At 40.4% G+C, this 72089-nt stretch overlaps 5 protein-coding genes and 1 long non-coding RNA gene across 7 annotated transcripts in view; 4 read left to right on the top strand and 2 right to left on the bottom strand.

Annotated features, from left to right (window-relative positions):
• Nucleotides 1-1099, top strand: part of LOC135253326 (uncharacterized) — a 29088-nt gene extending 27989 nt beyond the window's left edge. The window contains exon 2 of the long non-coding RNA XR_010329585.1: nt 1-1099. This exon is cut by the window's left edge and continues 2300 nt beyond it. This is a non-coding gene — a long non-coding RNA (uncharacterized LOC135253326).
• Nucleotides 1-1479, bottom strand: part of LOC135253323 (C-C motif chemokine 8-like) — a 4869-nt gene extending 3390 nt beyond the window's left edge. The window contains exons 1-2 of the mRNA XM_064332453.1: nt 1385-1479; nt 1168-1257 (exon numbers count right to left, since the gene is read on the bottom strand). Of these exons, the coding sequence (XP_064188523.1) occupies nt 1168-1240 (73 nt within the window). The 5' untranslated portion in view covers nt 1241-1257; nt 1385-1479. The remainder of the gene's footprint in view (nt 1-1167; nt 1258-1384) is intronic.
• A 3947-nt stretch (nt 1480-5426) lies between these two features.
• Nucleotides 5427-8440, bottom strand: LOC135253320 (mucin-2-like). The gene is made up of 4 exons (XM_064332447.1): nt 8313-8440; nt 7730-7841; nt 7223-7297; nt 5427-6977 (listed from the first exon to the last, which is right to left on the bottom strand). Exons 1-4 carry the CDS (start codon nt 8383-8385, stop codon nt 6350-6352), a joined length of 888 nt encoding a protein of 295 aa, XP_064188517.1. The 5' UTR covers nt 8386-8440; the 3' UTR covers nt 5427-6349.
• A 12501-nt stretch (nt 8441-20941) lies between these two features.
• On the top strand, nt 20942-28238 carry LOC135253319 (DBF4-type zinc finger-containing protein 2 homolog). Its single transcript, XM_064332446.1, has 2 exons — nt 20942-27257; nt 27348-28238. Exon 1 carries the CDS (start codon nt 25390-25392, stop codon nt 26344-26346), a length of 957 nt encoding a protein of 318 aa, XP_064188516.1. The 5' UTR covers nt 20942-25389; the 3' UTR covers nt 26347-27257; nt 27348-28238.
• Nucleotides 28239-36252: 8014 nt separating this feature from the next.
• On the top strand, nt 36253-37957 carry LOC135253324 (C-C motif chemokine 2-like). Its single transcript, XM_064332454.1, has 2 exons — nt 36253-36790; nt 37170-37957. The coding sequence occupies exons 1-2, from the start codon at nt 36546-36548 to the stop codon at nt 37351-37353; spliced, it is 429 nt and encodes a 142-aa protein (XP_064188524.1). The 5' UTR covers nt 36253-36545; the 3' UTR covers nt 37354-37957.
• An 11028-nt stretch (nt 37958-48985) lies between these two features.
• On the top strand, nt 48986-51268 carry LOC135253318 (monocyte chemotactic protein 1B-like). Of its 2 annotated transcripts, none has more exons than XM_064332445.1 (3): nt 48986-49112; nt 49803-49908; nt 50399-51268. In XM_064332445.1, the coding sequence occupies exons 1-3, from the start codon at nt 49037-49039 to the stop codon at nt 50583-50585; spliced, it is 369 nt and encodes a 122-aa protein (XP_064188515.1). In that variant the 5' UTR covers nt 48986-49036; the 3' UTR covers nt 50586-51268. The 2 variants fall into 2 exon arrangements, with proteins under 2 accessions (XP_064188515.1, XP_064188514.1); XM_064332444.1 differs by having other exon boundaries at nt 48992-49112; nt 49800-49908.
• The last annotated feature ends 20821 nt before the right edge of the window (nt 51269-72089 follow it).

Genomic DNA, 72089 nt, shown 5'->3' with positions numbered 1-72089 from the left:
ATGATACTTACAGTTGGTCAGCTATGCAGCAATGCCACACACAAGTGGAATAAGCCTTATTGCAAATCCCCAAAAGCCCTTCCTGTTTAAAAGGTACTGGAAGGATGGATGAACATATAGGCAAAAGATGTTTTGAGCTGAACACATTTCCCTTATCAGTACAAAAGTGGCAATAGGCACTCACCCATCTCCCATCACACTACCCATATTGCCATAAAACCACAGGGCAAGGGCAAAACATGCCCACACTGATAGGAAGAAAAAACTTGACTATTTAGTGAAGCCAGCATTAGGTGTGAGTGTGCATAGTTAATGAAAACCTATGTAATAATTATATGTAATATATATAATCCTAATAGCCAATTTAATATAAAGCATGAATGAATATCCATGGAAAAAAGTATTTCTTAGTTATTTTGGCTTAATAATGTAAGCTTGTTCTGGCTCTCATTATCTACAACTGTTCTTTGGTACAAGAACCTGCACTGATTGTGCAGTGGGATTTTATACCCTCTGAACCCTGTTAAATCTTTTTCAGTGAGTCAACAGTGTTGGCCTGCCTCTCCACATGTGTGAAAATGAAACAACTGAAAAGTCAAATGAAACACTTGAGAGGGACTTGTATATGACCCCCACTTTGTGCTGTGAATTCAGTATCAATATTAATTCCCTCCATTGCAGGAAAGGCTTTCCAAAACCCGGTAGGATTTCTGTTCTAAAAGAAGAGTTGAATGAGATGACACGTCAGCCAGCTGGTGATCGTCACGACAGCCACGATCGGCATGCGCGGAAAGATGCTTGGGAAATTAAATTGAACACTTTGTCTGTGTACTGTAAAGCTGAACAAGGTATGAACTGAATGGACATATGGAAGACGCACTCTTCCAGGCTGACTACAGAAAGCATGTCTTGCATTTACAGGTCCATCGCCCTTACAGTTAGATATAAAAGCACTCCCGTAACGAGTACAATAAAAATCACGAATAATATTCTGTATATGCACAGAATGATATATCGATGTTTTATGTCTCTAAATCAAATATATTCTTGTACGAATGATGCATTTTAAATGCATTTAAATAAATTATTTGAAACTTAACTGCATGTTTGATTCAGGTGATAGAAGGAGTGGTACTTCAATCAATTGAAATAAATATGAATACTCACAGTCGTCTGAGGCCACGCATCCAAAGATGACGAAGAGGGCAGCCAAAACGGCAAGCTTGCGGGAGTCAGACATTTTTTCTTTGATCTCAGCTGGCAGGAAGAGCAGACAAAGTGAGTTGCTCTTGATCAAATGTTTATGATGATTTATATAGGCCTATACGTATGCGCTCATTCAATTGCCAAGAGCTTATGATCAGGGTGGAAATGCGTCACCCACCGTGCCATGACACTGCGTATAACGCCTCCTCCCTTTGGCCCCAGCCCCCCCAACACCTCCACCCATATTCATCTAAAACCTACAATGGATAAATATAGTTGCCTCTGATGTGCCTGTGATAAGGCATCGCACATCGATGACCGCAGTATCGGTTGCACAAAAAAGCATTTTTTTCCATTAATTGCATAGGTTTTTAAGTCAAATGGATGGTGTGGAGGAGAACCTCTTCTTAGGTTCTGTGGGTGAGTCGGCGATGTAAGAATAAAGACTAGAAATTATGATTTCTTCTAATAATCTTTTTATTCTCTTTTAATCAATAATCCTTTTCATGTACGTAGGCCTACGGGAGGTCTCCAGTACCATAAAGACACACAGAGAGCTTCTTCGAATTATGTTTTACATCCTTTTTATACAGCCAGATCTCCTCCTACTATGATGTATCTTCCCTTTAAAATAACCAATCCCAGCTTAGGTCTAACTTATCTTTCACCAGTTAGTTTAACAATAACTATTATATAATCTTCAATTTTAATCAATGACAGATATTTCACTACACACACTTACAGAGGAATGTATATGCATGATTTGAATAACAAGTATTTGTTCTCATAATTAACAATTGTTTAATATTCCAGTTCCAAAGTACATGCACTTTAAATGCATTCAATACATGCTGTAATCCAAATGAAATATTTACTCATATACACACCACCTTGTTCTAACAAACTTTGTTTATATCATTACCGTTGCTGTTATTACTTTGATTTGCATTAATTTATTTTAATAGAATATAATCTATACAATTACTAGATATAGCAAATCAGTTCTTTCTAGGTCAGTATCCTTTCTCTTCTCTTGCAACTCAAAGGTCTTCTGCACAAGACTGTTTCCCAACAGAAGTTACAAAATTCCACTAAGTAAATGTTCATTATTTTTCCTGCTGCAACTGGGGTTCAAAGATTCTCTAGTCAGTATGCATTAGTGTACAAAGAGGCCACTGTCTTTCCTTAGTTACAAATTCTTAGACATAACACAGAATACCTGCTGTTCTTCATTGATCACATCACATACATTTAAATATATTCTTGATCAGTACAGTCTTTAATAAGAAGAAATTTAAAAACATTAAAAGGATGATGGAGAAGCATTATACTTCCACAATGGCCTTATGTAGGTTTCAGTTTACTACCGCCACTCATACACACACGTGCACGCGCACACACGTACGCGCATCGTGGTCTAGCTCAGGGGTGTAAATCCTTGCACATACTGACATGCATCTTACATGCAATAGTGGTGTTATGTGTGGCACATTGAGTCTTTTTTAATTGGGCAGGCTGCTATGGAGATGGGTACTTTGTTGAATTCTTGCTGTTCAAAATGGTCAACAGTTTGTACTGTTACATACTGGACACAATCTGCAAGACACCTGAGATAAGACACTGACACTGTTGCTGGTCTACATTTAGCATCCTGTTCCATGCTGAGAGAAGCCTGAACAGCTTTTCACCACAGAGACTGGCTCTCATTTCCTTTACCAACACACGGCGGTCAGAAGAATTATTTTACATTATTTTTTTATTAGTATGTCCTGTCCGCCTTCTCTGTTCTTTATAGAAAGAAGTACTATTCATTGTAAAAAATAACCCCCTTGCCGCACTTAAATGTTAATTCTGATGTAAAAACAAAAGCCAATAAAATATGCAAATGTGTCACATCTTCATAAATAATATCATGCTGCTTTGAGCATGGGTGGCTGAAAATCACTAGACAAACCCCACACCTTCCTCTTCACCACAGCAGACAGTTTCTGTATCTTTTTCTTGTTTCAGATGTGTGAACCTTGAAATGCAGCTCTTGCACTGAGTTGACTGGTGCCCTGAAAACAGATGACTTGGTTCAAAGATAAATCATTCAGTGCCGTGGCATTGATCCACTGCGAACAAAGGGTGCCTCTTCCAGTGAAATAACATCTAGGCCTACTACTTGTCCTCAGCATTAGATTTTGCTGAGATAACATCTGGGATCTCACGTATATTAAATGACAACAGTTGACAACTTTTTTTCAGGTCATGTGAATTTGCGAATTGATGCCATTTTGTGCTTCAAACATGGAAAAGAATATATTACAATTCTAAAAAATTCTAAAATGAGATACTGAAAGTTTGTAATAAAAAAGATCTAGCGAAATATTTTTTCAGAGCAACTGTCTGAATAATAACATAAAAATAATTTAAATAATAACAGCATAAATAGTCTGAAATAATAACTTTTTCTAATTTTTGAGCCTACACCATACAGTGATGTGATAAAAACAGTAATCCCTCTCAATTCTATGGCTTACATATTTGAACATAATTAACCCTCATCTAGTCCTCACCAAAACCAAGCAGTCGATACATCTAACCTCATGTGATAACACAAACTTTACTTTGCCATTATTTTTGAAACACAAGTAAGGCCTGCTGTGAGTGATAACGACATGAACTATTTCAGGCCTAATGCCGTATCACACAGAATGTAATGTTACAAAATTATCTATGTGTCTTTATAAAGTGGCATATATGTTTACTCTACTAATCTGGAGTGCAGATGGAGCATGGATAAAACTAAACAAATAGCTTGTGCTGTGTGAGGTGACAGAGTTCCAACACTTGCTTTCAGTTTTGTACCTGATGCATATGTATGTACAGGCTTCTGTAATGTTGCTAGGTGCTTGATCAAACCATCTGTTGAAGACTACTGTTTTAGAAGGGTTCTTATAAATGGACTAAACCAAACCCAGCCCTGCTCCACTCATTAGATCAGAAGACGCTGGTTTACTAGCAAACTTAATTGGACGCATTAGCTGTTTAATAATTTAGTTGTTAATGGCTGTATGAAAGACAGACCACATCATTCCATTATAATGAAATATATTTAAACATTTTCTTGCATGCTCATGTAAAATGTTTAATATTCCATTTTTTATTTCGTTTCTGAAGGTTGCTAATTGGGTGCAACGTAGAGCCCGACCAATGCCAGATTTTTGGGTCCGATGCCGATCCCGATTTTGGAGAGTCCTAGCCCACCTATTACCGATGTTTTGACCGATATTTTTATCTTCAAATCAATTTGAAAAACGTATATTGTATTAAAGTTTCTATATTTAAGAACATTTAACTTATAAGCATAATATTTTTATTATATATTCTCAGTAAGTTAAATTAATTATATTTTCTTATTTTATTTCTACTACATGATCTCAAAGAGTAAGACATTATCTAGCGGAGCTAATGAGTGAATCAAGTGTAACGTTAGATGAAATTAAATTGACTGGATGAAATACGTGAAAAAAAACTACAATGCGCTTTCGTGCAGGTTACCCGCGCTAACTGTTGGCTGATTGCCTTCTCCAACAGCAATCCTTCTCTCATTTTATCAGGACAAAGCTAGATAACATGGTTTAAAATGATCCACGTTAGAAGTGTTTTATCGGCGTTTTTACTGTCTGGTTAGCTTGCTACGATGACTCGTGACTAGATGACACAATCGCTTGCAATAACGCGTTGGCTATTGACACAGCATCATATAGTAGCTAACATCATTATCTCAGATTTAAAAAAAAACAAATGTGTGATGCATTCAATCACCATTTTATTTTGCCTGGTTATTTATTTGAGAATACAGCGATGTCCTCTGTAAATGTAGATCCTACGCTGCTTATGTGCTCACTGCCACTTCGTAAAGGCTTGCTAGCCAGCTAGCTTGCTAAAGTGAACCGAATATGTTAGCTAGTTCGCTCGCTTGATAATGAGGATTGATAAACATAGTGGTCGTATAAACGCATTTAATTAAAAACGTTCACTAAATATACATACCTTTATTGCGGCAATCAAATCTGTGCAGACAAGTCTTGCAGTGGAGAATATTGGATGAGGCACGAGTGACAAACGTCTTATTAGAGAAGTAGCGCGTCAGCTGCTGCAGTTCACACTTGTATCAGAGCTCCCTCTACTGGATAATTCTAATAAATAGCAACTACAACGTTCAAACAGACAAGTACAGATAAATCATCGTTTTTTTGTTTATTATACTTATTAAAATATCGGGACACATCGGCGGCATAACTGCCGATCCCGATGTCGTCAAAAAAGTCAAATAATGGCCGTTATATCGGTCGGGCTCTAGTGCAATGTCTAATAATGTGCATGAATTAGACTTAAGCGTCTTCGCTTGATGAGTTTGGTAGTCCATTAAATTGAATCACCACTTTAGCGGACGAATTACCACTTAGGTGGATTTTCACGCTATGGACAGACAGTAGCCTGAACCTCAGCGCACATCCAGAGCTCGTATTTGTAGATAATTAATACTATTGTGACCTATTCAAATGTAATTACTTGAAATCATATACCGAAATATACTACAAATGATGCTATTTTAATAGGCTACACGAAAAATTATTTTTAAAACATCAACATGAGCCTAGGCTACTGCATACTGGGTGACATAGTTTATTTCAGTAGCCTAGTAGTCAATGGGCTACCAAACTCGTCAACCGAAGACACTTAAGTCTATCCAACGCGTCGAATAGTGACGCCAAGCTGCAATACTTGAAGAGTTGGGGTGAGTATGTGTTCTTCTGAAGGTTGCTAATTGGGTGCAATGTCTAATAATGTGCATGAACTGTGAATACAACATGTTTTTTACACAGCAGTTAACAAATTGTCGTTTTAAATAAATTAATTAAATAAACTTGTCTTAAATAAAGTTGACACCTTTAAATACAAATACACTTCAGAATCGATAGAATAAGCCTACAATAAATATTCTAAAACATAAGTACCCCTGAGTATCATAACTAAACAATTTAAATGAAGTGAAAAAATTTGAAAATCTAGTTGTCCATAAGGATTCTACACCAAGCATTCTCAATAGAACTCAGGTCAGCCCTTACTGTTGTTTGCTTTCTAAATAGAACTATTAGTAGTCAATTATGTGGCTGGCGCGTGTGAGTTCATTGGTTGGTCTTGTTACTTCAGCTGTTTGGCTAGAGCGTGTCAGTTCATTGGTTGGGCTTGGTTCTTCAGCAGTTTGGCTGGAGGGTGTCCGTTCATTGGTTGAGCTTGTTACTTCAGCAGTTTGGCTGGAGCGCGTCCATTTATTGGTTGAGCTTGTTACATCATCTGTTTGGCTGGAGCGTGTGAATTCATTGGTTGGGCTTGTTACTTCAGCAGTTTGGCTGGAAGGTGTCCGTTCATTGGTTGGGCTTGTTACTTCAGCAACTTGGCTGGAGCGTGTCCATTCATTGGTTGGGCTTGTTACTTCAGCAGTTTGGCTGGAATGTGTCCGTTCATTGGTTGGGATAGTTACTTCAGCAGTTTGGCTGGAGGGTGTCCGTTCATTGGTTAGGCTTGTTACTGCAGCAACTTGGCTGGAGCGTGTCCATTCATTGGTTGGGCTTGTTGCTTCAGCAGTTTGGCCTTTCAGTATATTTATTGTGCCAGCGAATGATTTGCTAGGTGCTTTTTGCTCTCTGGTTGAGACAGTAGTTCCTGTGGAGTACTGTGGAACAGATGATGTTGGGGATATCTGGTTTCTGCGGGATCTCCTGAGAGAGAGAGAAAGAGAGAGAGAGATCATAATTGTGAGTGAGCATAATATGCTCTATCACCAGGTTTCCAAGGTTGACCTATTTTTTCTTGTTCTCTGTTAGTCTACTATCATTTTCATCAGCTTGAAGGCACAACCTAACTAAACATGGAGATGGGCTGCACATATTCTTCTTTTGGACTCAACTAAGACCAGTGACACTGGAAACTGTGGAGCTGTTTTCATACAGTTTCAGTGACTTACTCAAATTGACGAATCTTCCGAAGAACCCAGGCTTGTTTCACATGGATGCAGACCTCACCTCTCTCTGTTTCAAAGCTGTCAATACAAAGGGAAGACTTACAAGTTGATATTTTCAGCAACAGTATCCACTGTATATAAAACTAAATATGGCATAAAAAAATGTATTTGAAAAAAACTTTGAGGGAATTTTATTTGTTGGAAAATTTTGCCTTGATTGTGAAAATGTGTTATATTTTCTGTTTACTTAGCAGGGTCCAGAGAGACGAAAGTACAAGATCTAATAAAAGCAGAACATGCATATAATTTCTGTTTCTACACCAGGATTCATAAGCAATTGTAGCCATGCACCTTGCATAGTGAACCTGAATTTCCTCAATTTAATGATTTAATGCCCCCAACCCAGCCCCCCCCGCCCCCCCCCCCACATATTTGTTATAATCCCACTTTCATAATCGCTAAACCACAGCTGCTGCCACTGAGCGACAAGTGAAATTGTACAGTTCTTACATGACAGCTCTGACACACGGGGGGTCCCATTTCTGTATTCTGTAGCCAGTGATGGAGCCACTGATCTCCATCCTAGATACCTCCGTGCAGCAGGTCTGAAACTTCTGTGCATCTGCAGAGGGTGAAATCCATAAGACTACTGTATATCAAGAGTATACATTGGTACAAAGAGTATATTCCGTGAAAAAAATATTAGTTTTTACCCCTCAGCCATTTCATGTGTTACAGCTGTGGCATAAAATTACCTATAACAATCTGAAAGGAAAGTATCACGCTTCGATCACAGCTTAAACTCAAACCATGAAATGCACTGTCACATATCATATCATATATAGACCATATCACATATATAAATGGTCAGCACATTCATGGATGTATGGATATCCAAGTTTGTTATCTTATTCAAACTGCAATTGAATATAGTTATATAAAGATAAACAGCATAGTCATTGAAACAGATTGTTACAGATTGTTTGTGAAACCAAAAAATTTAACAAAGTCAAGTAGGCAAGCTGTAGTTTTGGGAGAAAAATGCACTGATAATGTTGAATTAAAATTCCATTGCAATTCTCATTTACTGTACCTGTCCCGGCCACAATAAACGTTGCAATGACTCCAATTATTGCAATTCCGCTTAGTTTCTGGTGGTTCTGCATGTTGCCTGGTAGAATCTTTCCTTGATTTTTGGGGATTTGTGTCTGGCTGTCGACTACAGTAAGTACTACTGTGAGTGGTCAGACAACCTTTATAGCACAAAATACAGAACTAACTGGAGATGTAAATGATCCATTTCCGTCTTTCCCTTTTTGTGAATGAATCACCGTCTTTTCTGCGAAGTCAACAAGTTGGGATTTAGAGGAAATTAACTGTTAGGATGTGTGGTCATTTCATATTGTTAAAAGGAGAAACCAGTCCAGTTGGTCTGTGCATTAGCTTTTTTAAGCTAAGATACTGTTTTGGTCAATGCTGTGATCTGATCATCCAGTCAATAATCTAATGCAGTGACTTTCTCCAGAGAGACATAGCTGTCACCTTGGGGTGTCACCTTTCCTGACTGGGCCAACGTAATGAGGTTATTCTTAATAATCAAGAACTTTGCTCATTGTATGGAATGCTTATAATTAAAAGCTTGTTCTGGTAGCCAAAAAAGCATGTTTAAGGTGTCAACAACAAGGCTGGCGTTTATATTTTATAGTTTATGAAAACACAATCCTTATTTAATGACACAAGTTGTGATTTACAAGTACAGTAAACAAAGCAATACTTCACACTATAAGTAACAAACATACACAGCAACAGACGTCTAGGTTTACAAATTAACTATTAAAGAAAATAGTTAGCCTATATTGTAATATAGAGAAAGCTACATTCAAACCAACGTAAGGAGTATGTATTCTTAAAATTCATTAAGTGAAATGAATATAACTTGAGCTAAACATGTGACATGGGCCTGTACTGAGTCAGCTGTGTCTGAAAATCAATTCTCTGGAACTTCATTGAAAGCAAGAGTTAAGGACCGGACATTAATTGAGTCCAGGCCATCGTGACTATACACAAGAGGAGTTTCCAGCCGTTTGTGGTCATGCCATGTGCTGTGCTTATGAAAAGAGGAAGGAACTCAGTTTAATCGGAAACCAGTCACATTGCACAACGACAGCAAAAATGGGTGACTAGGGTATGGTTGGGACTGGGTGGTTGGGAACACATATAGATTGGGGAGGAGTAGATTAGCAATGGGGGTTTCCAGGATTTCATTATTTAAAAATCTGTGTAACCCAAACCCAGATGAGACAGAGGTCACCATAAACTCCTTGTCCATAAATAAAATTTATCACTGTATTCCATGTCAAACATCAGTGCTTCATGTAAAAAGATTCTTTTAATTTCCTTCATTTATTGGGATGGCAGGTATGCCATCTGCCAAGTTATGCCTGGGCAGGCACGCTCCATACCTATACAGCACCGAGAGTTTGGCGTTTCAGGGTTTAAAATTTGTCAAACAAATAAACAAATTTTAAAAGCTCAATTGCAAAGCAATGCTAGTGCTACCCAATGTTTCTTAAATTATTTCATGTACAGTAACTTGGCCTGGTTTTGTGATCTTACCATCTGAAAAGAATGTGGTTTAATTTGTGAGCTAAAATAACTTGTAACTTGGCCTCATTTTGATATCAATACTTCATATCACTGCTTATTCACAATTTTGAAGTGCCTTTTTGAAATCCCCCAGTGGATATTTTGTAGAAGCCCTGCTATATGTGTATTGATTCCTATTTTCATATATTAAAAATGTAAAAATATTTTTATATATTTCTGATTGTTCTTCCCCACACTGGACATCTCTGGTTTATCAAAGGTGGTGGTAGCATTTACGCTACTCACTTCTGTAACCCAAGGGTACACTACCATTTGTGTACAAAGATACTGTTTTATCTGTTTAGTAAAATGGCCTGCTTGATGTTGTCCTGTTTTCCGTTATGAACCAAAAATAAGGGGTGGAAAATATGAGTTCACAGCCACAGAACTTCCCTTTTCATTCTCAAACCATTCTGACAGCAACCCACTGACCAGGCTGAATATAATGTAGGGATGACTGTTCAAACACTGCCGACTGAAACAAATTCACTGTTGGAATAAACTGATTTGCTAGTGTGCTCTGAAATTAAGAAAAGTGGAAATAGAATTAAGTCTGCGGTGGCGTGTGCTCGATCGCCGTGCTTTTAGAGCTGAGAGCTAGGGCAGCAGACTGAGGCTTCCACTCCAACAAGAGGCTGCAATTAGACAATTAGAACCTGAGGTGAAATTAAGACCAGAGACCCACTGATTCTCACTAGAGTGGATATGACACTGTTTGACCAATTCTGTGCTGGTGTGTGCATAGTCCTGCAGCTTGTGACACCTTTCTATGAGGACCAAATCAAAAGCCTGAGTCTCAAATGGTTGAGTGATGCAAAGATTTTAACTGGAAGTGAGGCAGCAGCAAACTGTCTGTAAGCATATTTTTGTGGGCTGGGCTTGCAACCCACTGGATTTGCATTCTGAGAAAAATATGTTTAGGGTAAATGTTAAGTGGTAATTTTGGGGGAGTTCACACCTTCTACATCCTTCAGAATGATGCATAATCAGAATTATTTCTGTAAGTTGCCGACAGATTCAACGTACAGAAAAAATGACAAACTTGACCCCACACAGGGATGCCTACATTAGCTATGCTAACTGGTGTAGCCACTGGAAAGGGGAACTGTGCCCAGTTTTCTCTGACTGTCCCAGCCCAGACAGGTCTTCCTGTACTTCTGAATCAGGTGGTTTTATTTTGCTGTACAGTAGTTTTCATCACTGAAACCGCTATTCATTGTGAAACTGCTTCTGTTAGACCGGCAGTTAAACTTAAAATGGGAGTTTTCGTTCCTTTTTGGTCCAGACACGACTGAGTGTGTTCCATTTCTCTTGATGTGTGCCCATTTTTCTGCCTCTCTCTCTAGCTTTCAGTACAGTATATATACAGCAACTATTATGTAATTCTGTACACTTGGAGGAAAATATTCCTCAGGATAGAACAGAAAAGACTGAATTACAAAAGACAAATTCCAGATAAACTGAAGAAGAATAAATAACATATGCTAATATTAAATTACATATAAATAACATGGGGTTCATGTAAACATTTTGAGCAATAGATATTGCACATACATGATTAAATTACATTTTACAAGTAAAAATGAATATTACAGAAAAACAAAGGGAACATTCATATGAGATGGAGAAATGAGTCTTCTCGGAATTATGGAGTTTCATTTTGTTCATCCTTCATTGGAAATTAGAATACATTAAAATTTGTTCAAGAAGATGGATACTGCAATCCCAATAGAAGATGGCTGCTGCAATCCCAATAATAAAAAAAACAGTATTTTGTTATTGATTTAGCACTATTTTTGGAATGGACAGACATTGCACTCACTTACCAAGCATGCACCACCAATCCCCCAGGTCCAATGCAATTTCTCATGGGTGTCCTCAGATGTGTTTCCCAATAGACGTTTCCTCCTACACATCACATCAGTCACTGGGCGACTTCCCCAGGAAACCATGACCTTGATGGTGTCACTCACCACTCTCCTCTATACTGACCCTTACAGTGATGTTCTCCACTTTTGTACGTCACCTTGGATAAGAGCATCCGATAAATAATCACAGTGTAATTTGATGTAATGTACTCCTACATCAGGGGACAGCTGCCTCAGTGCCCTGCAGGTTGTAGATTTCATTTCATTATGAAAATTATTTACACCTGGTTCCCAGGGCAAGGTGAATTTCTAATAAATGCCGTCCGAGAAATGAGTGAAGGAGTTTGCAAGCCAATTCAAAGGGCCTCAGGCAGTCTGACAATCAAGTTATGCATTACCACCCCACTTTCCTGGGGCTGGCACTGTGCAAACTCTAGAGAACACTAAATTTGAAAAACCTTGCGTGTCATTTTAAGAGAAATTATATAAACTATAAAATAAGGATCACAATACAGCATAATCATCATTCTTAAGAAACTACACTCACTTTTGGAACTTTGATAAACTTTTTTACAAGTAATAATGAAGATTTTGTAGTAAGATATCCTTGCTCTAAAAAAATAAAGGGGAAACTCATAGGGTTATTTGAAAATATAAAATAATTATGCTTAGGCATATCTATGATGCATTGGAAATCTCAGTCTTTGTGCACTATAGCCAAATTTGTGCACCATTTACCTGTATTTGTTATTCCAAAAGGTGTTCGGGACATTTCTGGGCATGGTGCTCTGAACCTGTTGTTTGGGATCAGATTCCAGAAGTGCTTATTGCTTGTTAGCTGCTGCAATGGCAGATGCTAAGAAGCCTAGATACAGCAAAGTAAGAAGACAAGCCGACAGGGCTCCTTCAACAACTAGAGTCAACCTTGGAACCTTGGAATTCTCTTTGGTGGTGTTAGCTGAAGTTATCCAAGGGGAGGAAAAGCGATGCTGAGTTGGCCTGTTTTCTGTTGCACCTGTGAGTAATGTTTTAGCTACTTAGCATATGCAGCTAGATGCCCAAGGTTGGGTAGCTTTTGCATCAAATTCTGTTCTTCTATCAAGATGTCTTCCCCCCCAAGAGAACGTCTGTTAATGTTTATAGTTGCAACTTAGCTAGCTCTGTAATTCACCTGCATTAATTTAAATCAGTGGAAGTAAATTCAATACAGCATGCATGCTATCTAGCTGGCGGGTGTGGGCGCAAGGAATTGTGTGTTATGCATTCAAATGACAAAGCGCTTCTCGTCACATTAATACTGCTAATTAAATCAACCGGCAGTACACTTCATCAGAGAAACTAACTAAAACATTTTTATTTATTTTTCTTAACTTTTGATTGGGTGGGCAAGACCGCCGGCTGTGTCTCTGACCATCTCACCTCTTTGCTTGACATTTTGCTTGTAGTGCTCAAGTGTGTGTCCTCAACGGAGGTGTGGGTGGTATTGAGGACTAAGGAGGTGTGAGTAGCGTTTACAAACGCAGAGTCTACAAGGGCCACAAAATCCTACACGGTATACCTTTAATGTTATCATTTGCAGACAAAAAATAAAAGCATATAAAATTGGCAGCCTGCTGAAATGCTGTTATGAAAATTTGAGAAATAGTAATGCTAGAAATAGATCGAAATAGAAATAGAATGCTAAATAACAAAAGCTGTGTTTGGTGGTTATCAGAACACCCTAGATTCTTAAAAAAATCTAGTCAATCAATAAATGTGAGTAATTGTTAGGCAGTCATGTGACCTTTTGAACTTTCCATGTGCTACAAAAAGTGACTAAATTCTATGGTATACTGTGGCTTTGACAAAACTGGAAAGTTAAGAAAGAGATGACCAACATGTTCAGGGAATGTTCTCCTGCCTCTGTTAAAAACATAACATAAAATGGTCAACTAAACTCCTTTGTTTTTGCCTTTTGCGTCATCGCCCAAACTTGACCTTTGACTTTGGCATTGTTTACCACAAATAAGGGCTATACAATTAAATATTAAAATAAGGTTCCTTTAATCCATTTACTGACTTCTGGTTTGGACAGATGGCCAAATGACTATGACTCAGCCAAAATAGTGGCTAAAAAGGTGGAAAAAATAGTAAGTCACTTAATAGGATGCTGGGCCCCCAGTACCACCAGCCCTCTGGATAGGGGCATTATCATTCTGAAAACAAACCTTCCAAAAAGAAGAATATGCTTCAATATGAGATGAAGGTGATCACTCTGAATACTGTACCACTGTACTTGCTAAAATGCATTACCAAGTACACTGCAGTGGCCTTTGCACTGCAACCTGACCATGGCATCCTGCTCTGTAGAGTTCTCCATATACTGATCTTGTTGTGAACCTGCTAGCAGATTGAAATTTGCAGTCAATTGTTTTTGTGTGGCTCAGTCTTACTCCTGTTCAGTCTGACTCCTCAAATGAAAGCTTGGACGTCATGATCCAGGAGTGCGTGCTTCTAACCACAGTTTCTGTTTGTTGTTCATGTCTTTCCCACAATATGTTAAGCATTTCTCTGTTCATTGTCACATTCTTTGTTCCATTCAATTATTAACGGTGCAGTATGTTTGTACAGTAAGTTTGTTATAGAACATATTTTTCATATTTCCTTCACATCCTGACAGATGTTTACATTAAAATGTAAAAAAAAAAAAAAAAAATCAGGTCACTCTTACTGCCACAGGCTCTGAAATCAGCCACTCCAAATTTCACTGCTCCTGAATCTGAAAGAGCTCTCTGCTATGCCTGCCTGTCAATCATGTTGCTGCACGTTCACAATGCTGCCAGCAGTGCCAGAGCACTGAGAGCAGGCAGGGCAGGGGGCACACAGATTAGAACAGAGCAGCACTAGCTAGACTACAATTATTGCAGAGATACTGTTAAAAGCAGACATCCCAAACCATGCAAACCCTATTCGGACGGGACTAGTATTACCTGGGGACCTCAAGTAATTTGTAATAATTGCGGAGGTCATCTGTGATCTTAATCCCGTGCGAATCTGCCATGTCCGTGTAAAGTAAAAATTCCACCGCAAATTACCTACCATATTTCGGGGTCATGTGATAATATTAGTCCCGTGCGAATCGGCATCTCGTTGTCGTATTTTACTGTTATGCAGAGCAGAGCCTTGACATTTTCAATCATATCCGGGGGGATAATGTCAGTAAATTCATAGACATATATACATAGACGCCGCATTGGCCTTTGGATCGTACGTCAACGTCGCCGCCACATTGGACCAGGCAAGACTGGCCTGAAAACAAATAGTCTACAAGTAAACGGGGGAACTGCGGTTTTTCTGGATAAAAAGCACTATAATGTTTACATTACTCAACCGATTTCAATGAGTCGTTTTTATATTCAAGGGTTTATAATCTACGTGGAGTACAAAAAAAAAAGTTTTATCTCCAGTTACTTAGAATCTCGATAGTTAGGCTATAATCGCTGCTAGATGCTCAAGAGAGGAGTATGCATCAACGTTAGGTTTACATGAACTGAATTACTTACGTGGTGGAAAATAATTCATTGCCACAGTTAATTTTAACCTGGCAAGGTGGCTAGAAAGTAATAAATGCAAATAACCTTGATTGTAAGGCTAGCTTTGCTTGTTACCTACCTACACACTCCTCTCTTGAACTTCTAGCAACGATTATAGCCTAACTATCGAGATTCAAAGTAACTGGAGATAAAACTTTTTTTGTACTCCACGTAGATCATAAACCCTTGAATATAAAAACGACTCATTGAAATCCGTCGGATCAATTGTAAACGTTATAGTGTGAAAAACCGCAGCTCTCCCGTTTACTTCTATTTGTTTTCAGGCTAGTCATGCCTGGTCCAATATGACGGCGACGTTGTTGTATCCAACGTCAGATTGGATACAATCTGGGGGGGGGGGGGTAATTTCTAAATCACATGTGATCCCCAGGTAATACTAGTCCCGTGCGAATAGGGCTTAAGACATTAGACGTGGCTAAATCCCAGATCTGGCTCTTGCAAACTGCCACCAAAATCATCCCCAGATTTAATTGGCTAAAAAAAATATGTTCTCTCCCTCTCCACCTTCGCTAATGTGTGGTGAGCTTTCTGGAACAAAATGGCTGCCGTGCATCACTGAGGTGGGTGCTGCACATATGGTGGGTTCCCCCTCACTGTAAAGCATGTTGAGTATTCGGAAAGGTGCTATATAAATGTAAGGATATATATATATATATATCACAGTTTCCGCCAGTGTATTACAAGTCCGGTGACCCTCCGGTGCCTAAGTTGACATGGGCCGGGCCTAAGCATCGGGGTATTAAAAAAAAAAAAAAAAAAGTATTTTAAAGATGTTTTTTAAACTACCGTTACATTGGGGCGGCTCGGTTGGAAAGCTCACCAGCGACATCTGTTTATTAAAACGTGAACACACTATAGAAAAACAGCAGGTGTGAGATCAGTGTTCTTTACCCTCATTGTGCGTAGAGTGATGTTCAACACTTGAAGCTTCCAACTATCACAAGCTAACATTACCTAGCAAGCCACCATTTCTTATTTAGTAAGCTAACTAACCTTGTTACAAACTTCCGCGTTAGCACTTTATCTCGTTGGTAAGTAGGCATACATTCTTTTTATATTCACTTAAGCAGTGTGTAGGTAACGTTAAACCAACTAGCATGCATGTAACGTTTGATACATGACTTATTAATCGCCATCGAAATAACGACTTCACTTGTTTATTAATAACGTTAGCTTGATGACACTGATGTGCACGACAACGTTTCGCTGTTTCCGTCGCAGCACTTTCGACACAAGCAATATTGGAAGCGCTATCGTAAAATTTCTTCTTACCGAGTGCCTGACCCACAACTGTAGTAGCTTAATGTGTTAACACTAAATTTTACGACAACGCTAGCTAACCTTTTGAAAGTCACGTTAAACAAGTAGAAATTAACGGCATCAGCGGTGATTAACAAATCTACCAAGTATTTTAATAATGGATTTGCAGGCGTGGATTTCAAATTATTTGTATTTTCTTGTAGACCATTAAGAGCAATGGAGAAGAGCTAACGTCCTAATTGTCAAATTGTCTGTACGCACCGCTTACAGCAAAGTGCTGGTTATTTTTGGCTGGACCGCAATAGCGGGGCAGTCCTCAAAACCATATACATATAAGTTTCGACCTGGTCTTGTTTTTAAAGTGAAAGAAAACCACTGGGTGCCCTAGTGACGGGTGCTGAGCTGAAAAATGAGCAGGCAGAAAATCCCTTAAACTGATTAACGTTATTATTGGTGTCAACTTGTTTTTAATTATTGTACTTGATTAGAAATGATATTACTAAATGTGATAGAAACAGTTCTCCTCAATTAGTTTAGACGAGAAAAACATTCTATTTTTGTCACAAAATTGTGCACAGTTCAATCAACATTAGTATATTAAAAACTGGATACACGTACACACTCCGAAAATGTTCATGGCAAGATTTTGTCATTTGAACGAGCACAGGTTAGATTGCGTTTTTGAGTTTATAATTTATTTTGAATTTATTTGATATTCACAGCATGGCGTGACGAAGGAAACTGTGTTTATCTACAATTGAATTATTCAGATCGTGGGCAGACTTGTTAATCAAGGAAAATGATTGAAAGTCAAGACTAATAATCAGGGGAAGTTTTCTGCCGCCTCGATTTTCAGCTCAGCAGCCACCACTGTGCCTTAAGTTAAACTATCAGTACTAGTCAGTTAAATAATGTGTGTAATAGAACACACCTGGCCACACCATATTGCCACTATAAAAACTCTCTCTCTTTACCAAAATATAACATAAGCTGTGTTTTCCATTTGATTTGTCAGTTGTTGTGCATATTGTGTTTTTGTTTTGTTTGATCAACTTTATTGTATAGTGGATGCAATACAATTTTGGACCCGGCTCTGCACTCTCTTGACTTCAAAAAAAAAAAAATTTTAAGTTCCCAGAACTGATGACATTAGCAGTAAGATTACATTAATTGTAGGGTGAGTTTTTCCCTATATCCTCATTCTAAAATCTACTGTAAATCCACATTTTAAAGCTGATATTTAAAAAATTTTCATCGTGGGGGAGCATGCCCCCAGACCCCACTAGGGGGTTTGCATCTTTGTCACCCTTTTCACCCCTGATGAGTTTGCAGGTCTGTTCACGATAAGAAGAAATTTCAGGATTTTTTTGATAGGCTATTGCTTGTGTTGAAAGTGCTGCGGCGGAAACAACAATAGATTTACTCAGGAGCCACATCTTTACAAAATGTAAACAAGTCAGGCAGTTTTCACGGCCGGGAAAAATTTTATGACAACGTGGTCATTTAGCTAACTTACTTTTTTTTAAAAAAATGTGTGTTGAATAAATGACTTATTTATAACAACATTCACATTACGTAGTCATATTTTCAAATCTCCAGTCAGCTTTTCGCATTGACTTAATGTAGTGCCCTATGGAATCTGTGTTATAGCTTTTTTTAATTCTCAATTCTGCGATTCCATCTGTGATTCTGTTATCACAGAAACTATAGGGCCCTACCTTAATGCTGCCATCAGTCTGTCGCTGGCCCGCACCGAGCCCCCGTCAAAAAAGACACTTGGCGCCGGGCCATCAGCCCCCGTCAAAAGATACTTGCCACCGGACCTAACAACTTTTCTGGGGGAAACCCTGAATATATATATATATATAAATATATAAAGTAGTTGCTACGTGTGATTAGTGCAAAACAGCAGTTGCTATTCATCTCAGTAGTCTAATGAAACTCCAGTGCTAGCTTGTCATCTTAAAACTATAATTACACTGAATTTGATACGAAGACATGCAGGTCATGAATACCAAGACATTTTTCAAATAAATTCTGATGAAGCCCATTAGCTAGCAGCCGTGGAAGCAGCCGAGGAGACTGTGTGACTGGTGATAAGCTGGCTAAGAAGTTAGCTTCCAAACGATGCAAAACTCTGGTGCTGCAATCTCACATTTAAAAGCTTCAGAACTACATATTTACTCTGAATTTGGCATTAAGGCATACAGATTATGAAAGCCAAGATATTGTTCTGCTAAAGTAAGATGACATAAACACCGATTTGTATGAAATTGGCCATATCGATTTTAATTATGATACAACGGGTCATGGGACTCATGGCTGTCTCTCCAGTACTCAGATGTAAGACAACATGTGTGCATGCGTTTGGAGGGAGGGGCTTTGGAGCGAGAGCGGAGGGGATGGGGTGGGTAGATTTGAAATTCTAGCTCTCGTGCTAGTTTCTCCAAACTTAGATATTGCACCTTTAAAAAAATGTGAGTTCCTAAAGCTCAGTATGCTAATATCTTGGTTGTGGACAACTAAAACCATCTACTAATTGAATGAATCTGCCATTTGACCCATTAATCTTGCTAGTGCTCTTACATTATAAATGCTGACACAAGTTTTCATTTATTAAAATATTGTACGATTTAATAAGAAGCATGAACAGCGAATTATAATTGTATTAGCCCTTAATAAATAATGAAACAATCAGTTCTTGTTGGTAGTGTCCTTTTTTTTTTTTTTAGAATTTTAGTCCTCACTGTATTTATATTTAAATTGAATTTTTTTCAAGAAAATAATAACACACAAATGTTTATTTCCAGCATGCATTTAATTAAACAATGTTTACATTTAAAAAATGAACATATAGTCAATAACATATAAAAATAAATATGACAGATTACATTTTTTCTGTTCAGTCAAGGGATATAAATATGGGTAGAATGTTGATAAATAGGAGAAGGGGGTGATGAGAAATGGTGGAGGTCACACACAGTGGCTTGCAGTGTTTGGGCAGCGTCCATTCACTGTCTGTCACATGTTTACTCCTGTTCTGCTGTTTAAAATGTGCATGCAATACCATCCTGTTGAACAGATGAAGGTAAAAGAAAAAAAAAAAGTAAAGAAATTATAAATCCAGTCATATCACCAGAAACAAATTAGGAGGGACACACTGACAGGGGGACAAGTGGCTGTCTCAGTAGATGGCTGTTTCTTCTATACAGTAGATAAAGAAAATTATATTTTACTGCTGTATTACTGATCTTTTTAACTTATCTGGATGAAGTTGCAGTATGTATTTAATTTTGTAAGTCACTCTCGATGAATGTCTGCTAGGCATTCGTAATTGAATGAAAAATAGGTAGGAGCTGTACTGACCCTGCGGAGCTCTTTGACCTTGGCTGCAACCCATGGAGCTCTGGGATAGCTGCAGAAATGTGTGCCTTCACTGGTGAATCTATGGGGAGAGAGGGGAGAGAGTGCAATGAACTTACCGGCGGTGAATTTCAGTGTTAAAAGTTTACTATGTTCAGTAATGAATGGACCTGAGAGAGAGAGAGAGAGAGAATGTTGCCCTTACACAACAGCATTGACGCAGTGGTGGGATGCTCTCTGGAACCTACAGCTTGTGACGGGAGTTGTAATGGGATAAGAGCTGGTTTTTGTACAGCATGAATTCAACTTCATTGAATCTGAACATAAGAACAAGGAAACAGCAAAACACACAACATTGAGTTCAGACCCACCAGCAGAATATGGACACCTTCAAAGCATTTGTTGCAATCCACTATTTGATCTGTATTTTTTCAGTTCTTCAGAATTTAAAATCAATGGTTTTATTATCTAAAACTTTCACTGATACCCCCTTTGTAGTGCTAACTACATTTGAGACTTTGAACCTAATACAAGAAAAATGTTCATTTTTTGCTTGTGCGAAAATAGTGGTAATTTACATACGCTGCAGGGGTGGGTGAGTTATGAAGGGTACTGTATATGGAGTTAGTATGTTTTGGTTGGTAATTGAGAATACAGAGCAAACAAATAAATAAACAGAAAAAAACATGGATGATACCAAGAGGGCACTCACCGCAGGACACAAGGGTGCACAGCAGCATCGCTGCACACAACAGAGCTGTTGATTGGTTGAGGTGCATTGCAGTCTGAGGAAGTTGCTTTTTTCCAGCTGTGAAGGGATTTAGTTCCCTTAGCTGCTTGCTTTGTGAATGAACTAAGGTGTCCACAAGGCAGTTTTTATAGCTTAAATGGAAAGAGGAAGTAGCCTATGACAGCTCTATGTATGAAATCACTCATGTGTTCTCTACACGGAAATTGTTAGCCTATTTTACTTGTGATACTTAAGGAAGTGATGCAGACGTTTCCTGGTCATCTCTGAATCAGTTGCTCAGTTAGCAGATGATATCACCCATATTAACCTATACAATGAGCCAGAGTAAGGAGGAACAGACATTTTTGAGTTTGGAAATTCAGGAAAGTGACACCACTGGAACAAAAAGGACTATAAACAAATACTTTCTGTTGAAAAAATGCCTTGTACATATTTTTGCTGAGTACAAGGTGGATTTTCATGCACTGTTGGTCACTAGTTCTTGGTTGGTTTAATATCCTTGGAGACTGAAATTTTTACTTTTTTGTCTTAAAGTCTGTTTAAAGGATTTTTCTCTAAATAATGACTACATGTCCAAAATTCAGTGAAATATATAAAACTAACAGAATAGATATTCAGTGGGCACAGCCTGGCAGTGGAGACAGGACAGAACAGGATGGAGAAGCTGGAGAAACAGTTGCATGACTAAATAACAAGAAATCCTATCTTGTAGGCTACTGGGTGGTCCTGGGTGGGACTGTTGCACTTTATGGGTCATGAACGTGCCTCAGGGATGGGGAGGTTTCTGTTGGCTGGTTTTACAGTGTCTCATCCTTCACTAGTGACCCCTGCAGGTTGATTGGGTCTCTGGAAGTCTGCATGTTGAGTTACACACACAGAGTCCGATTTACTGTATGTTACGTCGTCTGCCGCGCCTTCACCTTGTAGATCTTTTAATTTTGTACAATCTTTGGAGCCGTGATTTGTCAATGACATTTGGAAATGGACTGCATTTTATCCAAAGAGCTTTACAATTGATGCCTATCATTCACCAGAGCAGTTAGGGGTTAGGTGTCTTGCTCAGGGACACTTCGACACGCCCAGGGCTGGGTTCGAACCGGCAACCCTCCGACTGCCAGACAACTGCTCTTACCTCCTGAGCTATGTCACCCCTACATTTCTCAGCTGTTACCGGTTTCTCACTCAGCAGGCATTTGCATGCCCTTCACTCATTGCTGTTATTGTGTGCACCTGTTTCCACTGTTTATATTCCCTGTTCACCAGTCACTCAGTGTGAGATTTTTGCCCCAGTTTACTGAGCCAGTCAAGCGTTTGTTCCTGGTATTCTGATTGCCTGTTCGTTTTGATCCTTGCCTGTTTCCTGACCACCGATTTCTGCCTGCCTGTTTCCCGACCAGCCTGTCTCGTTTTGACCCTGATTCTTCGCCTGCCATTTATGTACCTTTGCCGCGAACTGCCCTGTACACCAACCTTCGCCTGTTACTGGACTACGGACCTGCTTCTGCCCCTTTTGTACTGTTGCTCCGCTGCCGGATTTATTGGATTACGAACTTTGCCTGGACTTTGACTTACAAGACATATTGGTCCCTTTTGTACTGTTGCTTCGCTGCTTGATTTACTGGTTTACAAACTTTGCCTGGACTTTGATTACGAGACTCATTATTCCCTTTTGTACTGTGCATCGCTGATTGATTTCCTGGATCACAAACTGTTGCCTGTTATACTGACTATGAGTGTGCTTATCCCCAAAATAAATCTCCGTTTTCATTATAACTTCAGTTTCGTCTGCATTTGGGTCCTAAACTCTCTAGTTCGTCACACTGTAAGCATTTCGCGACTGGTTTCATATGCAGATATGACACATCCTGTCTCAGAAACGTGCGTGTTATGTATCAAACAGTTGCCTGGGACTGGAAGTGCAGTTTGTCATCTACGTGAGCCATCAGCAAGGTGCACTTCTCTCCTTAATGCATATGTATTTAAGAAAGGATCACGTGAATAATTGGCAGAGATATTATTATTAAGTGTGGCTGATTATATTTTGTCAAATGACTGAAGTTCATGCAGTTACTGTATGGAGGGTTGCAGTAATGAAGCAATGCAGGTTAAGTACCTTACAACGGCAGTGCCCTACTGGGGAATTGAAGCTATAGCTTTCAGTATTGACTGTAGGCTGCATTTAGGCTGCCAGTTACCATCCAAAACTGCCTAAAAAAACACAGAAAGCACAAAAAAGTCATGTAACTGCGAAAAATGGCAAGAATCACAGAATCCCTGCTAATTCTGTGCACCCAGCCATAGAAATACTTTTTCTGTAACAAATAAAAGATGACCTGAAACCTCCCACACAACATTCCCATTCCATCGCGGCAATGGTCAACCTCCTTGCAACATCTTACAGTCTATCTTACATCTGGATAATTTCAATTGACAATTACTACTGCAGCCAGAATATCACAGTCTGCAGTATGCGCTGTTCATAGCACTGAATACGCTCTTAGGTACACCAGAAGACACATCGATTTCACTGCAATTTCACTAAAAAGCGGCAGCAATGTCATGTGATTCATAGGAAAGCACATGCTTTTCTGTGTGAATCATTTGTAGAGTTTGCAGCAGTGAGCACTGATAGGCTATATATCAATGACTGGGAATTCCAAATTTGGGAGAAAAACCAGGAAAAGACCTAAAATATATATCGTTTCTTAAATAAGAAAATATATATAATTGAATTTGATATTTATTGTTTTTTACAAGGCCTAAATAAAATTTCCCACGTAAGGTGGCTTTTATTCTCGGTGTCCAGTGCTTCATGAGATTGCTGTAGAAAACGATCAAATAATTTGATTTAACGAGTCACACACACCGAATCTTCCATTTTCAGTGTAGTATAATGTGGAGGTAACTGGGCTTGGTAGCCGGTTGAACTGAACACTGAGGTGCCCCTAATCAAAGTTCTTAACCTGAATGTCTTCAGTATAGTGTATGAATCTGGCTGTATAAAGGAATAGTATATACAAAAAAGTAATCAATGTGTGTCAATCTGGACTGGAGCATCTGCTAATTGCCAAAAGCAAGTGTATACTTATTCCAATAATACTAACCAAAATAAACTGAAAATAGAGAAGGAATTTAGGCTAACTTATTTGATGTGAGAAGACACTAATTTTAACACGGAGTATCCCACACTTGCTGCTGAATGACTTATTTTTGGATTTACTCAGGGTGTTATGCAGAAATAGCAGTAGGAATTCCCCTTAAAATGCATGACTACAAGGGAGTAATCACTACCCCCATTTATTCTGAATCCTCCCACTGGCAGCGAAGATTACATTTTCCAAATGATTTTGTAATTACCAAGATGACGGATGGTTCTGCTTTTGTGCTTTTAAAGACCTTGAAATAAACATCTGCCACAAGTTTAGAGGTTTTGTGCTTTACATTTGTAAATTTGGAGAAAGTTCGGCCATTGAAAAGAACCATGCTCAGCAGTTTCAGCATTACTGTGGAGTATACTGAAAATGTACTGAAATAAAGACAAGTTCTTGGTTCTCACATTTACAATTCATTGCAGGATACTGCATTTCCATATTGGATATACTGCAGGTCCTGCGCACTTCTGAACATGGACTGCAGAAAGATCAAATATCGATTTGCCTGTGTGATGTTAGGTTGGGTAAGAATAACTTAATAGCATAATTAAACAGGACATGCAAATGTCATATACTGTATGTGACATAAGAGTGTTGTTGAGTTGGTGCTCATCATTGACCTGTATGCTTTGTGGTTCAAGCAGAACCATATGAACAAAACATGTATTTGGCTATGTCTGACTTTATTATATTTAGTTATTACTGCATATATGTGCTATGCACAAGAAAACAAAATAACAACAACAACAACAACAAAGGTTTCTATAGTGTTGAATTATTCCGGCAACTATAAACTTGAACTCTAAATGCAGTGCACTATAACCATAAGACAGTAGGTCAAACATAACTTTGATCACTGTGACATTAACTTTGATGTGAATGTAAATGCAAAGCTTTGTTTGTTTTTCACAAACCCATTACTGGCAACTGAAAAATCATTCTAAAGAAGGGAAACGAATCACTTGCTGCTATCTGTAAGCCATAGACTATTTAAGGACATTTAATCCAGGCCAGTGAATTGGATGCAGTTCTCTGTTCTGCTCTGTTCTGAGCTTTGGAGAAGCTTGTGTCCTGTCATGCTGTTGTCTCTGTTTACCCCTATCCCTCATTGTCGACTTGCGTTTCTTACCACAGTGAGATTTCTCTGTTAGCGAGGAGCTAAAAATATGCATGCAAAAACTGTTGCTAATGCAGAAGGGTAAAGAATTCACACATCACAGCATCATGGGGGTGGTGTGGAGTATATGATCACCACTGTCATGTTTTGCCATTATGTCTTTCATATATATATATATATATATATATGATTGTTCATTGTGCCCTCCTGTGTCTCGTCAGTATCGTGTCTATTTAAGTTCCCTTCTTCCATGACTCAGGTGCTGGATCCTTTTGTGTGCGTTTTGGATTGTGTTTCGGTTTGTGCTCCACCGTGTATTTGTGACTCTGGGTTTTGCCCTGTGTGTTTTCCTCCCTGCCCGTGCTCTGTTTTGCATTGTTTTTGAATTTCTGCATTTTCTCTGTTTTTGGGGCCGCGGCTATGCCCCCTCTGGCGGAGAAGTACTCCCAGCCCAGTGCGCCGGAGCCTGTCGTTCCGCAGAAGCCTCCTGCCCGGCCCGCCGTCCCACAGGAGCCTCCTGCCCGGCTCGCCGTCCCGCAGGAGCCTCCTGCCCTGTCCGCCGTCCCGCAGGATCTGCCTGCCCGTCCCGCAGGAGCTGCCTGCCCAGCCTGCCGTCCTGTAGAGGCCTCCAGAGCCGCCTCGAGCCCCGGAGAGGCCCCTTGCGTCGTCCAGTGCCCAGGAGAGGCCGCCTGTTCCGTCTGTTGTCCCGCAGGGGGCGCCGCGGCCTGCCCTGCCCGCTGTCCCGCAGGCGAAGCCACCTGCTTTTCTCAGTGTTCATGCCTTGCCCAATGTCCATGCCTTGCCCAATGTCCAGCCTCGCCCAATGTCCAGCCTCGCCCAATGTCCAGCCTCACCCAATGTCCATGCCTCGCCAATCGTTTATGCTTCGCCCAATGTTTATGCTTCGCCCAATGTTCACGCCTTGCCCAGTGTTTATGCTTTGCTAAATGTTCATGCTCCCCCCGTGTCCTCGCTCCCCCCCGTGTCCTCGTGCCCCCTAGTGTTCCTGCTCCAGTGTCCAGCTCGCCAGTGTTCCTGCTCCCTCTAGTGTTCATGCTTCGCCCAGTGTTCTCGTGCCCCCTAGTGTCCGTGTGCCCCCTAGTGTCGCTGCCCCCACCCAGTGCCCAGAGACCTCGCCCCATCCATGTTCCCAACCATGTGTCTGTCTGTTCACCTGCCCCCTTGTCTATTTGTCTGCCTGCTTGCCTGTCTACCTGTTTGCCCGCCAGTATGTTGGCCTGTTTATCTGCCTCCCAGGCCGTCGGCCCGTCGGCCAATCGGTTCTCCCGCCTGTCTGCCTGTCTGAGATTGAGGAACCACAGGCTATTCCCAGGAAAAAAACAAAAACAAAACCACCAGTCTGTGACAGAAATGTGAGCTGTTGTGTGATGCTCAGAACAGAAAGGACACTCCCCACTGTTCCCTGGGTCAGATGTGCTATGTGGGCATTGGAGGCAACTGCCCCATTGACAATCCTCCCCTGGAAGTCCCCTGACGTTTTTGGTAGCGCTTGTTTGTAAAACACTCTCCATGCCCCTCTTGGAAGACCCGTCCTTCTGAGAAGCATGTGCTACTTTCTTTGTTTAGCATATTGTAATGAATTTAAGTGGCGTCTTTAAGTAAACAGCTTATAATAGTATCTTCCCCGCACTCTCAAAAAATCTTTTTGGGTTTTTAAAAGACAGTAGGTCACCCTCCTCCTGCCATTCCCCAGCTTCAGCTGATATTTGAAAACCAGGAAATACCAGCCTATCACTCCCCTCCTGGGAAGCAGACCTATTCTCACACAGTTCCCAAACTGCGACAGGCTCTGTTCCCCTTATCCCATCCAGGAATTTTCCTATGGTTCTGACAGAGTGAGACCGTATCTGCTCTGCCACGGAGCACGCTGTCCTCCACCTCACTGGACCCTGCAGTTGAGTCAACTTACTGTAACTGACAGAACTACCTTCTGTCTTCCTGATTACTGGATTTACCTTGCAGCCACCATAGTAGTTCCCTCCTCAGCCACACCTCCCAGGAAGCTAGTGAGTGGCTAACGCGTAATTAGCTTGATGTTCCATTTTGTATATATATGGGCTCCGTCAGACATGGCATTTTAAATCCGTCTCCCTTAGTTCTTTGTTTGCTTTCCTGCCCGCGGTGCGACCTATGCTGAAAGGTATGTGTTCCGTATTATTTACTTAACTCTTGTTGCGTATGGGTGCTTTCAACGGTATTTTTGGTAACAGGTGTTTGCTGGTCGACATCTGCTTCCTGGTGGCTTGTGAGCGTGTTTGCCATGGAAGGTAGCTATGCTTTCTTTCTCGCACCCTTATTTTAATGAACTTGTGTAGCGACGGAATATGTTGTGCTATAACGGCAATGTTCAAATCTAGGTCTGCGCTGTGAGACGCCAAACGGAGTAGCACGTCATCGCTCGCGTTGTTTGGAATGCAGATAGAGGCAAAACGACACTACGGTTGCCTGCTCCGGTATGTGTGTGCGTATACAAAGCGATTTAGAGCAATATTTGTGTGCTTCATTACAGTTTGCATTACTGTTAAAGGTGTATGTGTAACCACAAGTAATCTTGTGTTTTCTCCTTAGGAAGATTTGTCACTGCTGCTTTGCCTAGCATAAGCTTTTTGTTATTGTGGTGCCTACCCACAGCTCTCATCAGTCTGGGTAGTGAGTCAAGGGGCGGCTTCATGTCACTGTACGGTGAAGTATTAGGCCCCAGACTTTATTTGGCCCAGTGGCCTTTTTCTTTTGCTTTTATTATTGGATGGGCAATTAGTGTAGTACTGGCTGCCCCAGTATTTCCCCCCTTCATTGTTACTGTTTTGTAATTACTTATTCCTCTCCTCCCTCTCCCATAGCCTCCACAGTATTGGGGCTGGTTGCCGGACTCGGGTCCCCTTCCCTCACTGCATGCGGTGGTACTTTTGTAGTGGTAAAGTGCACTTCATAATTTACTGTGGTCACCTTTTGCAGTACGTGTGTGTGTGTGTGTGTAAGCAGGCACCTGGATTAAGAGCACGTGTGGTGAATCTCCCCTCCAGTGAAGGTAAACTCCCCGGCAGTCAGCCTGCTTCTTTCCCCCCTTCTCACTATTGCTTCTTATATCTGGTGGCAGTCAGTACCCCCCTCTCGTGTTGCGGCCCGTGATCTTTTATAATATTGTAATACTTTTAACTTTTGTATGAATAAACTATTTTTATACCTCTATTCCTTTGTTTGCAATCCTCTATATATATATATATATATATATATATATATATATATATATATATACACACATAAATAATTAAATTGCCCATCCAAACTGAAATACTATGTCTCTGTCCTCATTTACAAGCTTACCTGTGTGTGGGAACCCTCTTGTCTCAGCGCAAGATTGGGGTCTATTTAAAATGATTTCTTTGGGTGTAATTCCCCAGGTGGCGTAATCGAGCACCCTAGAGTTCAAGACCTTTACCACCTGTATGCCAGGTCACATTACACAGACCAGTTGAGTTGAAAAGATCCTGCTCTTCCAGGACCCACTAGCTTAAGACACAGGTCCCCTTTTTTAGGCAGCAGTGTCAAAACCACCCGATGACAACTTGTTGGTGGCTGTCCAGCCCCCAGGCACTCCAAGAAGACCTCCAGAAGATCAGTCCCAAGAGTTCCCCAGAAGTCTTTTTTTTATTTATTTAATTTTTTTTATTTCCCCCACCCTAGGAGGACCAAAAACTTTACAGACTTTACATAAAACATATAAACATTAAACATATTTGCACACTTACATATATTCATATTCTCTCACTTGCTTTAGAGTCTCAAATAAAAATAAAAAGTAAAGGAAATGCAAAATATAAACAACTAAGACCAACCCTCCTGTGTTATAATTTTTTTCCCACCTGGCTGTATGCTGTGCAAGTTTGCCAGCATTCATGGCAATCATCCCCTCCATCGTACAATGATGTTCTTAAACCCTGTTCTTAAATCTGTGCTATCTCAAATCCTCTATGTTTGATGCTTGAATTATAAATCTTTGAGCAAGTAATATAATTATGTTTTTTATTATAGGACATTTATCATCCAAATTTCCCAAGATTATATTGTAAAGGTCCAAATGACGCATGTCCTGAATATAGGTCAGCCAGTGCTGTATCTCCATCCAAAAGAATGCTATGACAGGACAGTGCCAAAACAAATGCACTGATGGAGATACAATTAGTGAGTTTATCAGGGCAATTGTTCCATAAAGAGAGAGGTGTACGCCTTTCCATGGCTGTAATATTTTATCCATTTTACGGATTTAGAGTTGAAATTTGCAGCTACTAGCTACTATCACTTGGAATATGAATACCAAGGATGTCCACCGGTACATCATTCCATTTTATTGGAAGACTACTTGGTAGTACTAAATTTTTACCTTTTAGGGAGCCGATTCTAAGTAAGTTGCATTTTTCATAACTCGACTTTAAAACAGAGTAAATAGTGAAGTTATCCAAATCTGCCTACATATAAATTTTTGATGCTAACCCATTAATTTAAAACCACCCCCTAAACAATAATGCTATCCTGACTAATTTTTTCAGGCTCTTCCTCTAGTCTTTTAAACAGTCTCACTCCCACCGTTGGGGGCATATAGGTTTATAAATACAAAACAGAGACCCTTCATAGTAGCATTCACTACCAAGAAACGCCCTGGCACAATTTCTGTTTTTCTTTGAATGTTTAACTCCAAGCTTTGTGCAAAGAGTATGGCCACCCCAGCACTCACATTTGTTCCATGGCTTAAAACAGTGTTTCTCAACCCTGGTCCTGGGGACCCACTGCCCTGCATGTTTTAGATGTTTCCCTGCTCCAACACACCTGATTCAAATGAATGGGTCGTCATCAAGCTCTGCAGAAGCCTGATAACAACCCATTCATTTGAATCAGGTGTGTTGGAGCAGGGAGACATCTAAAACATGCAGGGCAGTGGGTCCCCAGAACCAGGGTTGAGAAACACTGGCTTAAAACATCCACTCCACCAAACCCCCACTCTAGCTCATTGCTACTGTTGGTATACATTTCCTGTAAAAACATTACACTTAGTCTCCTCTTTCGGTTAATTAGGTCAGAGAGCAAGAATCTTTTCTCCACATCCCTGCCATAGTTCATATTAAGTGAGCCAAGAGATATGACCTCTTTAAAAAAAGGTAAAGAATAAAGAAAGAAAAAACCACAAAGGGTGCTCTGAAACCGGTTGTTATGTGCCCCATACCTATTTTTTTCTTGAAGGAATGCAAAAACTGTGAATTAAAATACAATTCAATTTTTTTTACCAGTTATTTACAAACAAACCCTTACGAACAGTCGTGCAGTGCTTTTTAAGCCAAAACCGCTTTTGGCGCAAAAGAATATCTAAACCCACAGTCTTCATATTGTGCTTTGCCAATTGCAAAAACTTTTTGCCTTCCAGGAAACAACTTTAAGACATTGACAGCTTTTCCTGTAGCGTAATCCAGATAATCGCTTATTTCCTCAAGTGAATAAAGTCTCCTATTTGACTAGCTGCGATGTCAGAGATAATCAAGGAGTCTGATAACTCTCCCTCGTCTTCCTGCATATCATCCGATTTTTTAAACCCTATATCTGATCCCATAATTTCTACCTCTTCTCCTACGTCTGGAGCAGCTCCACCCGTCTCTGAGTATGGCCGCGAAGGCTCCACTACCTCCAAACACTGTTCTCTTACCCTTACACTCACATCGGCCCCTTCCGAAACCCATCCACAATCAACCCTCCCCTTCTTTCGCTCGGTAGACTGACCCGTATCTCCCCTCTGTCTGCGTGTGATACTCTTCTTTCTTTTAACCTCAGGCCGCCCCACTCTGTTCACAGCCTGATTCCCTTCTGCAGCCTTGCTGCTGCACTCTTGTTGCTCTACGTCCGATCCATATCACCGACCCCCTCACCGGTTTTACTTGTACCATCACCAACACCCTTGTTTGGCTGACACCCCAGCTCCGCTCCGGCCTGAGGATCAGCAACGCTGGCCTCCTCCCTTGCCCTATCTTCATTTCCCCACCATTTTCCCCACCTGGCACATTCTCCCAACCCTTATCTTTATGTGGGTAAGCTTGCCTCATCTGTGCTAAATCCCCGCACTCAAAACATCTCAGATTGTCCGTACTAGAAAACACCACACACAAACTTTCAGCGTGTTTTAAATGAAATGACACATCCAGTGTTGGTGAAGTTGAATTCAAAAACATAAAAACATCTTCAGAAAGACAGAACATGTTTTCATTCAGTAGTTTTACATCCCAAAGAGATCATTTCATGGGGCCAGCAAACTTTCCAAAGTGAGAAAGCTCCTATTCAGTGGCCTCATTCTTAATAAATGGGGCAACATTTGAAATTGTTACCCTCATAGCTGGTGCCGGTTACCTGCAAAATACCCCTTTAATCCATAAACCACTTTCAATTACTTGCGGAACAAAACTAATTTTTTTTCCAGAAAAACCATGGCCGCCTTGTTCATTTGAGATGCAAAACAATATTATCGCCTCCTACTTGTTCCGCAACGGCAATCAGCACACATATTTAGAACAGGATGGGCACAAGCATTGACTCCTACAGGACTCTGCATGTCACTGTGATGTCATCAAACCTGGTGCCCCCCAGTGAGAAATGACACCTCCAGTGAGTAAGATAGGAGGTGAACCACTTTAGGGCTGTGTCAATAACCATGGTCAAGGTTTCAAAGTGATAGAGGAGGATGTTGTGAGCTGCACTGAGGTTGAGGAGGATCAGGCTGCTGGGTGAGCCTTTAACAGGGCTGCTTCAGGGCTGTGGGCAGGCACAAAGCCAGACTGAAAAGCTTGTTAGCAGACAGATGTGATGGGAGCTGGGAGGCTATGACTTTCACCGCTGTTTTTGTAGAGGTTGGAAAAAGTAGCCTGTAGTTGGATGCGCAACACTCATTTTCCAAACAGTACTTAATTTTTCAAAAATATATTTCTGTAGTTTCAGGGAGTACAGCCTTCACTCATTAAGATCATTTTGGTAGAGCACATCCAATATTATTATTTAATGGGAGTTAAAGAAGTAATGAAAAGGTGAAAGTTCTGGAAGGGGGAATTCCATTTGCACGTAATGTGGGAAATGTGCAACTGTACTGCCACACAGTTGCTTATGTGCCCTCTAGTGGACATCTCATACTTTTCTGTTGAGTTTAAAAAATATATATTTTTGCATTTCTATTAATAGATAGGCAAGGATTGAACACACCAAAAAGTAAGCTGCATGGTATGATCATGAGATGAGTAGGATAATTATGGTGATGGTGTAAACCAGAAAGACTGGTCTTTATCTGGTCTTTATGGAGCCTTGCCTTAGAGGATCACAGTGAAAAGAAGTTTCAGTCACTGTAATTTTCTAATGCATATACTTCTACTTTAATGTAAAGTATTATAACGGTTGTTATTGTTAATTATCAAAAACAAAACGCAAAAAAACTTCATATGATATAACATGACACCCTCTAGTGGATTTCACCTACTCGTACACTTCAGGGGAACTTTTTAAAAACCATTTTCTTATAATGGCAAAGCATTACACTCATTTACAAATGTGGATAAAGATGTATGTTTTGTACAAAAGACCTTGTATCACACATGATGCATATATTCCCCCATGACATCTGTATAAATCATTGAGAAAACTGAGGGCAGGAAATGTGCTCTGAGGGTTGACCTTGCATTGTTAAAAGTCTGCTGTCATTTTTCAGAATAGTATTTTACACAACATGCACCATGCCATCATTTATAAAGCATATTTATTCAGAATAAGGTAGTGTTGGCACTTCTTTCAGGAAAATTGAAATATAAAAATACAGAGAAGGTGTACTTATTAATGTGTACTTATTAATGATTTATTAAAAGGCTGATGCTATGTAATTTTAATGAAGCTGTTCAATATGCTTCACGACAGCTAAAGGAATTCCAGGTCTCACTCTCTCACAGTTTGCAAAAATTGCGGAAAACTTTGCTCTCCAGTGGCTCCTTTAGAACATTACATTCGACCCAAGACAGTTTGGTAGTCTCAGGGGCAGGTCAATTACCTATGCCTTTGTTAGCCTAGTTGACAGTCTGTTTAAAAACGCTGACAAACCACTGTCTGTCCATTGGTAGCTACTGACTTCAGTAAGGCTTTTGACCAAGTTGACGACAATATCCTGATCAACAAGATCTTGACCATGGGAGTCAGGCCTGAACTACACATCTGGATTTGTGATTTCATTTCCAAATGAAGGCAAAGGGTACATTACCATGGTGCCCTGGCACATTGGGAGTACCTCACATGTGGTGTGGCCCAAGTAACTCATCATAAAAAGGACCTGCTGTGTGTCCTTACTCCTAACTGTGTGTTCTTATTGTACCAGTAGGTGTCCCCATACTTATGTATGTATGAATCTACACAGCACAGATAGACAGGATATCTTGTGTTGTGACTTCCTGTAGAGTTGATGAGATATGAGCACCATTCCTCAACCTAATGGCTACTGCTATTTAATATATTAAATCCCTAACCATCTCACCCTAACTGTGTTCTTTACATACCTGAATACACTACAGGACCCATCCCTTTTCTCTCTCTGATTGACAACGTTGCTATTGAGGCTCAAAATACTGTCTGGAAGAATACTGATGACATCAGTTTTTTGGAGTCCAGACTGTGGCAACCAACCACATTTATGCGGAAGTGGCTCAATGTGTTTAACACCTGGGGTATTAACCATAGAATGCTCCTCGTTGGAAAGAAATATAAAGCTATGCATATATATTTTAATAAAAAACCACCACCTCCACTTCCTCTCCCCATCATTAATATTCCCCTTTTATTGGAGCCAAAAATCTAAGTACGGAAACAACCAGTCCAGCACAATCTCAGGTGGAGTGATCATGTAAACACCATGACAGTAAGTGCCAGTCAGAATCTTCTGAAGTGCACCAAAGGCTTCTCCATCACTCCAGCTGATTTCCTATGCCATTAATACCTGCTATATTAGACCAGTGCTAGGACAGGCCACTGTCAGAGCTCCCCATCCCTTGCCTTGCCAGACATACCAATACCCATACTCTTAAACATACTGCCTACTCCTTTTCCTTGTTCTGCGCTGAATATATGCTATATTCTGAGTATTTTACTTTCCTTTTTGCTGTTATGGAGTTTATAGCTTATAGGAGATATAGTTTATAGGAGATATCATAACATAATAAATATATATAAAAAGGTCACAGGTTCGATTTGCGCATAAGGCACTACCGTTGTACCCTTGAGCAAGGTGCTTAACCTGCATTGCTTCAGTACATGTCCAGCTGTATGAACGAATGCAATGTGAATGCTATGTAAAAGTTGTGTACTGTAAGTTGCTCTGGATGATAGCCTCTGCTAAGTGCCTGTAATGTAATGTAATATCATGAAATGATGCCCTGCAAATTGGTGTGTGATTTCTATCTGTGACTGCAAAGCACTAATAAATTATATCATTACTAGTACTAGTTCATGCACACACACATAAAATCTACATGGTTTGGAAGACAAATACTGAAAATAGGAAATCTCGGGCCTACCTGTTTGTCTGATCTTTACTGATTTAAAAACAAACTGTTAATATCACAAGAAATCTGTTGGTCACCTCTGTAGAGTGGAGCTGTTTGTATGTATTAAATGTACTGTACCTTGCTGGTGTTTCAAACTTGTGGGTGCAGTGTTCCGCATTGTAGAGAAAGTTATGTTTTGATAAAATAAACTATTTAAACCATTTATATAATTAACTTAACTTCTAGCTATTTGTAATAGCAGCCTGTTTTCTTATATTACATTTTCTTTCTTAAATTAAGCTTTAAAAAAGATAAGCACAGGAAACCTGTGATGAATTCATTAGGCCTGATACCTACTAAACGGTGTGTGTGTGTGTATCTGTGTTTTCTTGTTTGTTTGTGTGTGCCTTTGTGGCTATGCATCTTTGTGTGTCTGCTTGCGTGGGTTCAGACAACTCTGGTCTTTCTGCACAGAAAGGAAATAAGTGCCATCTCACTTTCAACAAGCGGTTCTGTGAATTTCCCTGCAACTAATGGCCTGACCACTGAGGCAGTGTATGAACCATGACAACTATTTTGAAGGTGTTTGTGGCTCAGAAAAAATGAGTAAATACAACCACAAGCACGCTAACAAAAGGAAAATTAAAGATCACTTCTAATGGAAGACAATTATTAATAATTAGTAAATTACCAGTGAGTCAAATATGACACCAACAGCATATTTCCACTATGTTAAGTACTCAGAGAACATAAAATAAAAAGAAAATGTGGGTTATGTCTGTATGCTGTGAAGGGTATAAGGTTTAGATGAAATTGTGACCATGTATGAATACCTCACAGGGGCTGAGGTTTGATGCTGTACATAGAGATTAACCCACAGCTTTTCACCTGTACCCTTATTAAATGACAAGGCCAAATATTTCAGGTAACCAAAGCAAATACATGACATCATGTTAATATTAAACGACTGATTCTTTCTGTTTTACATAGAAGGTAATCTAAGTGAGCAGACCATAAACAAGCCTAGGAAAGCTAGGGGTTTTCCATCAATTTCTTTTTCATTAGAAATGTCAGCTGAGAGCTCATTTCCATGACAGCAGTGGTGGGTGTGACTTTGGGAGACAAGGACGCTTGTGGGATATGCAAAGCTAGGTACATAGCTAGATAAATGTATCATGCGATTATGGGCTGAAGTAATACGGACAGGTAATTTATTTTTCTCTGAAAAGAATTTCAATGGATTTTTTAAACTATAGGTGAGCCATTTTGGCTGATGTCTAATATAAAATACATATGATTTTCCCATGAATCATATGCTAAAACCATTTTAGGCTGGATTTATCAGGAAGCAAAGACCACCATATTAAACGCAGGGCAGCAGGTTTGGGACACTGGTATACTGCAGTTCACAAAGCCATGCAGTAGCACCGGAACTTTCATTGTCATACCACCCCCCTCCCACATGTGTGTGTCACTGTGGGGGGGGGGCTAGGGGGTGTGATCCTAGGTGAAAGGGGTCTGTGGTGGGAACTATGTTCGAAACCAACCAGTTTTTTTCCACTGCTGCATGTTTAAAAGCCTGTCTGTACTGATAGCTATGAAACACCGCAGACCTGTGTGGAGAAATGAAGACCCTCCGGAACGCGCTCCTCTGTCTGACTGTACTGCAGCTGTGCCCGTCCTTCAGCTACTGTAAGAGTCTTTCATTACTGGCCCTGGTGGGGAGACATCTGGGCCCATCGGTGGTGCTGAAGCCCTATAGACTCAGTGGACTGGACATCTTCTGGTCTACATAGTTTCTGAAATGGAGAATTCTGCTTGGTGGCTTGTCCTGCTGGGATTCTCAGAATGCATTAGAATAGCTTGATTTCTTGTCCACTGCACTCAATCAGAGAATGTGTATCATGGATCTTTACCTTTAAATATCATCCACTCTGAATGGGGTGTGAAATGCAACACTTAATTAGTTAATGGTTCCTTTTTTTACACTCATGGCTTCAGACAGCTCTAATGAAAGATGCCTCATCCTCATCTTTTCCTTCTTCCTCTGTGTTTTACAAGTCATGCTCTAGTGATGAACCAAGGTGTGAATGCATATACATTTTGCTAAATATCTATGCTATGCTTGTTTTAACAGCAAGTGATGGACCTGTGGTGTCATGTTGTCAGAAAACATCTAATACGATGCTGGAACGAGCAAAAATCAAAAGTTTCTACAAACAGAAGAAGGGCTTATGTCCAGTTGACGCTGTGATGTAAGTACTAAATATATTTATTTTGTATGATCGGTACCAACAAATTTAAACAGTTGGGACTTCACTAATGTCTTCATTATCTTCATTTTTCACCAACTGGAATTGCTATGTAAAAACTAAAATAAAAATGGAGCATATAAAAACAAATGTGTCTCTGTCAATGTAGGATAGGCCATTCAGGTCAGCTCAGATTGGTCAGAGTGCAACCGCTTTAAATATGAAAAAGCAAGTAGCTTCTTGATTCATATGCACATTCTGTTTATTTTTCTTTTTTCATTCATGCAGATTAGTTTTAATTAATCTCACAGAATGTGGAGAATGTGTATATGTTTATTATCATATCTGTGGCTGATCTATAATATTTATTTTATGCTTGTAGATTTGTCACAGTCAAAGGGAAAAAAATCTGCTCTGACCCCACCAGTGCATGGGTGAAAAAAACCATGGTCTATGTCAATGAAAAGAAAAGGGCTCGCTCTAAAGCCGCCACCAGAGCCATGGGGCTATCCACAGAAACATCAGCAGTCTCATGGAACACAACCAGCACCCCCAGGCAAACATAAGCATGTTACCTAAGGAGAGTGTTCATGTAGCTGGGAAAATTAATTCTGGGATGTTCTGTGATTGTCACTTCCCCAATATGTGCACTTACTTTAATAAACATGTATTTAAATATTTACATTTAAATGTACGTATATAGTTAATGGGCCTCATTCACAAAACTTTCCTTAAATTATTCTTACTTTTGTTCTTAAAAAGTTCCTATGAAAATTAGGCCCAATGTGCCTAAATGTGTGTATTTTTGTACATTTTAATGGGCACTTTATTTGCCATGAGATTGTAACGTTAATATTTCAGTAAAATCATGTAGGAGGCACTGCTATTGTCTAATTTGAAATTTACATTATGAGTAGTTATGTAAGCATGTATTTCTTGAAGGAAACATAATTATTTAGAAATATTTTTTTGATCATTTTATCTGGCAGGCCACAGGTTAGCTAGTTAATAGGAAACTGAGTTGGCACACACACACACACTCACTCTCTATCTCTCTTAAGCCCTTTGTCACCCTCTCTGTCATACACACAACTCAAGCACACCATTCAACCTTGCTCTAGTAAGGTAATGTTGCCATGCAAAATAAAATCATTTACAATACTATGAAAATTTTCAATTTACTTTATTCCTGCCATGAATAGAGAGAAGAGTATATTGTCGCTAACTTTGCCATACACAACTCATAGCAAACAAACTGCCACCTGCTTCACCCTGGCTGCAGAAACATTAAGTACCAAAATGGACCCTTACACACTAAAACATTTTGAAGTGGCTCTACTTAAAACAACGAGTAACTTGGCTGCCTTAAGTTCTTAAGTTAGGCGAACAATGGATCTTCAGTCTTTCAACGTCTGTATGAATGAATTGCATGAAGAAGCATGAAGAACTGAAGATGTGTCATTTTCACAGTGCACTGAAATTGCCCGTGATTGGTTAAGAACATTACACTCAAAACAATGTACTGTATAAATCCTTCTGAATCAAGTCACAAAAATCATTCATTTTTCATTTAATAATGTATTATAATTTCAGCCTATCAAAAATTTGCAGGGAATTAAGTTTTTCCTTCCTGAAAAACTGAGGATAACCTGGAACCCCTCCCCAACAGAGTTGTTCCTAGAAATGTCCCGAACATATCTTAAAAGAAGAAATACAGGCAGAGGATCATGGATTCCGTAAATGGACACAAAGTCAGAGACTGCCAGTGCACCATTAATACCATTGAGCATGGTTATTTGTAAAATTTTCAAGGTAAAAATCCTGTATAGAATACCTTTTAGTGTCACTTTTATTTCATATCTTGGGTTATGAACTACAGTTGAGGCCAAAAGTTTACATACGCCTAGGCTAAAGGCATTCAAACTCAATTTTTCACATCTCCACACATTTCACATTACCGTACATTTCCTATAGTAAGTCAATTAGGGTATCTACTTTATTTACATAAGAGGTCATTTCAAAATAATAGCTAAGAGACAGATTAATTTCAGCTTTTATGTACTATATCAGATTTTCAGTGGGTCAAAAGTTTACATACACTTTGTTAGTACTTGGTGGCATTGCCTTTTAATTACTTAAGTTGAATCAAATGCTTGGGGTAGCCTTCTACAAGCTTCTCACAATACACAAAACAGAATTTTTGCCCATTCCTCCTGACAGAACTGGTGTAACACAGTCAGGTTTATGGGCCATGGGCCTCCACGCTTTTTCAGTTCAGTCGACACATTTTCTAAGGGATTCAGGTCAGGGCTTTGTGATGGCCACTCCAATACTTTCACTTTGTTGTTAAGTCATTTTATTACAACTTTGGAGGCATGCTTAGGGTCATTGTCCTGCTGGAAGACCCAGTTGCGACCAAGTTTTAATGTTCTAGCTGATTGTCTTGAGGTGTTGCTTCACTATTTCTAGATAATCCTCCTTCTTCATGATGCCATCTATTTTCTGAAGTGCACCAGTCCCTTTTCCAGCAAAACGCCCCCACAACATGATGCTGCCACCCCCATGCTTTACAGTTGGGATGGGATGGGACAATTTTTCTTTCATCTGACCAGTGAACACTCCTCCAAAAGGCTAGGTCTTTGTCCTGGTGATATCCTGCAAACTTCATTCTGGCTTTTTTTATGCCAGTCTTGTAGTAGGGGCTTCTTCCTTGCGCGACAGCCTTTCAGGCCATGGCGATGTAGGATTCTCTTAATGGTGGATGTAGATACTTTGGTACCTGATGCCTCCAACTCCTTCACCAGTTCCTTTGTTATTGTCTTGGGGTTCAGTTAAACCTTTCGGACTAAAGTTCGTTCAGCCCTGGGAGTTAATTTGTGCCTTCTTCCCGAACGATGCAGTGTCTGTGTGGTTCTAAGATTTATATATTTGCATACAATTGTTTGTATAGATGCTTGTGGTACCTTCAGTTGTTTGAAAATTGATCCTAAGGAGGAATTAGACTTGTGGAGGTCCACAATTTTATTTCTGAGGTCTTGGCTGAGTTGCTTGGATTTTCCCATGGTATCAAGGGCAAAAAGGGAGTGGCTCTAAAGGCAGGTAAATAATGTACAGTGAGCACCATAATTCATTGGACTGTGACACATTGTTTGTTATTTTGGTTCTGTACTCTAGCACTTTGAGTTTGAAAGGATACAATGACAACGAGGTTGAAGTGTAGACTGTCAGCTTTAATTTGAGGGTATTTTCATACATATCGGATGAACCGTTTAGAAATGATAGAACCTTTTGTACATAGCCCCCCCATTTTGGGGGATCAAAAAGTATTGGACAGTTTAACATAATGTAGAATAAAGTCATCATTTTTAATATTTGGCCGCGTAGCCTTTGCATGCAATGACTGCTTGAAGTCTGTGACGCACGCGTAGACATCACCAGATGCTGGGTATCTTCCCTGGTGATGCTCTGCCAGGCCTGTGCTGCAGCCATCTTCAGTTCCTGCTTGTTTCGGGGACTTTTTGTCTTCAGTCTCCTCTTCAGCATGTAAAGTGCATGTTCAATTGGATTCAGATCCGGTGATTGACTTGGCCAGTCAAGGATTTTCCACTTTTTGGCCGTCAAAAACCCCTTTGTTGCTCTAGCAGTATGTTTCGGGTCATTTTCTTGTTGCATGATAAAGTGCCATCCAATGAGTTTGGAGGCATTTGGTTTTATCTGAGCAAATAAAATATTTCTGTAGACTTCAGAATTCATTGTTCTACTTCTGTCTGCAGTCACATCATCGATGACGACAAGTGAGCCCGTTCCACTGGCAGCCATACAGGCCCAAGCCATAACACCGCCTCCACGGATGAGGTGGTGTGCTTTGGATCATGGGCATTTACTTTTTTTCTCCACACTTTTTTTTTCATCACTCTGGTACATGTTAATCTATGTCTCATCCGTCCACAAGACTTTGTTTCAGAACTCTTGGGGCTCTTTTAGGTGCTTTTTATCGAACTGTAATCTCGCCTTTCTGTTCTTTAGGCTTATCAGTGGTTTGCATCTTGTAGTGTACCCTCTGTAGTCCTGCTGGTGTAGTCTTCTACATATGGTAGACTTTGACACATTTACACCTGCATCCAGGAGAGTGTTTTGTATCTGTTGTCAGGGGAGTTTTCTTCACCATAGAGAGCAGGGGCGTGTCTATGGGTGGGCTGGGGTGGGCATTGCCCACCCAGAGATAAGCCTTGCCCACCCAGAGGAATCATCTGCCCATCCAATGAAAACTCTGAGAAAATCACCGTTACAGCTATTTTTTGAGGGTTCATAGTTTTCTGTAATTTTGTCATTGGTCATCAAAAATGCACTGCTTTCCTATTGGCCATTTTGAAGGTGTGGGTGTGCTTAGTCAGTGCTGCTCCTTTACATTATCGCCAAACCACGACACTTCTTCACATGCAGTACAGACATGGTTAGTTAAGTGAACTGCAAAACCTGTTTGTAACTAGCTGCTCTAAGTAATCCAATTAAAACAGTTAATACCTTTGATTCTTGTTCATTCTGTTCTCTGGTTCTTATAAGTTATATTAGTAGTCTTGAATAGTTTCACAGTTGAGTTTGCACGTTTTGCAAGCTGCGTGTTTCTTTTAAGTTACCAGCTCATGGTGGCCATTGGTTTAGTGATTAGCCAGCTAGCTAGCCAGCATTTTTGTATAGCCGTTTCCGTGAATAAATTCACATTTATTACTGTTATTTTCTGTTATTCAGGGAGATAGCCAACTACTCCAAAGTTAGATGACACGTGTACCCGTTTACTAATACCATCACACTATTTCAGGCTGGAAAATAACCTGTTAAAACAGAGAAATTGCCAAGTTGTCTTAAGCCCTATTCGCACGGGAATAGTATTACCTGGGGACCTCTAGTAATTTGTAATAATTGCGGAGGTCGTCTGTGATCTTAATCCTGTGCGAATCTGCCATGTCCGTAATTTGTAAAGTAAAAATTCCACCCCAAATTACCTACCATATTTCGCCAAACACAGAGGTCATGTGATAATATTAGTCCCGTGTGAATGGGCATCTCGTGATTTGGGGTCGTATTTTACTGTTACGCAGAGCAGACCCTTAACATTTTCAATTTTATCCGGGGGATAATGTCAGTAAATTCAAGAAAAATACGGACTTCGCTTATCCTGTGTGAATGCGCCGCATGAAACACAGACGTGGGGGGGGGGATTTCTAAACCACATGACGTCCCTAGGTAATACTAGTCCCGTGCGAATAGGGCTTTAGAATCTTTATCGCCTCAGAATTCAGCAAGGCTGGCAGTGTCAGCATAGCAACGAAACTTCAAGCACGTCACACCGGGTACAACAGCTATTTTAGAATGTCATTGCATCGTTTTTACAGCCCGGATCAAAATCGGTGTGACAGTACCAAATGAGACATTTGTTTAGTGTTACAGAGTTTAATTATTTTTTCTTTTTCACAAGGTTAGGACCGGACCCCCCTACAAAAATTGGATGCTGTAATTGTACTCCTTTTGCCCACCCCCCCTTCCAAAATTAAACTATGCCCTTGTTTACCTACCTTATTTAGGAAAAGCAACATTTTTGTTGTTGCCCACCCAAATAATCCAAATGCCCACCCAAAGATGACATCCTAGTAACACCTCTGATAGAGAGTATTCTCTGGTCATCCACTACAGTGGTCTTCCTCGGTCTACCGGGTCTTTTGACATCATTGAGTTCACCAGTTGTTTTTTTTTTGTTAATGATGAACCAAACTGTTGACTTAGGCATGCCCAGGGTTTTTACAATGTTCCTGATTGATTGATTTTCATTTCTGAGCCTTATAAATGCCAGCTTAATTTGCATCGACACTGCTGTCTTCCTCATGTTGTCACACCCCAACAAAAATCTCCAAAGGCAATTGCAAAGTCTAGAATCAAGAATCAATCAAGACATCAACAGCTCTCTTCTGCATTCACTAACGACACAAATGAATACACCTGCCTAATGAAACACATCTGTGAAGCCAATTCAACAAATACTTCTAGTACCTTAAAATGGGGGGACCATGTACAAAAGGAGCTGTCATTTCTAAATGGTTCATCCAATATGGATGAAAATGCCCTCAAATTAAAGCTGACAGTCTGCCCTTCAATCTCATTGTCATTGTATCCTTTCAAATTCAAAGTGCTAGAGTACTAAACCAAAATAACAAAAAATGTGTGCGGGCTCCAGAATTATTGGCACCCTTAATAAAAATGAAGAAAAAAGGCTGCATACAACAAATTACACAGATGATAATCTATATGTTATGTGCAAACATATGGGAAAACTATATACTTTTATTTCAATACATTTAATCTCAAGGGTTAAATTGGGATTTGGGAGGTGGGTGGACCCTGAGATCTTGTGGGTGGTAGGTGAAAAAGGTACAACAAATGTCTCAGCTCAAAATAGTTGTATCTTTAATGTATTGTGCACAAAATTTGAATTAAGGAAAACAATGTTTTAAAAAGAATGTATACTACTGATGCAAGTGTTTACTTAAAGTATTTCAAGTTTATTGAGTGTCATTAATGCTGTGAATTTCTTTTGCCCCCGAAAATAATCTGTCGTCATCCTCTTTTGTCCTCACTTTCTTCCTCCTTTATTCATCTTTCTTAAACTGTCAAATTTAAACAAAATAAAACCAGCGGCGACTGGTGAGCGGAAAATTGGTGGGTCGCAAAACATTCCTTTAAAATAATCATTGCTCTCAAACTGTTTTAATTAATTTTCAGTGATTAACAAGCATGCAAACATCTGATTAATCAATTGGAAAGGGACACACAGCTTCTTCGCATTGTGTAAGGGAGATTAAATGATAAATGCAATTTAGAAAAATCTGTTTTAATCAATAAACAGTGAGTATCAATACAATTAATCCACAAAATAGGCTACTCAATACTGTCATATATAGCCAGCTGTCCCCAAATAAGCAGTTTTATTGAGTAGCCTAGGCCTCATAGCCTACATGTATTTTCATTTGCAGTATGCAATTGTGCACATTTTTAATAATCATTATTTGCGGATACATTCCGCACTTCTTTCTCCGCACTCATATTCATGGCAAATATCTGCAATGCATAGATTGTAAACAAAATTGAATTGCAGGTTTTGTTTTTGCTGGTTATTTTGAAAGCTAACATGGTAGATAACAGACTTGTGTATCTTGTTTGTTAAGTGTAGACTACTTGGTGATTAAAACAGATTTTTAACGGATAAATTGAATTTATGATTTAATCCCCCTAACACGGTATGAAGACGCTGTGTGTTAGACTACTTGCCATTTGGTTAGTCTGATCGTTGGCATGCCTGATAATAAAGGAAAATTACTAATGAAAACAGGTTGCGATCAATGATTAGTTTAAAGGAAAGTTTTGAGCCCCACCAATTTTCAGCTCACCAGTCACCAGTCGCCGCTGAATAAAACGCTATGTGGGAAATAGCTATTCAATCCTAGCTTAGCTGCTGCCAGCAACCTGATGATTTTGCTCAAGCAATCAAAGTTGCCGTTAATAATAGCGGGCGGTCGTGGGGGCTCTTTATTCATCTCTCTTTAAAATGTTGCATAGATGAAATTACATGTTAATGAAATTACCTACCGCATCCACTTCCAAACAATCAAGACAATCAACGATATTTTTCTTTCTGTCCCTCTCTATTTAAACGACTGTTCCTCCTGAGTTTTTTTTTTTTCGGATTTTTGATTGGTTGAGCAAGTAACTGGCTAGAGGGAACACATGGACTGGAGCGAAGGAAAAATGAACTGGATTGTCATAGTTATTTGTAAAACTGCCAGTCAACATTATTTATTTATTTACCAAAGGTGGGTGGATGCCGTCCACCTGCGTCCACCCCAATTTAACCGCTGTTTACTCTCATGCTTCAATGTTTTTTTTATTAAGTAATCTAATTTTTACAGAAAACCATAGGTGCCATAATTATTGGCACCCCTAACAATTATTGTAAGTAAAATCAAACAAAATGAAATTGACAATACAATTTTACTTAATTTAGTTCATCTCAGTCTAAAGGAACTATATTGTGTCATTCCATAACTTCCAGTTTCACTAGAGAATAAAAACAGGGTAACAAGCATACAAAAATCCCTTTGTCATCCATCAGCATGGGAAAAGCCAAATAACCGTCAATTCAGAAGAGACCGATGGTAATTTACTGTCACAAGTCTGGTAATGGGTACAAAAAAAGACGGTTATAACATACTACTTAGCACTGTAAGGGCAATAATAACAATGTGTAAAACATATGGAATGTTTGCAAATTTGCCAGGAAGATGAAGCAAGTGCATGGTGTCCCCATGAGCGGCGAGGAGGATGGTGAGGGAGGCCATTAATAACGCAAGGATCACTGTTTAAGAATTTCAGAGATTGGTTTGTTTCTTGTAGTCAACAAGTCTAAAAAAAAAAACAAAATGGCACCTCCATACCAACTAACTCTCTGGAAGGGTGGCACGAAGACTGCCCTTACTGAGCACAATAAACAAAACCAAGAATCTGGAGGTTGCCCAACCCTCATTGGAACTATGACTGGAATAAAGTGCTATTGTCAGATGAGACAAAAAAAGTTTTGGCCATACACACCATCGACATGTTTGGCGGCAAAAGAGGAATGCATACAGGAGAAGCACCTCATACCTATTGTCAAATATGGAGGTGGGTCATTGATATTTTGGAGATGTTTTGCTGGCAGTGGTCCCGGGGCACTATTTTAGATCAATGGCACGATGAATTCAACAAAGTACCAGGAAATTCTGGCAGAAAATCTGGTTGTCTCTGCTAAGAAGCTAGGACTTGGTCATAGGTAGATTGTCCAGCAGGACAATGACTCCAAGCATACATCAAAATATAAACAGAGATGCTTAAGTGAAATCAACAACCATATTTTCCAATGGCCATCTCGGTCTCCAGACTTAAATTCCATCAAAAACCTGTGATCTGAACTGAAGCTGGGTCCATAAGTGCAAACCCAAAGATATCAATGATTCTGAAAAGTTCTACTTGGAGCAATGGTCAAAAATCCCTCCAAATGTGTTCTCTAACCTTATCACAAATAATAGCAAAAAAAACTCATGGCTGTCATCTTTGCCAGGGGTGTTTTCACAAAGTATTAAACCAGAGGTGCCAATAATTGTGGAACCTGTTTTTTTGGGACATATTTTTTTTATTTAAAAAAGTTAAGACTTTGGTTGATTCCAATGAATCATTAATCAAGCACACTAGTTTACACATGTTGGAAAATAAAGCTTATGTCAATAACTATTATTTTTTAGTTTAGCATTTTTTTTTGCATTTTTTGTGCATATTTATCAAGGGTGCCAATCATTCTGGAGCCAAGTATACATACATAAATACAGCCACAGGTGCCAATTAATTCCCAATTAACTCTTAATTATGACAATTGTCTAATCAGAAGCTTCTAAAAAGCCATTACATCAATTTCTGGAATCTTCCAGACAGTCAACTTGGTGTATGTAAACTTTTGACCTAGAACTCTGATATAGTGAATTTAAGCTGAAATAAATCTGTCTCTAAACAATTGTTTTAAAATTACCTATGTGAACAAAGTAGATACCCTAATTGACTTGCCAAAATAAATGTATGGTAACATGAAATGTCCGGAGTTGTGAAAAACTGAGTTTGAATATCTTTACCCTAGGTGTATGTAAACTTTTTGCCTCAACTGTATATGCATCACAATATGATGGCACTGTACGTTCATGTGGGTAACAATACTTTTGTGTATATGCACATGTCATATGTACGTATTTGGAAAATTTTAAATTTAGATTCTGGTCACACATATTTGGAAATTTTTTCATTTAGTTTGCGGTCACACTGGACAAAGACCATCCTTTGGTCCTGAGTTTTTTTTTTTTTTTTTACCATGAGTCATTAGTAAATCAGTATGAATGCACAATGGGAGGGGCTGTGAAATATTACATCAGCTTTTAGCCACTTTGAGGTTAACCAATCTGTGGAACTTATCGGTTTTGCAAGCACTTAGCACGTTAGCGCTTGAATGAGTGGGTTTTCCTCTGAACACCTACTCTGCTCAATGCTGCACAAGTGAGAAGATTGTTCCACAGTGATGCTCATGCCCAATACAGAAGGAAATGGTGAAACATTAATGTCGACGTTGGCCTTTCGAACACAATATTTGTCTCCACATAATGGCGCAAATAGGGAGGCCTTCTAGACTTTGTTCTCATCTGCAGCACTTGGGTCAGGATTGGAAGAAGTTCTCGAAGATCCATGTCAAACCTGGTCCTCTTATCTGCTACCCCTGCTCTGCTGGGCAACGTGTCAGAACACACTGGACTTGCTGTGGCCGTCTCCGCCATCTTGTCCCGACGAGATATTTTTAGATGTGAAAGTGCTTGTGGTTTTGCCGGATAAGGTGAGACTGCGTTCACATTTGCATGAGCAAGGAGTGGGTAGTGGATAGGTCTTTCATCAGTTTCTGAGAAGAAAGTGGAGGAGAGGAAGTCAGCTTGAGGTTAGGTGTAGGGGCGAGGTTTGTACAAAAATGGTTGGCAAGGCGGTTTGCAGCAATTCATGTCAAAGGGCATTGTTGTCTTATATTTTCCATGTCCAACCACACACCAATGGCCAAAGGCTTTGCTCTGAAGCACTGGGTGGAAAAGGACATGTTACTCCGTCAAAAGTAACATCTGGTCAAATGTCAAATTCCGTGCACCTGTTTGTGGTTTCCTGTCTGTGGTTGAAAGAGCTGTCGTATGCACCAGTCCAGAGCATCCCAAACATGCTCAGTGGGTGACATGTCTGGTGAGTATGCAGGCCATGGAAGAACTGGGACATTTTCAGCTTTGAGGAATTGTGCACAGATCTTTGCAACATGGGGCCATGCATTGTCATGCTGAAACATGAGCTGATGGCGGTGGATGAATGGCAAAGCAATGGGCCTCAGGATCTCATCACGATATCTCTGTGCATTCAAATTGCCAGGGATACAATGTACTTGAGTTATCTGCCCATAGGATATGCCTGCCAATACCAACACCCCACCACCACCATGGGCCACTCTGTTCACAACGTTCACATTAGCAAACCGCTCACCCACCCAATGCCATACACGCTGCCTGCCATTTTCCCTGTGCAACTGAAACCGTGATTCATCAGTGAAGAGGACCATTCTCCAGCGCTCCAGTGGCCATCGAAGGTGTGCTCTTGCCCACACATGTCAATAGTGACGCTGAACTGCAGACAAATCAAGACCCTGGTGAGGATGTCGAGCACGCAGATGAGCTTCCCTGAGGCAATTTCTGACAGTTTATCCAGAAATTTCATCAGCTGTCCATGTGGCTGGCCTCAGACGATCCCGCAGGTGAAGAAGTCGGATGTGGCGGTCCTTGGCTTGCCTGGTTACATGTGGTCTGTGGTTGTGAGGCCTGTGACGAACTTCCAAAATCTCTGAAACGACGCTGGAGGCGGCTTATGGTGGAGAAATGAACACCCATTACTCTGGCAACAGCTCTACAGGACATTCCTGCAGTCAGCATGCCAATTACATGATCCCTTAACTCTTGAGGCATCTGTGACATGGTCTTGAACAACAAAAAACTCAATATTTTAGGGTAGCTTTTATTGACCCCATCATAAGGAACACCTGTGTAGTGATCATAGCTTTTAATCAGCATCTTGATATGCCACACCTGTGCAGGAGATGTATTATCTTGGCAAAGGAGAAATGCTAACAGTGATATAAACAAATTTGTGGGCAAAATTTTGTGGGCAAAAAACAAATCTTTGAGGTATTATTTAAACACATTAAAAATGGCTGCAAAATTAAAAGTGTTGCCTTTATATTTTTGTTCAGTGTACATATTTATCTATTGTCAGGAATTTATGAGTGTCCTAATGTGTAAAACCATAGAATTTAAAGAGGATGTGCATTCTTTTTCACATCACTGTATATGCATAAGACTGAAAAGAAGCACTCAGAGTATCATGGTGAATTTAGCACTGTCCATGGCTAGTTTTGGTTCATGGCCCCCTGACCACAGCCCTTGCTAGTTCACATTTTCCTCTCACCTGCCAGAGCCGTGGGCCTGCGGCCAGGTGGGGGGTGGGTAGGAAAGACCACCCCCACCCCCCACCCCCCAGCGTTGCTCTCTGTAAAAGCCCAGAGCTCAGGGTGTGAACGCTCACTGCTAACCCTGGCCTGCTGGAAGAATGAGGCTCTCCGTCATTACAGCCACCGGGCTCCTCTTGCTCTGTGCCTCAGCATGGATGCCGCGTGTCACAGCCAGTAAGTATCTCCACCGCAGCATTCAGGAGCAGGCATATGTACTATCATAGATGAGAGATGGGCAGTGCAGTATTGTGACAGCAGTTGTGTTGGTGACAGTGACACCAGTAGGCTGCAAGAAGTTCAAATGCAAAGTGGGGAATTGTTATTGCGCCCTTGAGAGAGGTACAACTCAATCAAAAGCAAAATTCAATCCAACTGAATAAATGTATGTTAATATGAATAGAGTTTTGTTAAAAATGAGGGGGGGGGGGAGAGTATTACATTATTACAAATATATTACATGTATAATAATGTCATGCTGTAATTGTCTAACAATGTAATATTGTATATATACTGTAGTAATATCACTATTATATGAAGTAGAAATAGCAGTAGCAGTAATATTAGTTCTTCTATTTGTGGTGACAGTAGTATTAGTAATATTAGCAGTAGAAGACACTGTGCTTGTGGCATAGTAGTTATAGATGTAACTGTAGCACCTGTTAATAGTAGCTAACAGTAGTGTGTGAGATGTAGCTATGTACATTTACCATTTCAAAGTGAAGTTTTTTCACCGTTGCTTTGAGACACAGTAGCAACACAGGCATGCTCCTGTGATGTTGCAGAGGCCACAGTTGTGTTGCAGAGGCCACAGTAGATGTAGCCATGGTACTAAATACATCTATTTGCTCTTTTCCTTCTCAGCAGATCCTAAAAATTGCTGTCTGAAAGTTTCAAAGACAAGATTACGCCTTGAAAACATAGTTGACTACGCAGAGCAGCCAGCAGGACTGTGTCCCGTGAAAGCCATTGTGTAAGTGCAGACACTCATGAAAATCCGGAGTGCTAAGCTGCTACTGCTTCTTCTTCTTCTTCTTCTTATTATTATTATTATTATTATTATTATTTGCATTCTTTTTTTTTTAATAACCTGATTACTGAGTTCTGATATTCTCATAAGCACAAAAATGCTAATGAATATGAGAATAGAACATGAGAACTTGAATTAAACGACAGTCCTGAGTTTATTAAAGCAGCGATAAAGGTGTCTTCAGCACATTCCTTCCCTAAAGCTGTGTAGCATATATTTTGTGAATGACAGGAAATGCAGTGTTCATCACGGCTGCTTTATGACCTTCACTACATGTTGTATGTGCTCCTTCAAACACCTGAGGGAATGACTGTATGCTGTTAGACAGCAGTTCAGGTCCCTGGTGGTTTTGGTTGTGGCAGTGAAGCTTGATTGATCACACGTAAATTCAGGACATGGCGGGCTAACAGGGGTCTGCTCTGTCCATTTCCAGGTTCAAGACGAGGAGGGGGAAGTGGGTGTGTGCCAACCCGGAGAAAGACTGGGTAAAGATGGCCGTGGAAAAGGTGGCGGAGAGGAAGAAAGCAAAAGGAAAGGGAAAATCAAAGAAGAGGGGACAGGGAAAGAAAGACAGGAGAGGACAGAGCCCTGCCCCTAAAGTGACATCCCTGCAGAACTGACTCAGAGGGGAAGGCCAGCTAGGACTGCACTGTGCTAGCAGGAATTTTGACTTTCTCAAAATGGCCTCCAACCACTCTGGTTCATCATGACCTTTACCAAAGTGCCTGTGAAGGTAGAACAGGAGAGAGTTTGAGCTGTTGCACCTCCCCCTGGTCGGGTACCTGACTGCACTCTCTGTAATGTAAGTGCAAGGAAAAAAACAAAAAACGTCAGAATGCAAAATAAGTTTCTATATTATATAAGAGAATGTCGCACTTGGTTGACACACTTTCCTTTTAATGTTTTTTTTCTCTTGGGGATATTTCATACCTGTATTTTAACCTTGTTTTCAGCCAGTGAGAAGCTAACCTCCGCACAGGCATATTTACATATTATTACCATGAAAAGCCCATGGATAGAAATGTAAACCAGTTGTTTGTAGCAACAGTGATCAAACTCTGTACCTGAAGGATATAAGTGCATATTCCAGGTACAACACTGTTGTTACACCTCTTGGTATGACGTCTTCCTTGCTGCAGTGATTAAAAAGCGAACCAGCTAAAATGAGAATTGAATGTATGACTTTAAGCTGCATATCTGTTGAACTGAATGATGTACATTGTATTGGTTATTTATGCTGTAACTGTAAAGAATCATAATTATATGAATAATAAAGATAGAATTACATGGGAAATGAAAATAACTGTGTGTGTAGTGCAATGCATGGAGAATTTCATACCTTGAGCAATACTCATTTCTCTTAAAATGAAGATCAATGCACAGATATTTTCATATCCATTGTCCGTAATAAAGGGTTTAAGCCTACAGACTGTGACAGGCCAAACGTGGCCTGGCTCTTGAGAAAAGAGAAGGGACTTTTAAAAGATCATCTATATTGAATAAATGTTTCATTGGATAAACCTAAAAGTTTTCTTCTGTTTGTTGCACCTATATTTTCCGAGGTGTAATAAATTGAAGTATCTTTAGTTTTATCCAGTGTACATTTATTTTTCAGTGCTAGAACAATAGAGCTAGACACATATAAAGATAGAGTCCTGTGGTTACATTCACCTTCATCCACTTTTCAAAAACCAACTGACATTCTCTTTACTTTTTGTCACCCAGGTGCAACAAATTTCATTCCAACCTTCATGTCATTGTGCAATTTGAATGCACTTCAGAGTGCAAAAAAGGAACCAAACAACAGTTGCAGCTTCCCCATGAAAAACCACAATCGACCCATTTCCTCTTCTACAGTAGCCTACGTATCTCTGTTATCTCCTCAGCAAAACACAGGTTACAGATCTTTATCTGTCTTGATACCAAAGGCATTAGAGAAGTGATACTGTGAAGAGGCTGCTTCTTGCTTTCTGTTTGCCCTCTTGCTCTCTGACATGCATCAAGGCTTCTGATTGGCCAATTGTCATAATTAAAGTTAATTGGGAGTTAATTGGCACCTGTGGTTATATTTAAGGGCTTTTAGAGCCACTGCCTTTTTTACCCTTGATACCATGGGTAAATCCAGGCAACACAGCCAAGACCTCAGAAAATTGTAGTTGTTGAAGCCAACCAAAAGCATGTTGGCAAAAAACATGCAAAACCAATCTGAATCAAGTGTCAATATCAAGCATGCGAATATTCATTTCAACAGAGATGAAAGCCAAAAGGGATACTAATAGTCTACATTGTTGTTTCACTCTCAAGTTTATGATGCTGGTGTTTCTGTGCATGCTGTAGAAGTATGGCCTGCCATTAGAAGAGATAGGATCACTGTAAAGGGACTTGCCATGACCATGTTTGTCATAATCTTGTACAATAAGAGCTCTCACTATTGTATGCAGTGCATTTTATGCTCAGTATTGTCCCTTTGACAACTGTCGCTTTTCTGGAGGCTGAAAAAAAGTTTTTCTCCCCAGTTCGGTCAATGGGCATTGTACAGTGCCAAGAGCAGGAAAAAGGCACCCATGCATTGAGGGTAAAGCTGTCACATCAGGACAGGCTTGCAGAGAAGTACTGGGTTTGACTGTGACTCGGTTTGACTGGGACAAGTGTTCTCACCAACCACATAGGCCAGGCCCAGTCATTTATCTTGGTTGATGCACCACACCTAATTGTGAATGCCCAAAGGTAGTTCTGGCCTACCCTAGTTCTATGCAAGCCCAACTTGAATGTTTCGGGGCATGCTGCTGGTTCTCACTGTTGTTGAACAAACACAGCCTGACAGGTTAAGGTTTCAGTTTTAGCCAAAAGAATAGTCAAATCTAAAAGTTCACAGAGCTTTACTTTTCATAGGTTTTAAAAAAAAAAAATTCAAAAATCCCAAACAGTATTTGGAATGTCCAATTCGCTATGCACAAACTTGAGCAACTGTGTGCAAACAGGCTCATATATGTCTGCTGCTGTCGGCTTTGGAGAGTGAAAATAACTTCTTCTTCTCTGAGGCTTCCGGTGCCAGCCAACTGTTTCTATTCACACTACAGCCACAAGCCGCGCACGCACAGACCCAAACATACGTGTGTGCAGAGAACAAGGTGTAGGTGCCCAGACGGTCAACAGGGGCCACAGACGGCACTGGCACAGGCCGGATTCGATTCAAGATCATGGGGCTCACTCATGCCCACAAGCGGCCCTTTTGCCAAGTGAATGACCCACTGTAATTAGTGTGTCAATTCTTTTGAAAACAACATTTGTATAAGGTTTAGAACAGGGGTGTCCAATCTTATCCAGAAAGGGCCGGTGTGGGTGCAAGTTTTCGTTTCAGCCCAGCCCCACGACACCTGATTGAACCAATTAACCGATGATGTTCTTCAATCAAGACAACGATGAGTAGAATCAGGTGTCTTAGCGCTAGGCTAAAACAAAAACCTGCACCCACACCGGCCCTTTTCGGATAAGATTGGACACCCCTGGTTTAGAATGTGGTTTTCTGAGGGCAATTGCAGTATTTTGGGCACTAGAGGGAGCCACATGCACAGTTTTAAAAAAAGCAGAATTCATTGTGGAATTTTGGGATTGGAGCAATCACGTCCAGTGCATTTACCCAGAAAATGTTGGTTATGCCACACAACTTTCTCCACAAATTTGACTCAAAGTCGAGCTATATATATTTGGGGGTGGGGGGGGGGGGGGTGTTGGGTGGAGGAGTAATATTTTTGTGTTTCATTTATTTTTAAGTTGAAGCAGCTACTCAGGAAAAATGAATTGGACTCAATTGCTTTGAGCTCATTGGCTCATTGGCTCATTTTGACCCTAGTGTGTCACACATTTATAAGAACACATGAAGCTAAGAACAGCATTTAATGTCTTCAGTTTTGTTGTGTGGCAGTACTTGGAATGAATTCTACAAAACCGCAATTGAATCAAGGTCTCTTATTCTATAAAAAGGACACAATTAAATATTTTTAGAAGATAACATTTTAATAAGACGGGCAGTTTGCATACATGTTCAGAATGAAAAGGATAGAATCATGCAACATTTGCTACTGCATGTAGACTTTTTGCTTCAAAGTGAAAACCAGGGAACATCTCGACTTCCTCTTTCATTCAACTGAATTAACTACAGTATTCCTCAAAACTCTGGAGTAGTAAGAACCTTTTTTTTACCATGTGACCTTAAAATGTGTTAATTTCTCTAACTCAGGGTTAGAAGCCAAATGACATCTTAATTTACCTTGTTATTTTATTGATTCAGTATCAGTTGTCTATACTGGGTTATTTAATACGTACAGGATTATGTAAAATGCTTGAAAAAGAATGACACTGAGGAATTGGGGTACATTGCACAAGCCAAGGCCACCTCTTCAATATAGCACTGAAGAGATGCAGGCAACAAAGAGCTTACTCATCAATACAGAGCCAACAAGCAAATGGCACAATAGGACTTGATTTGGTGCAGGAAATTATGTATAATTCAGATACAACAGGCATTATCATTCATACTGCTTTCTAAGGGTAAAATTGGCCTTCACTTGTCAAAGACTGTTCTTCACTTTGGCTTTGAAATAAAAGCAAGCATCTTGCTTTTGTGAAAAGCTCAATGTGGTAAGTTAATTTTGGTGATGGCTAAAAATCAAAATAAAAATGCTAATCAAAATTAATTATAGCAATTCTGAGTCAGCATGAACTTTGGACTGGAAAACTGCAGCTGGGTGCAGGAAGGCTATTGTTCATCAGTATCTCGTATGAAAAGTTCCACTGGGTTCACAGCTATGGAGTGCAGTTAAATCAGCATCCTTTTTGACATGTGTTCTTTCTCTACCCTTGCTGCTCTGTGAATTATACTCAGCTCACTTTGGGCTAGCTGGTCTTCTCAGAAATTTCAAAGATAGGCTGTTGTGATGCCTTGGGGTGGTGATCAGGTGGTTTTTCTGGGTAGTGTAGCTGAAGAGAGCTTTCAGAGTAAAAACGCCCCGCAGTTCAGGAAATGACCTTGTCATGTGAGGCTGAGAGTGTGTGCGCATGTGTCACTGTGCTTTAGCAATACATATAAATATGTCATACCAATAAAGAATTTGAGAGAGTGAGAGAGAGAGAGAGAGAGAGAGAGAGAATTTTTGAAAAATACCTTTATTAAACTACTACCATTAGTGCAAATATCAGTTATAATATATACAAAAGGTCAGTTTATAATATATACAAAACACAAAAAATTATCATCAAAAAGAAAAAAAGCAAGTCTCCCTCTTCCTGAGTGACTAACAGGAAGACTGGCCCTGATGGTAAACTTAACCAAAACAAAGAGAGGAGTATGTAGTGTGTTTCACATTTGAACAACATGATGATGTACTGTATGCTGTAGGATGAATTCTGAAACAAAATCTTTTTCAAAGATAAATTTCCTACATGTATAATTAAATATAATTGTTCAAAAGGGCTCTGGACAAATTTGGAAGTTATACAATGACCACTTGTGGGAGTGTGTGTGTGTGTGTGTGTGTGTTTGTGTGCCTGTCAGGTGTGGTGAAACAAAACATGTGCTGTTTCTCTTCTCTCACCAGCACAGACTAATTCTACCTGGATACCACACCTGTGCCTTTCCCTGCTTCCAGTTTGGTGGGCTGACATCACTACATGTCCACACTGCCCTGGAGCTGAGAGGACCGCAACATTCCTTCATTACTTGCAAAACAATAAAGAAACCTAAGGATTGGGAGTTTGACTTCATGTTCTTGTATTGTTTTACTTCCTGCTAAAACTTGGTTACAGTAAGCAGTACAGCAGTCAGTCAGCTGCCCTACCACCGTATATCCTACTTTTGCCAAATGGCAGAGGCTAAGTGAGTGTGGACTTGGATAATACTTTGATGAGAGACCTCCTCAGAAAACTAAGTTACTGCTAAAGGTGGTATTGGTGGGCCAGTAGGTGGCAATCTTCCCTCTGTTGAAAAAAATTCAGTGCAGTGATGGGACACTGCTGTAAGAAATGCTGTCTTCCAGATAAGATGTTAAACCAAAGTCCTGACTCACTGTGGTCATTATAGATCCCATGGCACTAACCACAAAGAGTAGGGGGATCCTTGGCTTCTCTTTAAATCACTGTAAAAAGCACTCTGAGCTTTGAAAAAAAGTGCTACATAAATATAAGAAGTTATAATTAACTGTATATGACTGAACTGTAAACAGTAAACATAGTCATGTCATTGCGCTGTCACAGTTTTTCTGCATTTTGATCTTAAGGGTGTGATTCAGTACTGGGGGCAGCTGCTGATCAGATGGTGAACAGACTAAATTAACTTGGAAGAGGGGTGCAACAGACTGCATTTTATTAGATTACATTACATTGCAGGCCTTTAGCAGACACTCTTATCCAGACACAACCTTTACATATCATTTACATCCATATACACCACTGGATATATAGTGAAGCAATGCAGGATAAGTACCTTGCTCAGGGGTACAATGGCAGTGTCCTACGTTACCCATTATAATACATTGCCGCCCAGTGTAGATCTGAAAATTCAAAAACAACAGAAATACTTCTTAAAAACAAGAAAGAAGAAAACTGGCAACCAAGACACAGCACAGAGCACGCGTGCCCGCACTCACTCACTCACGCCTGCACTCACTCACTCATGCCCGCACTCACTCACTCACGCCTGCACTCACTCACTCATGCCCGCACTCACTCACTCACGCCCGCACTCACTCACTCACTCACTCACTCACCGCACCCACCACTCACTCACTCACTCACGCCCGCACTCACTCACTCACGCCCGCACTCACTCACACGCCCGCACTCACTCACTCACTGCCCGCACTCACTCACTCACTCACTCACTCATGCCCGCACTCACTCACTCACGCCCGCACTCACTCACTCACTCACTCATGCCCGCACTCACTCACTCATGCCCGCACTCACTCACTCACGCCCGCACTCACTCACTCACTCACGCCCGCACTCACTCACTCACTCACTCATGCCCGCACTCACTCACTCACTCACGCCCGCACTCACTCACTCACTCACGCCCGCACTCACTCACTCACTCCACTCCCACTCACTCTGCCCGCACTCACTCACCACTACGCCCACCGCACTCCATCTCACTACCACACCACTCACTACTCACCACTCCACCATCTCACGCCCACTCACCCACTCACGCCCACCACACTCACTCACTCACTCACTCATGCCCGCACTCACTCACTCACTCACCCGCACTCACACTCACCATTCGCCCGCACTCACTCACTCACTCACCCACCATCACCACTCACTCACTCCCTCACTCCCATCGCCCGCACTCACTCACTCACAGCCGACTCACTCACTCACTCATGCCCGCACTACTCACTCACTCACTCACGCCCGCACTCACTCACTCACTCACGCCCGCACTCACTCACTCACTCACTCAGCCCGCACTCACTCACTCACGCCTGCACTCACTCACTCACTCACTCTGCCTGCACTCACTCACTCACTCATGCCCGCACTCACTCACTCACTCATGCCCGCATTCACTCTCTCACTCATGCCTGCACTCACTCACTCATTAACTCACACCCGCACTCACTCACGCCCGCACTCACTCACTCACTCACTTGTGCCCACACTGACTCACTCACTCACTCACGCCCGCACTCACTCACTCACGCCGGCACTCACTCACTCACGCACACACAAACACACTCACACAAGCACACACTCACAAAAAAAACCCCACAACCTGCGAACTCGGAATGCAGAAAAGAGTCTCTCTAGGACAGAGAGCATGTCCCTTTATAAGGCCCAGTGATTACACAATGGGAAGCAGCTGAGCTAATTGCAGTAAGCTGCAGCTGTCACCCTGCCTGTGGGTAGGGCTGGCACTGCCCCCTGGAGGACAATACACCATCTCCCTTCCTGGCACTGTAGGGGGAATAAAAATAAATAAATAAATAAATAAATACAGAGCAGGGTGTGTGATTATTCAAGAAAGGACAACACAGCTAAACCTTGCAGATGAGGTCAATAACAAAACAATTGGCGTCAGTCCAGCTGTTCAAAGTGGCGGATGCAGTTGTGCCTACCAGGGCAGGAACTTAGAAATTATTTGATCAGGAAATCATCTGGGGTTTAACATATGTCCTTTATAAACCGTAATTGTATTTGCTTAGTGCCTCCTGCTGGGAGGTGATGGAGTTATGGCTGTCTTTTAATTAGCATGGTATGCATAAAATATAATAGAGCAACAGCTTCTTTGAATCACATTGTGATTAATAAAATAAATCTTGATCTGCCTAACATGCTCAGAGGAAGTGGGACTTGATTGCCAGATGTGAACCTAACTGGATTGGGACAATGGTAACAGCAACAGCACTGGGTGGAGGAGGTGTTCACTAATTAACATGAAAAGTGGCGCAGAGATTTCTTTTGATCTTTTGATACTCATTAGGAACATTTATTTAAGCAATTAATTTTTTTAATGAGATGTACTTTACTTTTATGAATCCTCCCAGAGCTATAGTATAAAAAATGAAGCACAAATGCTTTCTGCATTCATGTCCTCTACCACCTTTCCCAACAACAGTTGTGCTTTAATCCTGTTACTCACACACTTTACATGGAACAACATTCTTAATTTAAAGTGGGTCTCCAGAATCCCTTAATCAAGTCTAAATAATGCATAACCCTGGTAATAATCATACATAAACTTTATTACAAAAGTACAGCGCATAAAACAAATGCTTTATATAGCACATTCTAAGGTACTGTACATGTTGCCACACATCTTAATGGGTAAAGGAGCGGGTAAAACAAGCAAGGATACTGTTGTGGCAAAAAAATTAAATGATAACAATTTAAGGTAGCATGTAAATGTTTCCCAACTTTACAATTAATTGGAAAACATCAACATCAGATAATCAAACGGACTGGATCCAGATTATGAAGGTAGAACAAACAAAAAACTACAGATATTCCTAACTCCTTTGAAGAACTTCTTGATTTTAAAAATCAGGGAGGATTTTTGAAAAAAAAAAAAAAAAAAATTATTCATCATCTACCCTGCAGACATGCACAACATGGATTCCTGTGAAATATGTTTGCTTAGCCTCCGCATGAAAAAATGTGACAGCGACTACACCTTGTCTAACAGAAAATGATGTAGCATAGAGATCACTATTCAATTTGGTCTTTTTTGGTCCACCCAACCTGAAGCCAGCAAATTCAGCTCTGTGGGATTACGCTAACGAGGCTGCAGAGTGAAAGAGCACGGCCGGCTGTTTGATTCAGGCATACCCGACAGCGACCGTCTGTCATAGACTTTGCAGTCTCTCTCCCTGTCTCTCTTCCCCCTTTCTCTCTCTCTTCCCCCTCTCTCTCTCTCTCTCTCTCTCTCCTCTCACTTTCTCTCTCTTCAAATGTTTTATTGGCATCCTGACATGATAAGTGTACACGTATGTTACCAAAGGTATATGAAAAAAACAAACAAAAATAATTTAAATGGAACAGGGACGAATAAATTATGAAAAGCAATACCATACATAATACATATGCACACATATATTTCATTATTATTATCCTCCATAACTTTCCATCCCTCAGGTTGTTGCAGGTGTAAGCATACTCTGCTGCTAATGCCATGCACTCTCTCCCTTCTCCCAGGAAGAACAACAGACTTTCTGCATTTTAGAGGCTCTCAAATTCAGGTATATTTTCCTTTATTTTGGGGAAGTACAGAGCTTGCACTGTCTCCACCTCTTTTATATATTTCATATCTCAATTCCTGCACAATCTGTCTGGTGTGGGCCGACAGACCTGTCGAAGTCTCCCAGTCTCAATATCTGGGCTGCACTCACTAAATCTATACTTTGTCAATATTTCTTTTTGTCTATCATTTTTCACCATAGTTAGGTGTTCTGCTATGGTTGATTCTCATCAAAGGATCAGATTGCATTCAATTTTACTTTGTGTTAGTGTTTGTGTGTTCAATGAATTTATAATAATAAATTTTGTTTGTGTTGTCTACTTTGATTGACTCAGGGGGTTGGGGTGTTACGGCGCTATCCTCAGGCTGCTTTGAGTTAGCTGATATTAGTGCTGTCAGTCTCAAGACCATTTTGATATGCCATAATTGTTCTTATGTCAGGGCCCAGTCTCACTTTCTCTCTCTTTCTGTCCGTTCTGAACCTGCTGAGTTACATTATTCCCATTATAAACTGAATTTTTGGCACGATATTAGGCATGTTGCTGAAGCACAGGAAACATTAGGAACAACAATAAGCATTTATATATAAGCAACATACTCATACAATAAAACTGTATATAATGTAAAATATGAAATACATCACTATTTTCTGTAGGGTCTTCCTTTCTCCATTTGTATTCTGCGAAAGTGACAGTTTTGACATGTCCACCTTAATCCAGCGTTAATGCATGCAAGACTTAGGTCTTTGCCACATGAATGTACAGTATGATTCAGGGAATCTACATATGACACAAACCTCAATAAACTATAGGTCTATAAGAAATAAAGCCAAGGTCACATTTTTTATGTGAAAACTAGTAACTTGGAATGCAGAGTAGTAAGGGTGCTTAGGTTCTCAGCTATGAGGCACAAATAAAGCAATCCTCTAAATGTTGAATCATCATTCCCTTCAGAAAAATGCAGTGCGTACTAGACTCAACAAAGAGCCGGAGGTTCGACTTCTATTTTTGTTGGTCTCTTTGAAGCATGGAGGAACGGCTTTGCAGAATATGAACAAGCTCTGAACAAGATGGGCAGAAGCATGCTTCTCCTTTCTGCTGCCTCGCTCCCCCATATCTGCCAGTTGCCATAGATGCGTGGAAAGGCTTTGAATACTGTTTGCGCCATCCATTCCCTGCCAAGTGCCTGATCATACCTGTTAAATTACCCATGAGCACCGTCTCCCCGCATTCCTCCTCCCCCTTACTGTGGGGGCTGAATCCCCGCCTCCCCCGAATGTTACCTTACTGCGGTATAATGAGAAATGATGCATCATCGCTTCTCAAACCACGCAGGCTGGGCCTCGACTGAGAAGGCATTTTGGAAAACCTGTTTGATCGTGGTGGCGCATAGGAGGTAGCACCCCCCCCCCCCCCCCCCCCACCCAAGGTGGAAAAGATCCGGCGCCAAGCCGCAGTCATGCCGGGGCATCCCGACACACCCCTCCTTCACAGCTGCGGGCGCAGAGGACGGCCCGGTCCCCGGCCTGGCGAGGCGGCGCAGTAATCACCCCAGATAAGCTGTTTGGGGAGGAGCTGTCAATCCGAGGGCCCGAAAGCATTCTCCCACAGCGAACGGCTTTCTCAGCCTGCAATGAGGAGCACGGCCAACTTCTCCAACTTTATTTTTACATTTCTCCCCATGCATTATTCATCATGTTTCCCACTGATTCTCATATCTCTGCATGTGGTATGCTGATGCAAATTCAGAGCCGAACGGGGCCGGAAAAAAGGCTTGCAGGTTCTCGCCTTTGAAAAAGAAAGAGCCTATTTGCGCACGATATTGAAGAGTGTGGCCTTCCCTCTGTCCCTTTGGGTGGCGCTGTACGGTCACTGCTGCCATTAAAAGTTTTATTACAGTATCGTTCAGCATCACAGGCTCTCTTCCTATCACAGGGTCACTTCAAACCCCCACAAATCAATTTGAGTCCTTCTAGTGAGGCCAGACTGAGAGACGGTACCATTCAGGAAACTAGCCTCTGTGGTGCAGAGATGCTGTGACAATGACAGGGAGCCTGCAGCCTTGCTAGCCTACAGTCATGAAATAACCCATCATGGGCACAGTGGGGTGATTTCTGCCTGTATGCTTATTTTTTAAGAAACATTAATACAAAAAATTAAACACATTCAGACATACCGACATGCATGTACACAGACAGACAGATAAACTTTGGCCAGTTAGTGGGGCAGCCATTGAGCCTGGACATTGGGCTCAGCGCTGGGCTGTCAATTTTAATTTTGTTTGTCGATCAATAAGCGATCTTTCAAATGAGAGTGCCAGACTTCTCAGAGTTCCCAGAATGCATTGAGAGTTGTTTAAATACCCAGACAGTATGTTCTTATGGAAAGGTTCTTGTAAGAAACCTCATCTATCTTGGAAGTTTTAGAGAGTGGCTCCAAAATTAGTGGTCCGGCAGTGGCTTTCATATTATTCCATAACATCCTGCAAACATGTTCTGGTCACACACTTTATGTTAAACTCGAGCTTCTAAAATTGTTGCTGAATAAAATAGTATTGATGTGAAAATATGAAAAATTCAAGTAAGCTTACACAACATTATGTATCAAATAAAAATAATTATGAATTCAGAATGAGAGTCATGTCTTGATTTCTTAAACGTTTCATATACCAAATATCCATTTGGGTTAAATTTTGTTTGATGTTTGTTCATAGCTTAAACATTTATTTGAACTGATTATTCATAAATCTGGTGATATCACTTTTGGGTTGCATAACTCTTCTTAAGGATATATTAGCTCAGACTACTTTATAAATGTTGGGAGACTGTAGACACTACATGCCACCCTGGCTCCCCTTGATTGCTTGTGAAGCCCACTTAGTTGTCAGGCTCCTAGTCTAGTGAGCAGTGTTAAAGCATTTTTGTTTGATGGAAGCAGGACTAATTAGGCCTGTAGTTGGAGCCTATGGTTCTGTGCTTTTGTTCTTACAGTGCACACAGTTGCATACTAACTACGGGATCCATCTGTGAAAATATCCCTGGATGACCAGCAAGCCAGCAATGCAGTGTTAACCCCTTTGATCCCACTGACAGAAGCATGTCATTTATATGCATGGGACGAGCTGCTATTCATTGGCAGCAATTTCAAATTGCAAATTTGAAAAACTATCATCAAGTGCGATTATTTTTTCTCATAATCCTTAAAGCACTGCGAAACCACAGCATGTCGCATCGTACTGACACATGATGTAGCTAACTAGCCAAATGCATTAGACATGCTTGCATGGTGACATTATAGAGCTTGGCAAGTGCAGCAGTGTGTGGACAATAGGCTCAAGTGCTCATGGTACACTGTGACCCTGAACAAGCCACTATCTCCACGTAAAATGCCATGGTATCATTAGCAGCTTGTCCGTGGGGCAACTGAGAGGCACTTTTTACTTGTAGACACAGCAATGGAAAGAATTTCTCCTGGTGGATGCATAACAAAGTCAACAATCACCATATTAAGACCTGGACATCCTACATTACATAAGCCTGTAGTAAAGCATAACTCATTGGCAGTTTCACTTACTGGTGTTTTGAAATAAATAATGAATGGTGCCTTGCAAATGGGGAGATCTGTGAGCCTACTCACTTCCACCCCTGGCCCCCTCACCCCCAAAACTCAGTGCCTGACTAGTAGATCCTTGCTGGGTGCCTGACCAAACTAGAAGAGAAATTTTCACTATCTATGAGTTATCACAAGGTGGCATGCAGTGGTAAATCTTAGCATTATATTTTCATAATTAAGCATATTCAGTCTGCTTACAAACCTAATTTACTACAGGATTTTGGCCATTTAAGTTCTCAGTTGCATTGAAATCTATTTTGTACTTTAGGCCATTTTGCAAGGGAATACTCTTGTATGTCACTGATTGGTGTTGGACAGCCTTAACCTCAGAGTTAGTACTACTTCACTACTCATATGCTCACATTTTTTAAATTTCATAACTGGGGGTTTGTAAGTTTGAGTTACCTCTAATAGAACTGCATGTTAATTTCATAGTTTTCTTTACCTGAAACAACAAACAGAGGTACAGTATAGATTCAGAGAAAAATCTATCACATTATCGCAGTGCAGGAACTCGCATTATCATGCGGGCATGCTCTTGATTAATGTCCGACTCAGAGTGTCATAATCATCTGTAAAGGTGAGTGACGACTTCACTCATACGCATTCATTGTTAGGCTGTCACTCATCCAGTGTGGGTCCTGTGTAAACGGCAGACAAAGTGCCGCAAGTTACATGTGGCAGCGACAAAGAGGACAGGGGCCACCCCCACAGACAAGGCAACTCAGCAGATGCCCCTGTCCCCCCCACCACCGCCACTCACCAGGACAGAATGGCTAATCAATGGGTGGTACAATTTGCACTTTGAGCGATTCTGCTGAGATCACACGGTTCACAGCAGACGAAAGGGGTAGTTGATCCAGAAGGGATGGGTTTTTAAATAAAAGCGCCACAAGGATTGGCTGGCTGGAACTATGTTATGCATTCCACCAGTGACAAGAGCCATACTCCTTTAGCAGGCTTCACTGTGAGGAAATGCCTGGCACAGTGTAAGATTTATTTTTCTTTGGTACATGATTCTTAGATTAATATAGATTAATGGTATACCCATCTATTTGTTTACCAAACATATATGTAGTATTCAGAAACCTGGAGACCCTGAAATGAATGACCAATTTTAATTTTTCAGATGAATAGCAACAGAGAGGAGAATTTTCTTTTTTCTTTTCTGCCATTTTCTCCTTAATTTGGAATGCCAAAATTGTTAGCACTCATATCTGCAACCTCCACTATCAGTTCTGGACAGCATAGACAAGACAAACATGTGCTCTCCTCCAAAGCACATGATGTCATCCAACGCTTATCATCTCACCACAGTTCACAAACCTGGCTCACACAGACATGAGATGGAGGAAGACACTTCACCTGCGGCTTAACAGGTGTACCTGCACTCGACTGACCAGCAGGGGTTGCTGGTGAGTGATGAGACACTGTCATCCTCGCTGGCTGGAGCCCTCCCTTCCATGGATGATAAAACCATATCTGTGGTACCCTGTGGGGCTACCGGCCATAATCTGCACTTGCATGATCTGGATTCAGTACCTGACTCTGGGGCCCCTCCATGCCCTAGAACAGTGGTGTCAAACTCGTTGCCATGGAGGGCCGTGTGTTCAGGTTTTCATTCCAGCCTCAGATCTTGATTATATAATTAGTTAAATTATTTGCTGAATTAGGGATGCAGGTTTGTGCACAATGGTGACCCGACGTCTATGGTGACCCGCATTGTCTAAAAAATTTTCTTATATTCTGTGCTTCAATGCAGTTAAACGCATATGGCTGAATGAGTAATTGGACTCAATTAAGGCAGCATTAATTGGTTGGAATGAAAACCTGCATACACACGGCCCTCCATGGCAACGAGTTTGACACCACTGCCCTAGAACAATGTTGTGGTGTGGGGATGGCTGGTTTAAGCAGCCACACCTGCCCTGGGTCAAGCTAATTAGACCTGGCTAGTTAGATAATTGGTTATGAATTAGATAATTGGCCAGGCTATTTGGGCCCAGGAACAGGGGTGGCTGCACCTGTGCGTAGTGAGGTAATCAGTGCGCACAGGTTAAATCTGCCATCCCCACACACACACACAAGGGAGCCTCTCTGTCATGACAGTGGTTTACATCTGGTCATTTGGCTGTACCATCTTGCCAAACCCTTGCAAATAAATGTGGACTATTTGAACATCTTCTCCCTGTGTCTCTGTGCTGGAGGGCCCCTTGGAAAGCCACTTCGGTGGCCTGTGGCAGGCGTGTTTGCCACAAATGTGTTAACGTGAGCAACCCAGCAGCCCCTCTCAGGACAATATTCTTGAAATACCAAGCAGCTAGTTTGCACGAAGGGTTACCCTCTTCTCAGTGAATTCCTCTTGCAGTCTAGACAGGAGATAGGAGTATCAATGCAGCACAATCTAAGGTTCTGTTGGTCCTTCGTTCTCAATGCCTCCTGTGTATTCTCTGCTCATGTTTTTTTTAATTTTTTTTTTTACATAAAAAAAATGCTCACCAGCAAAAGCAGTCCCTACATTTTTACCATAAAAGGAAACAAATTCATATAAGCATTCAAGCTTATGATCATGGTAATTCTATAGATTCAGAAATGGCTTTATGCAATAATTATGTAGGTCTACATCATGATCCTGGACCATCACATTTTTGTAGGAAGCACAGTGCTGACACTTCCAGGGAGTTGGTAGCACCTTAGACCTGCTTGGTTGTTTTCATCAGTTTGAGCTAACGCATGATATGCGTATTCTCTAACAATAGATTTTATGCCAAATTATGAGCTGTGCCATGACTCTAAGAATCTGCGCTTCAGCAGAATGAGCTGAATTTGAGTTTAGGTTTTATAACCTGGGTTGAATTTGTGTTGTGTGAGTTGTGTGAACTGAAAACCATCATGTAACTTCATAACCACACTGTTATTTTTTAACTGGAGTCAGTGTCCTTCACTTGTAATTGCTGTGTGAAACACTTGCTCATTCAAAGTGGAAGACAGTACTTTTCTTTTGTCACCAGGTGGAGTATGTTGAAAATAGATAATTTGTAGAATACTTTGGTGTCTTAGTGATTTATGCTGCATCATCATTAGTGAGATATGTAGCCTATTGAGTAAGATACACAGGTAGCACTAGTAATTAATTTTGTAATGTAGTTGCAACAGTATTGTTTGTTAGGAGCTTGTACCCTAGAAGAACATTTCTTACATCACCTGTATGCGATGAGAAATGGACAATGCTTTTTTAAAAGATGCTGGTTCACAAGGAATCATAGTACCCTATAGCCTTAACATGTCAAATTAGCTGCTACTAAGCCAGGCTGGGTTTGTTGAACACTTGGATGGGATACTCCTGGGAAAAAATATGTTTCTGCTGGAGCACCTATCTGTAGACCAGGAGGGGGTCTTCCTTCTAGCATAATACAATCTAATGACCATGTGAATATACTGTCCTTTATAAAACATGTTAAAATCAATGTGCACTGTGGATATTTGGGAGCCCATGGTACTGTTTGTTTTTGAAGCATAGTGCTGTTAACTTTGGTGTCCTGTTTAAATTACCTCCAAACTAGCTCTAGACCATTATCATCTCTCATACATCTGGTTCGCTACACCAATGCTCCTCAACCCTGGTTCTGAAGAGCCATAGGGTCTGGTGGATTTTATTGTTCCTCAGCACAAAATTAATCAATGTAAGCAATTGATTACAATCTAAAAGTGTAATTGACTACATTTTTGTGTTTTGATATGATGTACTAAAGCTACTGGAATCTACCTCCACTAACAGCTAACATTGTTAGCATCAATGTCTGAAAAACAATGGAAGTCCAGGCATCTGCAAGTAGCATGCTTAAAACTGCACGCCCAAATGACCTCCCAGTTACTTTTACTGAGTTGCTCAGCCATGTGGATACATGCAGGCAGTGGGTTCTCCAAAAATTCTTCTTTGTATGCATTGCACATTGTATTAAAAGGCAAGAAAGATATTAACAATAAATTTGGGAGAAATATCATTTGAACTCTCAAGCTGACTTACCTGGTTTTTCTTGATCATTTCAAAAACCTAGTTGTTAATTTACTAGAAGTGGAATCCACTTGTACCTGCCTAAGCACTAGTGTTTTCAATTTTCCCAACTGTCCTACCATGGATACACACCTACTCATGTTTTTTATACCTGTTTTTTATTATTCTTGCTGTCAATGCTGTGTGTTCGCAGGGCCCCCCTGAAAAAGAGATCTCAGTCTCAGAGGGGTCCCCTGCTTAAATAAAGGATAAATAAAAGAAAGAAAGAAATAACTCACCTGACCTGGTTTCTGGGTCTAACTTCATGGGTCTTTGTCAATCAGAGCTTACATGATCAGAAAAAAACTCTGGATTTCAAAAATATGCCACATTGTTCTGCTGACAGAACTCAACCTGAAAAATCTGGTTTACTTTATATCCCTTAATCCCTTTTATGAAAAACCTGAAATCCTCCTTTTGCTAAACCTGAATAGATTTATTTGCTAGTATATATTATTTATAACTACATGTACATTTTGCTATTTTGAAAGAGCCTTTAATAGTTTTGTTGAAGTGCTATGCTCAGAATACTCTAGCTGTGGTCTTAACTGCAAGGACCACAAATTCTCAGCCCTGAATTTCTGTACCTTCAGACCCCATTTCTGCAGACAGAATTCACAAACAACTTCACACATCCACGGTCCACAAAATAAAGCTCCAAACTTTTGTGTTTTGTGTTTTCTTCCCCATTGGACATTTAAGGCACATCAGCCAATAAAAACATCAGACACACACGTCTACCTGTGATACTTTTGGATGACTGACAGGTGAGGTTCAAGCCCCCCGTGGACACGTAAACCACTCACTAATTACACTGCCTTTCTGGGTACCTAAAAATAAAACATCTCAACTATTGCTTTTGCATCTGTATAATCGTTGCGGGAAACTCACTTATATTTCTGAAATACAAATAATATACATAAAACACTTTAGATAGGTCCGCTTTCTGCAGTTTTACGTCAGCTACCTTGCTAACGACACAACAGACCGACTGCATAACGTTAGTACTGCAGACAGCTGTGAAATTAATAACCACTAAAATAATAAAATATACCCATGCTTTAGAGAGTTCTGCTTTCGAGTTTACCATGCTAATGACTCATTGGCTGAATGAGATATATACAAGTGCACTTGTTTAAAACAGATAAATTTTGCTGAAATACACATAAAATACACCCACACTTTAGACAGTTTTGCTTTCGCCATTTTGACTGAGTTTAACATTCCCTACCTTGCTTACGACACGACAGACCGACTGTATTAGTAGTGCAGGCTGTATTAGGCTGGGAAATTAATCAGCACTAAAATCAGCATTGCACTTTGGTCCGGTAGGTAACGTTACTGGTCGTATAGAAACTGGCGCAAGATAATGACTTATTCACGGCAGGTATGTCGCAAGGGTTCTGGGGTGGTACTGTAACTACAAAAATAAGACAACAACGTTGGACAGTGGCAGCACGCAATGTTATTAAAAAAGAAAAGTAGGACTAACTAATTAAGTTGCACATGCCACATATAGGCTACATCATCGCGTGCAACATGTCTACAATTTTATTAAGCTAATCCAATAATTGTATTTATTTACTAAACTATTTCATTCTTCAGTCTACTTAATAATCCTGTGTACAACCACTAGCCAACATTGTATATGTGTGTGTGTGTGGACATGTATTTCTATCTTTGTGAGAACCAAATGTCCCACAAGGATAGAAAGATGAGGAAAATTACGCAAGGTGGGGACCTTTTGCTGGTCCCCACAAGTTCAAGAGGCTGTTTTAGGGTTAGGACTTAGGGTTAGGGTTACAGTTAGGTTAAGGTTAGGGTTAAGGTTAGGCATGTAGTGGTTGGGGTTAGGGTTAGGGTTAGAAGTTACGGAATGAATGTAGTCAATGGGAAGTCCTCAGAAGTATAGCAATAAATTATTGTGTGTGTGTGTACGTGTGTACGTGTGTGTACTACATTTCTATATGTAGGCTAATGTTGGGCAGAGCTATTAGCTTAAGACTACATTTTCCATTACCACATGTGTAATTGCAAGCAAAACCTAAAATGGACCACGTTGTGTCACAAGTTTAAAAAGTTTCCTTGCGCCTATTGCACTGGCAACGTTTGTTACTATCACGTATAATATAAGCCAAATTGTATGGACACTTGTATTGGCATAAAAGTACATTGATTACACTAATAGCCAATCATATCTTGACAAAATCCCAGCTTTTACCTTTACACCATTATCCGTTGGATATTTAAAGCGAAATTCCTGGCCTAAAATGGACACAATTTATCATGTTACCACAACTGCTCTGCCCCATATAAAATGAAAATAATTGTGTTGCTGCCTGTTATATTGGACATTTAAGTGACCATACCATAAATGAATGGACATGCTTAATGTAACAAAGTTCTCAGAAGCAGCAGGTGGCTACATTTCACTATTAAGTGTACCTGTCTGTCAGGCAGAAGCCGTACTAGAGCGTGGGATGAAAACAGCAAGAATTTTGCATTCTTTAAAACGACACAGCGATCCATCCGCATGGCGTCTGCGTTCGCCGTATTGGCCACCCCTGACATACAGTACATTTCTTTGTCATTCATGGTCAAGGAAAAATGACTGAATCCATGCCAATGTGTTTCTTTCATCTAGAATGTGTGTTACCATGCATGCATGTGTATGCATGTCTCTCGTAGCTTACGTTTATATATGAATTCCTATTCATATCACTATTACTATTATAACTCATAAGAAACAGTACAAAAAGATATGATATCTGATCCAAAAAACGTTTTCAACGTACAAAAATGCCCAGTTACTGACACAAAACACTATCTATAAGTCATTACTTCAAATCTAGGCCTGCCATTAAAAGTATTGATATCACAATTGTGCCAAGTTACATGAAACAATATTGACTACCTTAGCTCACACAAATTAAACAAGCTGTATTCCACAGCAATGCTGCCCAATGTTTCCTAAATTCTTTCAAGTAATTTGCCCTGTGCATTAATGGGGCAAACATGTGGACAGGTCTGTAAGATTCTATATTTAAAATATCATATTTGCATTATAATGATATATCAATGATTTGCAGTTCAATTTAATGCAAACTTAACTTAAAGTGGATTAAAGAAAAACATAAAGTACATATTTAGATTTTAGCGCTGCTATATATGCATCTAAGGAGAATATTGTTTTCTCTATTTTCTCTGCCTCAAAATGAATGGCAACTAAAATGCCTTTCCTGGCATCGTATTAAACTTCTCCTATCCCCTGATTAGTGAATATGCAATACGCTGTAACATAATGTGAAATTGTACTAACCCCCCATGTCCGCCCTCCACCCCCATGGCCAGATTGACTTCAGGGTATACAACTGTTAAGTTGGCAAAGAGAGAAAAGGGACAATTTTTCACAGTGATCTGCACTGCATACAAGCCAAGACATACCTGGCTCGACTTTTAAATGCACCTCATTGGAACAACAATAACTACTCCAGGTACTCCTATGCATGCTAATGAGAACATTCCTTAATGGCGTGAGATTACAAAAATCAATGAAGTTCCATAAAAAATTGCATACTGTATGTAACATGATAATACGCATTTTGGCAAATAACGGACCATTGCTGTACACGTACATGTATACAGGAGGTTTAGTTGTGTGATTGTTCAGTCACTTTTTGTGTGGGATCATGCCCCCCCTTTGGTTATTTGGTTATTCCCTTTGTTGTAAATTCACCTAAAGTAAAATACTCCACAGTAACATGATCACTGTTGGTTTGTTATCAATCTACTGTTATTTCTTCCAGATGGTCGACTATAAAATCAGACACTGCTTTTATTCAGATAGGCTCCAACCCACATGCTTAACTTTCGAGTCCAGGCTCAGTCAAAATGGTATACAGCTGGCAGATGTTATATTTCTGGCTTTCAGTTTTTTAAGTTTCAAAAACAACTGTGCAGTACCTGTGGTTTTATTTCTTTTTTTTTTTGAAGAACAAATTAACTCCACACACAAAAGATGGGTATTTAACAATGGCGCAGCGGACATGAGAACATGTCCAACAACGGCCGCTGTCACAACCCTTCTCTTTATTCCATTCATCCCTTCTTTCGGTTTGTTGAGCCTCACAGCTGTACCGGTGAGATAGGAACCTGCCGTTTTGCTGAGGTGGCTGCGTTTTCCAGACGCAGAGGTTAAGAAGGGTCGCTGTCAAAAGGGCGGCGTGCACGTGGATTGAGCGGCGCTCTCTGCCCATGCCAGATTACGCTGCCTGTGGCTTTAAGGCTTGACCGGCTGGTGTTGAAGATCCTGCCTTGTTTGGAAACATTGTGTCCTGGTGTCACAGTGGGGTCATCTGTGAGGTCATCGCCATTAAGCGTTCCTGGGGAAGGGAAGGGGGATTTCATGCTGAGAGAACCGGCCACAGAAAAAGATTTTTTGGGTCAGATTAAAATGTTTTTTATCCCTCTACTCATGTGACCTTGCTTAAATGGCTTATTAGTCTACAAGGGGACAGGCTAGGCCAGGACAAAGACATGAATCAAAAGGAGTGTGGCCGGAGCAAAATATTCTCTGATCATTCTTTTTGTCTGAACTTTGATTTTTTTAAAGTGGTTGAAATTAAGTGGAACAAACTAGTCACCTTTATTCTAACTAATAGATTTATAATCAGTTATCTCTCCAACGCAAGCTTTACAAGATGACTTACTTTGTGCAGTT

The sequence above is a fragment of the Anguilla rostrata genome, chromosome 4 (assembly GCF_018555375.3).
Source record: "Anguilla rostrata isolate EN2019 chromosome 4, ASM1855537v3, whole genome shotgun sequence".
In the NCBI taxonomy this organism is placed as follows: Eukaryota; Metazoa; Chordata; class Actinopteri; order Anguilliformes; family Anguillidae; genus Anguilla; species Anguilla rostrata.
This window is presented reverse-complemented; position numbering and strand designations above follow the sequence as displayed.

Coding starts and splice junctions, on each gene's coding strand:
- LOC135253324 (XM_064332454.1), top strand. CDS start 36,546: ATGAAAGATGCCTCATCCTCATCTTTTCCTTCTTCCTCTGTGTTTTAC. Junction 36,791..37,169: donor TGTCCAGTTGACGCTGTGAT/GTAAGTACTAAA, acceptor TTATGCTTGTAG/ATTTGTCACAGTCAAAGGGA.
- LOC135253318 (XM_064332444.1), top strand. CDS start 49,037: ATGAGGCTCTCCGTCATTACAGCCACCGGGCTCCTCTTGCTCTGTGCC. Junction 49,113..49,799: donor GATGCCGCGTGTCACAGCCA/GTAAGTATCTCC, acceptor TTTCCTTCTCAG/CAGATCCTAAAAATTGCTGT. Junction 49,909..50,398: donor TGTCCCGTGAAAGCCATTGT/GTAAGTGCAGAC, acceptor GTCCATTTCCAG/GTTCAAGACGAGGAGGGGGA.
- LOC135253320 (XM_064332447.1), bottom strand. CDS start 8,385: ATGCAGAACCACCAGAAACTAAGCGGAATTGCAATAATTGGAGTCATT. Junction 7,842..8,312: donor GTTTATTGTGGCCGGGACAG/GTACAGTAAATG, acceptor CACCCTCTGCAG/ATGCACAGAAGTTTCAGACC. Junction 7,298..7,729: donor CCGTGTGTCAGAGCTGTCAT/GTAAGAACTGTA, acceptor TTGTATTGACAG/CTTTGAAACAGAGAGAGGTG.
- LOC135253319 (XM_064332446.1), top strand. CDS start 25,390: ATGCCCCCTCTGGCGGAGAAGTACTCCCAGCCCAGTGCGCCGGAGCCT.